Source organism: Hylobates moloch, unplaced genomic scaffold (assembly GCF_009828535.3).
Source record: "Hylobates moloch isolate HMO894 unplaced genomic scaffold, HMol_V3 SCAFFOLD_9, whole genome shotgun sequence".
Lineage (NCBI taxonomy): Eukaryota > Metazoa > Chordata > Mammalia > Primates > Hylobatidae > Hylobates > Hylobates moloch.
Genome location: NW_026652284.1, coordinates 106,754,828 through 106,826,916, shown reverse-complemented (window position 1 = coordinate 106,826,916; position 72,089 = coordinate 106,754,828).

Below are 72,089 nucleotides of genomic sequence, written 5' to 3'. Positions count from 1 at the left end.
GAGTGTTTATATGTACTAACTCATTTAATTCTCCTAAATCCACTTTGAGATAAGTGCTATTGAAATCCCCACTTTCCAGTTAAAATATCTGTGATTAAAGAGTGTGGAGCTGGGTTCTGTGGAGCACAGATAGGGAAGGCAATGCAAACATCTAAGCTTCAGTCCCCACCATTCCCAGCCCCACAGGAGGCCGGGGTCTGCTGCTCTTCAGTGCAAAATCCCTCCAGGCAGGGTGGCCTGTGGTGTGGCAGGAGAAGCACTGTGGAGATGTAAACATTTAGATTATTATGTACACTGACTGTGTCCAAGTCAGCAAAGGATATAGTCATCCGCAACACGGAAGATCCTCCTCTTTCAGGGACCTCTGCAGCTAACCCAATCCTTCTCCACCTGAAATTCTCCCAGACCTTCTCCCAGTGGGATCTTACTAGGTCACACGCTCACGTGAGTTTTCTGGTTATAACATCATGATTCTGAGGAAGGGGTGATCAAGGTAACCAGAACTGGTACATACTCAGTCTTCACAGAGACTGCTTCTCCGGTGAATTAGATTCTGTGTTCTTGTCTTACACCCTTCTTGTAATTGCATGAGTGGAGTGTTTTCTTATGTTCTGTAGTTTTCTTCTCCTTGTTTTGTGTATTTCTCATGAACTTTTTCTGGAACTTACTAAAAACTTAGTTTTTCTGTCATCTAAGCTTGAAAGCTTCCTAATTTCAATAAAATAGGACCTTTTGAGTCATGCTTCCCCTCAATGTTAAGTACCTGGGACTCCTGCAAGCATGAAACAGGGAAGAGTTAGTGCCTTAGAAGGAATAGACCAGATATTCCTCCTATTCCACTGCAGACTCAGAAGGGACTTAGGGATGTTATTTACAGTTCAAACAGCAAAGAGAGACACTCCAGTTAGAAAAGAAAATCATCACCTCTTATTTTCCTAATGATTAAACAGACAGTGCTTGTAATGTTCCTAAGTTCTGTCATTATCACCCTGTGCTTTAATATCTAAATAAACTATCTCAAGTCCCTATTCTACATAGTTGAGAGAAGTCCAGTGTTCCTCCCAAGATTTCTAATGAGGGAAGCACTTATAAAGTCTCCTGTCAACATTCTGACTTTATTTACTTATTTTATGGCTTTTTTTTTTTTTTTTTGAGACAGAGTTTTGCTCTTGTCTCCCAGGCTGGAGGGCAGTGGTGTGATCTTGGCTCACTGCAACCTCTGCCTCCTGGGTTCAAGCAATTCTCCTGCCTCAGCCTCCTGAGTAGTTGGGATTACAGGTGCCTGCCACCAAGCCTGGCTAATTTTTTGTATTTTTAGTAGAGATGGGGTTTCATCATGTTGGCCAGGCAGGTCTCGAACTCCTTACCTCAGGTGATCCACACGCCTCGGCCTCCCAAAGTGCTGAGATTACAGGCATCAGCCACTGCGTCTGGTTGACATTCTGACTTTAAATCCTAGCTTTCCATCATCTTTTAATTTTTTGCTTTTTCCATTCTTCAAATACTCCCATCATAAGGCTGTTCTTGTCTTTAATTGACTTATTTTTAAAAAAACTAAGATCTGGCAATCACAACAAAAAAGACATACCCATTAAAATTTGTATAAGATACCATTCTTCATAAATTTCCTTGGCCATTCCCAAGGATGAGCTGTTTTACAGCCTCGTTCTCCTTAGGTCCCAGTCTCGTAGCAGTTCCTGGGAAGTGGTTCCTCCCTGTAGTGATTCTCTCCTGTTTCTTCCTCAATTCTAAAATCTCAACCAAAAAGACTCAGACCCTGGGCTGTGGCTGAGAAGTTGGTGTGGGATAAAAAGTCCCTTTGTATGAAGATGGTGGATAGGAGGCAGGACTAGCTTCCAGCTCCCGCTTGGACAGACAACCAGCATGTGGAGACTTACATGATAAACTTTTGCTCTAGGAACTACCACAGTAACATACCAGGAAAGCTGAGAGAATCCACAGACCCTTCGAAGGATCTGAATCACTGCTGTAGGGTCCATGAGATGTCAAAACCTTTGAGTCCGCTTGCTTTCTCAGTGGTGAGCCTGGTGGTCTGGGGCGAGTTCTCAGCCCTGGTCACCACCTGCCTGGAAATAGGCTTGGTGCTGCTGGGAGGGCATGGTGGGAGTGAGACCAGCTTTTAGGACTGCGAGCTACATGGAAGCTGGGTGAGGCCCGTGACTGCTGGCTTTTCCCCACTTCCCTGGCATGCTGTGTGACTCAGCAGAGGTAGCCATAATCCCCCTGAGAACGTAACTCCATTGACCTGAGAACAACACCCTCATCCCCACAGCAGCCACTGCAAGCCCCGCCCAAGGAGAGGCTGAGCTCAGCCATGCCCCGACCTGGTAGACTCATCCTGGTAGCTAAAGACAAAGAACATAATCTCTTGGAAGCTCTATAGCCCCACCCCCTGTGTGATCCTCCCTATGCAACCACAGCTGATGTGCTCTTGAAAGCACCACCTCTGGCTGGAGGCCAATCAACACAAAACCAGCATGCTAAACAAAAATACAACCATCCCTAGGGGAAAGGGGAGAACACCATATCAAGGGAGCATCCCATGGGACAAAAGAATCTGAACAGCGGCCCTTGAGTCTTGACTCTTCCGTCTGACATAGTCTACCCAAATGAGAAGGAACCGGAAAAACAATCCTGGTAATACAATTGTATTAGTCCATTTTCATGCTGCTGATAAAGACTTAGTTGAGGTCAGCACCGTGGCTCATGCCTGTAATCCCAGCACTTTGGGAGGCCAAGGCGGGAGAATCACCTGAGGTCAGGAGTTTGGGACCAGTCTGATCAACATGGAGAAACCCCGTCTCTACTAAAAATACAAAATTAGCCAGATGTGGTGGTGCATGCCTGTAATCCCAGCTACTCGGAAGGCTGAGGCAGGAGAATTGCTTGAACCTGGGAGGCAGAGGTTGCAGTGAGCCGAGATTGTGCCATTGCACTCCAGCCTGGTCAACAAGTGCAAAACTCAGTCTCAAAAAAAAAGAAAAAAAAGACATAACTGAGATTGGGGAATTTACAAAAGAAAGAGGTTTAATTGGACTTACAGTTCCAATTGGCTGTTCCACGTGGCTGGGGAAGCCTCACAATCATGGTAGAAGGCAAAGAGGGGAAAGTCCCATCTAATGTGGATGGCAGCAGGCAAAGAGAGGATGAGGAAGATGCAAAAGCGGAAACCTCTAATAAAACCATCAGATCTTGTGAGACTTATTCACTGCCACAAGAAAAGCATGGGGGAACCACCGCCATGATTCAATTATCCCCCACTGGGTCCCTGCCACAACACGTGGGAATTATGGGAGTACAATTCAAGATGAGATTTGGTGGGGGGACAGAGCTGAACCATATCAATGACAAAACAAGGTCTTTTTTTTTTTTTTTTTTTTTTTTTGAGACGGAGTCTCGCTATCGCCCAGGCTGGAGTGCTGTGGCGTGATCTCGGCTCACTGCAGGCTCCACCCGCTGGGGTTCACGCCATTCTCTTGCCTCAGCCTCCCGAGTAGCTGGGACTACAGGCGACCGCCACCTTGCCCGGCTAATTTCTTGTATTTTTTGTAGAGACGGGGTTTCACCGTGTTAGCCAGGATGGTCTCGATCTCCTGACCTCGTGATTCACCCGCCTCAGCCTCCCAAAGTGCTGGGATTACAGGTGTGAGCCACTGCGCCTGGCCAAAACAAGGTCTTTCAACACCCCAAAAGATCACACCAGCTCACCAGCAATGGATTCAAACCAAGATGAAATCTCTGAACTGCCAGAAAAAGAATTTCAGTCGATTGTTAAGCTAATCAAGCAGGAACCAGAGAAAAGTAAAGTTCAACTTAAAGAAATCAAAAACATGATACAGGATATGAAAAGAAAATTCTTCAGTGAAATATGTAGCATACATAAAAAACAATCACAACTTCTGGAAATCAAGGACACACTTAGAGAAACACAAAATGCACTGGAAAGTCTCAGCAATAGAATTAAACAAGCAGAAGAAAGAACTTCAGAGTTCAAAGACAAGGCTTTTGAATTAACCCAATCCACCAAAGACAAAAGAATTTAAAAAAATGAACAAAACCTCCAAGAAGTTTGGGACTATGCTGAATGTCCGAACCTAAGAATAATCTGTGTTCCTGAGGAAGAAGAGAAATCTAAAAATTTGGAACACATATTTGAGGGAATAATTGATGAAAACTTCCCCAGCCTTGCTAGAGATCTAGACATCCAAATATAAGAAGCTCAAAGAACACCTGGGAAATTCATCACAGAAAGATCATCACCTAGGCACATAGTCATCAGATTATCTAAAGTCAAGACAAAGGAAAGAATCTTAAGAGCTGTGAGGCAAAAGCACCAGGTAACCTATAAAGGAAAACCTATCAGATTCACAGCAGATTTCTCAGCAGAAACCCTACAAGCTAGAAGGGATTGAGTTTTTTCTTTTAGCCTCCTTAAACAAAACAATTATCAGCAGAGAATTTTGTATCTGGTGGAACTAAACTTCATAAATGAAACAGAGGTACAGTCTTTTCCAGACAAACAAATGCTGAGAGAATTCATCACTACCAAGCCAGAACTACAAGAACTGCTAAAGGAGCTCTAAATCTTGAAACAAATCCTTGAAATACACTAAAACAGAACCTCCTTAAAGTGTCAATCCCACAGTACCTATATAGTAATAACACAATGAAAAAAAGAAGGTATTCAGCCAACAAATAGCATGATGAATGGCCTAAATGCTCCACTTAAAAGATACAGAATGGCAGAATAGATAAGAACTCACCAACCAAGTTTCTGCTGTCTTCAGGAGACTCATCTAATACATGAAGACTCACATAAACTTAAGGTAAAGGGGTGGAAAAAGATATTCCTTGTAAATGGATACCAAAAGCAAGCAGGAATAGCTATTCTTATATCAGACAAAACAAGACTTTAAAGCTAAAGCAGTTAAAAAAGACAAAGCTGGATATTATATAATGATAAAAGGATTAGTCCAAGAGGAAAATACCACAGTCCTAAATATATATGCACCTAACACTGGAGCTCCCAAATTTATAAAATAATTACTACTAGATCTCAGAAATGAGACAGATGGCAACACTGTAATAGGGGGGGATTTTAATACTCTACTGACAGCACTAGACAGGTCGTCAAGACAGAAAGTCAACAAAATGACAATGGACTTAAACTATACCCTACAGCAGATGGACTTAACAGATATTTAGAGAACATTCTACCCAACAACTGCAGAATATACATTCTATTCATCAGCATATGGAGCATTCTCCAAGATAGGTCATATGATAGGCCACAAAACAAATCTCAGCAAATTTAAGAAGATGGAGATTTTATCAAGTACTCTCTCAGATCACAGTGGAATAAAATTGGAAATCAACTCTAAAAGGAATCCTCGAAACCATGAAATTACATGGAAATTAAATAACCTGCTCCTGAATGATCACTGGATCAACAATGAAATCAAGATAGAAATTTAAAAATACAGCCAAGCGCAGTGGCTTATGCCTGTAATCCCAGCACTTTGGGAGGCCAAGGCAGGTGGATCACAAGGTCAGCCATTCGAGATCAGCCTGGCCAACATAATGAAACCCTGTCTCTACTAAAAATATAAAAAATTAGCTGGGTGTGGTGGCACACGCCTGTAATCCCAGCTACTCGGGAGGCTGAGGCAGGAGAACTGTTTGAACCTGGGAGGCGAAGTGAGCTGAGATCATGCCACTGTACTCCAGCTCAGGCAAGAGTGCGAGACTCTTTCTCAAAAAAAAAAAAAAAAAAAAACCAAAAAACTTTTAACTGAACAACAATAGTGACATCACCTATCAAAACCTCTGGGATATAGAAAAGGCAGTGCTAGGAGGAAAGTTCATAGCCTCAAATGCCTACATCAAAAAGTCTCAAAGGACACAGACAGACAATCTAAGGTCACACCTCACAGAACTGGAGAAACAAGAAGACTCCAAGTCCAAACTTGGCAGAAGAAAAGAAATACTGAAGATGAGAGCAGAACTAAATGAAATTGAAACAAACACACAAAAATACAAAAGATAAATGAAACAAAAAGCTTGTGCTTTGAAACGTAAATAAAATTGATAGGTCATCAGTGAGATTAACTAAGAAAAGAAGAGAGAAGACTCAAATAAGCTCAATTAGAAACAAAGTGGAAAATATTACTACTGATACCACACAAATACCAAAGATTATTCAAGGCTATTATGAACACCTTTATGGACATAAACTAGAAAACCTAAAGGAGTTGGATAAATTTCTGGAAATATACAATCCTCCTCGATTAAACCAGGAAGATACAGAAACTCTGAACAGACCAATAACAGGAAGTGAGATTGAAATAGCAATAAAAAAAATTGCCAACAAAGAAAGTACAGGACCAGATCAACTCACAGCTGAATTATATCAGACATTCAAAGAAGAATTGGTACCAATCCTGTTGACACTATTCCACAGGATAGAGAAAAAGGGAATCCTCCCTAAATAATTCTATGAAGCCAGTATCACCCTAATACCAAAACCAGGGAAGGACATAACAAAAAAAGAGAACTACAGACCAATATCCCTGATGAACAGGGTTTCATCCCTGGTGTAAAACCAACTTAATCATGGGGGATTATCTTTTGGATATGCTGTTGGATTTGGTTAACCGGTAGTTTGTTGAGGATTTTTGCATCACACAACTAGGAAAAAAAAAAAACCCTAAAATTCACATGGAACCAAAAAAAGAGCCTGCATAGCCAAAGCAAGACTAAACAAAAAGAACAAATCTGGAGGCATCACATTACCTGACTTCAAACTATACTATAAGGCCATAGTCACCAAAACAGTATGGTACTAGTATAAAATAGGCACATAGACCAATGGAACAGAATAGAAAACCCAGAAATAACCCAAATACTTAAAAGCCAGCTAATCTTCAACAAAGCAAATAAAAACATAAAGTGGAGAAAGGCCACCCTATTCAACAAATGGTGCTGGGATAATTGGCTAGTCACATGTAGAAGAATGGAACTGGAGCCTCATCTCTCTCCTTATACAAAAATCAACTCAAGATGGATCAAAGACTTAATTCTAAGACCTGAAGCCATAAAAATTCTAGACAACACACAGAGTGGGAGAAAATCTCCACAGCATATACATCTGACAAGGGACTAATATCCAGAATTTACAAAGAACCCAAGCAAATCAGCAAGAACAACAACAACAAAAAAACCAAAAAACAATCCCATCAAAAAGTGGGCTAAGGATATGAATAGATAATTCTGAAAAGAAGATATAAAATGGTGAACAAACATGGAAAAATGCTCAACATCACTAATTATTGGGGAAATGCAAATTACAATCACAATGCATACCTCCTCACTCCTGCAAAAATGCCCATAATCAAAACATCAAAAAATAATAGATGTTAGCATGGATGTAATGAAAAGGCAACACTTTTATACTGTTGGCATGAATGTAAACTAGTATAACCACTATGGAAAACAGTGTGAAAATTCATTAAAAAACTAAAAGTAGATCTACCATTTGATCCAGCAATCCCACTACTAAGTACCCAGAGGAAAATAAGTCATACAAAAATGATACTGGCACATGCATATTTATGGCAGCACAATTTACAATTGCAAAAATATGAAACCAGCCCACATGCCCATCAATTGAGTGGACAAAGAAAATGTGATATATATATATACATATGTATATATACATATGTATATATATGTGTGTGTATACATATATATATATATATATGTATATACACACCACGTAATACTACTCAGCCATAAAAAGGAATTAAGTAATGGCATTCGCAACAACCTGAATGGAATCGAAGACTATTATTTTATTTGAAGTAACTCAGGAATAGAAAACCAAGCATTATATTTTCTCATTCATAATTAGGAGCTAAGCTATGAGGACTCAAAGCCATAACAATGATACAATGGCCTTTGGGAACCCTGGGGAAAGGGTGGGACGAGGGTGAGAGATAAAAGACTATACATTGAGTACAGTGTACACTGCTTGTGTGACGGGTGCACCAAAATCTCGGAAATTACCACTGAAGAACTTACTCATGTAACCAAACACCACCTGTTCCCCAAAAACATATGGAAAGAAAACATAAATAAAACATCAACATTGTGACGGGTGCACCAAAATCTCACAAATCAACACTAAAGAACTTACTCATGTAACCAAACATCACCTGTTCCCCAAAAGCCTATAGAAATAAAAAAAAATTTTTTAAGTCAACATTAAAAAAAAGCCCCTTTATTTTTCAGGGCACTTTCTCTCCCCTCTGTTTCTACTTCCGCCCCCCACCCCCCACCCCACCGCAGATCACCACTGAGGTTTGTCTTTCTTAACCAAAAAGGGCATAGGAATGTTTTACTAAATTTATGAACTATTCATTATATATACTCACTTTTAGAAAGGCAGAAACCTTGAAAAAAAATTTTTTAATTCTCCTAGTCTTAAAGTTTCAAAATGGGATTCTCTGTATTTGCAGCATCTACTAATAAAAGGGGTAGGAAGATGATGAAAAGAATTTATTCTCTGCCATCCAGAGAAAACTCTAGAGACCAAGGCCTTTTAGTGTTTCTATTTTTTTCTATTTTGGATAAACAGCGTGGTGCTGGATTGCTAGAGGTCAATAAATGCTGGCTTCCCTGTGTCCTACTTACCCCCTCCAGCTCCCTGCAAACATGAGGAGTGCGGAGTCAGGGGGCCCTGGTGTTAAGGCTCTGTCCAATCATGACACTCACCAAAGCTGATTCACTCCTAAGGATGGAGCCCACTGCCCTGCCAGAAAACTTCAGGAGAAACTTGGACATTTTTGCAACTGTCTGTGGTATCTGTCATCAGGCTGACACTTAGTGCAAAAATCTCACCCACAGCCGTTAGAGTCAGCATTTCTGTGAAGCTTATGGTGGGGGTAATTTATGCTTCTTTCCGGCTACCCTGCCTTCTAAATGCCCAGCGCATCCTCTATTTTTTGAGACCATCATTTCACTGGAAGGACCTGCGTCATCTATCACCGTCCTCCAGATTCAGCAGGTTTTGAGGAACCCAGCAATCAAGTGCTCTGCCCGGGAGAGGGGACGTGGGAAGCCAACCCTAATTCACCTTAATAGGATGGTCACAGAAAGCAAAGTCTGGTTGGCTCCACTCTTTCTGAAATTTACTTCTTATTATTATTAATTAGAGACAAGGGTCTTGCCCTGTTACCCAGGCTGGAGTGCAGTGGCACAATCATAGTACACTGCAGCCTCAAACTCCCAGGCTCAAGCGATCCTCCTGCCTCAGCCTCCTAAGTAGCTGAGCCTTACAGGCATGCACAACCATACCCGGCCATTGTAATTTTTACTTATTTTTGTACAGATGACATCTGGCTATGTTGCCCGGGCTGGTCTGGAACTCTTGGCCTCAAATGATCCTCCTGCCTCTGCCTCTCAAAGTGTTGGGATTACAGGTGTAAGCCATTGAGCCTGGTAGTTTTTATTTTTATTAAAGTGATCCGTGAACATGTTTTAAGAAGTCAAGTAGTTCTACAAGGCTTATTAAAATAAACTCAAAAAGCTGTCTTCCATTGTCTCATTCCCTAAGCCACCAGAGACCATTAAAGGCTTTGCAGACATATATATATATATATACATATTCTTTCACGTTCCTAAATACTACTTTTTCATTTTTTAGTTATAGGTTTTATTTATTTGCTATCCACCATGGAAAATGAGGATTTATTTTCTCTCTCCTACAACAACGCTACACACGTACAGTTTTTCCATTCTTGTCCCCGTAACAGGTTTTATCTAATTATGGTGAGATAAATATTCAGAGTTTACATTATTCAAAATATGTAAATGTTTATTTATATACATATATTTAAATATTTACAGGTAAATCATTTTAAATATATGTATTTACAGGTAAATCATGTAGTTCATTAGTATTGCGCTTCCTTTCTTGCACAGATTTTCATTTTTGCTGAAGTTAATAATTGCCTTTCCTTGTTTATTTCTTTTACTATACATCTCACTAAGTAATTTCCAAAGTCTCTCTGCTTGTCCATATGTCTTCTCATCTTATTCTAACACATGAAGGGGCCTCTTAATTTCATCTTCTTTAAGAAGACCATCTCAGAGCCTTCTTTATTCCAGGACACAGTCATCCTTCTTCCTACTTTTCACCTTCTTCCTGGATCCTCACATTCTCTGATACTAGATCCCTTAGTCTGTTGCAACTCTTAAATCTCTTTCTTGTTTTTTGCTTTATTTTTACAGAACTCATCCTCAATTAAATTTTAAAGAAAAGCGTGCATGAGAGTTAACATTTTTGAGATACTGTGTGTCTGAAAACATCTTACTGCGCATTGTTTTGGTCTAAGTGTTTGTGTTCTCCCAAAATTTGTATGTTAAAATAGAATCCCTAATGTGATAGGGTTAGCAGATAGGACCTTTGGGAGGTGATTAGGTCATGAGGATGCAGCCCTTATAAATGGGATTAGTGCCCTTAGAAAAGAGATCCCAGGGCCGGGCACCATGACCCAAGCCTGTAATCCCAGCAGTTTGAGAGCCTGAGGCAGACAGATCACTTGACCTCAGGAGTTTGAGACCAGCCTGGGCAACATGGTAAGACTCTGTCTCTACTAAAAATACAAAAAAAAACAGCTGGGAGTGGTGGTGCTTGCCCATAGTCCCAGCTACTCAGGAGGCTGAAGTGGGAGGATCGCTTGAGCCCAGGGGCGGAGGCTGTAGTGAGCCAAGATCACGCCACTACACTTCAGCCTGGGTGGTGGAGTGAGATGGGGTCTCAAAAAAAAGAGACCCCAGAAAGCTGCCTTGGGAGGACACAGCTAGAAGGTGCCTTTTCTGGACCAGAAAATGGGTCCTCCCCAGACACTGAATTTGCTAGTACCTTGATCTTGGACTTCACAGCATCAGAACTGTGAGAAATAAATTTCTGTTGTTAATAAGATACCCAGTTTATGGTAGTTTGTTGTAACCCAAATAGACTAAGGCATACATCCACTCTAAATTAGACTTACACAGTGTAGAAAACACTAGGAATCATTTTATTTTCTCAGAATTTTGAGAGCATTCCTTCTAGTCTGTCTTGTTAAATGGTCCAAAGCCATTTTGGTTCTTGATCTTTTATGGAGAAACTGCCCTTCACCCTCTCAGGAAATTTGTGGCACCCTTTTCCTTTGCTTTGCTTTTTCTTTATTTGGGTGATTTGCGCATTTAAAAAAAACCATTTACAAAATATTAATGAGTGATTAATTAAGTCCTAATTAGGCAGCCCTTTTACTCTGGAAACATATGCCTTCCATTCTGGGAAGATTTCTTGAATTATTTAATTGATATTGTTACCCTCATTTTCTGAATTCTCTCTTTATGGAGGTGCTATCATTAGCATGCTGGATCTTCAGGACTCAAATTAAAATGTTTTGGTTTGTTTGTTTTACTTTCTCTCATTTTATCTCTTTTTTTCCTTTTTTGCTCCACATACTAGGAAATTGACCCAAATTTATCTTAAAACTCTTTGGTTGAGATTCTTGATAATAACTGTTACTGGTCTCATCATTTTGATTTCCAACAGCTTTTTATGTTTCTCTGATATTTTTCCTCTTTTGATACATGAGTAAAATATCTTATCTTGATAAATATAATGTTTTGTGCAGATTCTTTGTTTTGCCTTCTATTTTTCATGTTAAATACTTACTTCTGATGCTGGGTGATACTTGGGTGTCTCATAATTAAGCGTGTGATTCTCCAAATATGATTCGAGCCCTGAGTGCATGCATTGGGCCCCTTGACTGTGGGCTTCACTGTTAGAAGTGCTGCTTTGTCCATTTCGTTGGGAAATTGCTATGCTGGCAGACTTATACTTACACCTATATTTAGGTCTTTTTTGCTTGGTGCCTCTGTGGGTTGGTTTCCTTGAAAGCAGACACTGAAACAAAATTGGAGTGCAAGATGATTTTTAGGAATCAACACTGTACATTAAGGCCCAGGGGAAGGAAGAATTGGGCAAAGCAAGAAGTCAAACTGTAGCTGGGGGTGGTGGCTCATGCCTGCAATCCGAGAACTTTGGGAGGAGGCAGAGGCAGGTGGATTACTTGAAGTCAGGATTTCGAGACCAGCCTGGCCAATATGATGAAACCACATCTCTACTAAAATTATAAAAATCAGCTGGGCGTGTTGGTGGGCGCCTATAATCCCAGCTACTTGGGAGGCTGAGGCAGGAGAATCGCTTGAACCCGGCAGGCAGAGGTTCCATGATCTCAGATCATGCCATTACACTGCAGCCTGGGCAACAGAGCGAGACTCCATCTCTAAATAAATAAATAAATAAATAAATAAATAAATAAATAAATGTCCAACTGCAATGCAGGCCACCCTGGCAGGGAGCTCTGGAGGGAGGTTTGTCCATCAGAGTGTTCCATATTGAGCTGAACTGGCTTCGTCTATGCCCACCTCTATCAGTCGTTGGATGTGGGCCATCCCAGGGAGGGCACGACCTTGGGCAAGGGTGCTGTCTGCAGCTGAACCAGACATGTGAAGGAACTGATAGGGCTCCCCTAAAATGTGCAATCAGTTGGTCCTAGAAGAGGGATCTGGGCAGTGCCTTTCTGTGTTTACCGTAGAGCTAGTCAGATTCCCCAAGAAGGCTCTTCCAGACGCTTTCATTTCTACAGGATATTAACTTGTTCTAAGGGTCAAATAGGGAGTGTTGGGAGGGAGGAGCGGTGGGGAGGGAGTTATCTCAAATCAGTCTATAAAGTTTCTCATTATATCATCTTTTTCAGTATGAATATCCCATCTTTATCTGTGCCTGGTATTCCACAGGGCAAAGACACTTTATTTTATCCCATTCTAGGAACAAACCTCCAGGCTGTGATTTATAGAGAAAGAAATGTGGGGTTTAACTCCACAAAAACAAACAAACACAAATCCTCGTGTTGTTAGCTGCTCCCCGGCATCCTCCCCTACCACAATCTTCCTGTCCCCAGAGGTACATAGTTCCACCAATTTCTGACTCTTTTGGAATGTGTGTGGCCTGAGTCAGCTTGCCCAACTGGGTCTCCCTCTGCAGGCTTGGCATCAGTGTGCGTGCAGTTACTATGTCATATCAATCATCTGCCTGCTTTGCAGCTTCAACAATTTTGCTGCTATTATGTCCTCTCCTGTTCTCGTTGTCCTTGAGGGCTTATACTTAAAATAATCCCTTTACTCTCTTTTTCCTCAGTTTGGATCGTTGAAGAGATAAATGCATGTATATTTGCCATCTTTAACTTGATTTTGTTTTTAAAGAGACACCGTATGTAATTTTTCTTCCCAACTAACTGTAGAACTTCCTCAGCACAAATTAGAAAAGCAGCATGGAAGTGTAAAATCAGCAAGGCTTCATAGCTTGTGGCTTTTTCACCTGACTAACAAGATCTTTTTCCATCTGAGCTGCACTTAATTGTCAAATGGGGATCTGAGTAGCTTTCAGAAAGTTATATGAGATCAAGTGTATAAATTACCTGGCTTGCAGTAAACAGATATTAAATTTAGTTCTTAGTTCTCTTTAAAGCCAGAGATGAATGTAGTTTATAATTAAAACATGATGAGGTCGAATAAAACACTTGAAATTCAGTTGTGGGTGGGCTTGCTTATGATCTCCATGTGTGGCTCCACAGCCTCTCATTCCTGGATATAGCGGAGTGGCAGAACAGGCTGCCAGAATCATCCTAAAGCAAAAGACGGCAGAGCTCCCGTTCACCAGCTCCTCACCTTTGGTTTACCAACAGGGCTCTGGTTTCTTGGCATTTTCTTCTTTTCTTTTTTTTTTTTCGTCTAATAGCTCATTTATTTTTATCCCCATTCTTGGCCTGCGTATCAGGCTCATAAGAGACATAGCATGCACAAAAATCCACAATTGTTATGAACCCCAGTAGCTTTACTTCCATGGTTCAACGGTGGCTGTAAGAAGTGAAAACTAAATTACAGTTGGGTGGCTCCATGGTGTGCATTACTTGTTTATGTCTTCACCTTTAAGTCTGAGAATGTGACATTCTTTGGGCTGTGCTGAACGAACTTTCTTGGGAAGACTTGCAATCAGACCTGGCTGACTTTCCAGTCTCATTTTCACACGTTATTGCTCCCCGACGCCTCATTTTGCCCCTAATTCTCCCACAGTAGAAACACACACACACAAAGAAACAGAAACACATACCCTACACCAGGGTCTCTCAATGTTTGCTCCCTACTCTACCAGCATCAGAAATGTCAGGCTTGCATATTAAAAATTCTGGCCGGGCAAGGTGGCTCACATCTGTAATCCCAGCACTTTGGGAGGCCAAGGCTGGTGGATTACCTAAGGTCAGGAGTTCGAGACCAGCCTGACCAACATGGTGAAACTCCATCTCTATCTAAAATACAAAAAAATTAGCTAGGCATGATGGTGGAAGCCTGTAATCCCGGCTACTTACTTGGGAGGCTGAGGCAGGAGAATCACTTGAACCCAGGAGGTGGAGGTTGCAGTGAGCCGAGCCGAGACTGTACCACTGCACTCCAGCCTGAGCAACAAGAACGAAAGTCTGTCTCAAAAGAAATAAATGAATTAAATAAAATAAAAAATAAAAATGGAGATTCCTGGCATTTATTCAAGAAGAAGTAAACTTTTTTAAATATTAAAAACATTTTATTAGGGAGTTAATTGTACTATATGTATTTCAGGAGTTATATCCAGGAAGTACATTTAATTAAAAAAATAGGTTTAGGGGGTACAAGTGCAGTTTCATTACATGAATATATTGTGGAGTGGTGAAGTCTGGGCTATTAGTATAACCATCACCCAAATGGTGTACATTGTATCAATTAGGTAAGAAGTAATTAAACACCTTGTGCCACAGACCCCATTGGCCTTGAATCTTTTCTCACACCATGTTTTTAGATGCATGCAATTAAATACATAGGATCACAAAAAAAACTATACAGTTTTCTATCTATAAAACTACATGTTAATTTTCTGATGCAGCAATGTATGTGCTTATTTACTAACACATAAAATAAGATTTAGTATCAAGTTGAATAGCTTCTATTATTTTAGCATAAATGTTATTTTGAGAAATCTACAAGAGTAATGTGACATCAAAATACTTGTGCTTTCTATTAGTGACATCCCAGATACTACTAATGCTACCTAGTTTGTTACCTGTTTTCAAAATGCTAAATTTCAGTTACAGTTTAGTTAATGAAAATAAAGATGTAAATTGTTTTCCATCCAGGTTCAGCCACCTGCTGAGTTCTAATTAGGTACACTATTAAAGTCCACTGGAGGCCATGGTTTTGGACTAGTGTCCTGTACCAGGCCGCAGCAGACCAGACCAAACCAAAATGGACTCCCTCATGCTAAGTGCCACATAATCCAACTGAAACTGAAAGGAAACAGGTAAATCCCCAAACAGGAGATTCACAGCAATCAATTAGAAAGACCCTATTGTACCTGAGTCAGTGTAAAAAGAAAGTTCCTCTGCTTTAATCCTTACAAAAAAAGTAGTTTGTAGTAACTTGATATTAAACAATCTACTTTTTTATTAATCTCTTTCCTTGTTCCCACCTTACAGAAACCAACCATTCTGCATTGCCCAGTGAAATATTCATTCTATTTTATAGAATGAAGTGTTGCCTGATTCTAATATTGCAAATAAAAGCCAGTTAAATCTTTAAACTAAATTGGTTGCAATTTTGTCTTTTGACGACACCAAGTTAAAAAGTGAAACAAAACAAAAAGTGTTCTTCTAAATCTATTGAATTTGTCTCAGGGACAAGGCTAAGAATCTGCATTTCGACAAGCTTCCAGAACAGAACCACCAATCAATGCCATGTTTCCAAAACAGGAAACAGTGCCAACCCTCTGTGTACCTATAAGCCTTGCCCTAGGCACCAATTGGCCTTCTCACAAACACTAGTGGATGCTATTCAGCTAGCTAAAGTCTTACCATGTCTTCCCTGACAATTTTCTTTATCACTCCACCCTATCCTCAGGCAGATTTAGTTGCTTTTTCATCTGGGCTCCATGGACTTCTGGAATGCACTCATTGCTGTATTTAAGTGTCACTCAGTTCTGTAAGAGAAGGATGGAACAGTGTGTGATAAAATGTTAGTATCAGCAGGAAAAACTCAAAGAGCACGTGAAGTCCTGGACAATACATTTCACATTCCTGTTGTTATAACCCAACCAACAGAGAATCCTAAAAATTCCTAAAAATTTTGGAAGGGCTTTGTAAGATCATTTATCTTGTCTCTGAGCTCCATTTTATGAGCTTGAGGTTTTTGTCCTGGGACTCCCAAGCACATTCCCCACTCAGCTTCATCATCTGCAGAGTGGGCTCCTCGGCCTATTCCCACTTACCGTTTGTTCTCTCAGATCTGTACCCCGAGCCCTTGAAAGTTCTTACTCAAGTTGTCTTCAAGCAAGGGCCTCTCTTCATTGTTAATTATTCTCTTATCTGCAGCTAGTAGCAGCCTAGTTGGGGCTTTAGAGTTTGAGGATGGAGGGAAAGGAGAAGCAGCTGACTTCACAGTGCTCTGGTCTCCAATTGGATTATATTTTAAAAAATAAATCAGATCTTTATTCCACAGACTTCTTCCTGCAAACACATCTGTACCTCATGCTGAAGAGGGTCTATTGCCCTCTCTAGTTTCAGTTACATTATCAAAGTCGTCAGGCACCAGGAGAGGCAGGGAGTGGGAGGAATGGATGAGAGAGAAAAGTTCATCAAATCACATATAAGTACTTTTTCAGGTGCTTATCTATCCCTTGAGACCTGACTTTTCAACAGCAGAGCCCTCTGTTTAAAAGCAAGTGATTTTTTTCTGTTGGGCAATTTAGCCCCTTTAAGTTAAAGTTCTCTCATTCAATTATAATACTAAGTATGTTGTAGGAATGTATTACATAGAGCAGTTCGCTCAATATTACATGCATAGTAAATGCTCAATAAAGGAGAACTTTATTATTATTTCTCTCTTGTGTCCAACACACAGCAGAGTGCTGCCACATAATAGGTGCTCAGTAAACTCTTAAGGGCTTTTAGTTCAAGAAAGAAAGAAAAAACCTTGTCAAGGGTGATCAATGACTATCTGGGCTGGTGGTGTGGGGGTAAAATAATTTACCAAGACACCTGTAGATAAAGAAAGGCAGATTTAGCTGGGCACGGTGGCTCATGCCTGTAATCCCAGCACTTTGGGAGGCCAAGGCAGGTGGATCACTTGAGGTCAGGAGTTCGAGACCATCCTGGCCAACGTGGCGAAACCCCATCCCTACTAAAAATACAAAAATTAGCTGGGCATGGTGGTGCATGCCTGTAATCCCAGCTACTTAGGAGGCTGAGACAGGAGAATTGCTTGAACCCGGGAGGCGGAGGTTGCAGTGAGCCGAGATCACACCACCACACTCCAGCCTGGGTGACAGAGCAAGACTTCGTCTCAAAAACAATAAATAATAATAATAAGAAGAAAGGCAGATTTATTAGAGAAAGTAGGAAAACACGCTGTGAGGAGGCAACTGGAAGGCCAGCAGGCGCTGACTGCAAGGAAACAAAGGTTCGCTGCGCAGTTTTTAGAATAGTGCTCATGCTGTCTATTGAGGAGGGCTTTGTGCAGTATGGATAATGCCAAGGTTGCTGTGAGCTAGCTTGCAGGTGTTTGCTGATAGTTACGCAGATTGAGGGTTATTTACGCAGGAGGTGTATGTGTCCTGGACCATGAAGAAAGGCAGACTTGCATCTTATCAGCTTTCTCTTTTTGCTTCTCCCTGCTCCCACCAACCTGACTTCCTTTCCCTAATTAGGACTCCACAAACCTGAGAGTCACAAGACCGAGGTCCAAGTCCTGCCTCTGCCACTAACTTGCTTTGTGACCTTGTGCAACATTCTCTATTTTCCAGAGTGAATGGTCTCTTATACCCACTAAATGGACTGGATTATCTAATTTCAAAAGCAGTGGTTCCAAAGTTTCAGAGTCAACTGGGGATGATAATAATAAAAATGATGATGATGTGAAGCAATAGTATTTTAGATCTCCACTCTAAAATTTCACAAGGAAATTTATATTTTAATTTTTGACTGTGATTTTGACCATTAAATTAGGCTGAGAACTACCATCCTAGAGTTCTTGTATCTCTATCTCTCATAGATTATATTTTAGAAGAGTACAATGAGTTATGCAAATGGCTCTAATAGGAAAATAAAATATAGAATCTTCCCAATACACTGAATTTTTCTATCATAAGAGCAGCTTTCATCCCTGCATGCTCTACACCCTCATTTCTTCAGTAAATACTTGTTTTGTGCCCACTACACCAGGACATATGGAAGAACCAGGGATCCCAAAGGAAACAGAAGAAGCCTTTCCTTAGAGGGCCTCGGAAGCTGGGGAAGGAGGGAAGACAAGAAAACCAGTGATCTTAGTACAAACATCCCTGTCACAATGAAGGGAAATCCAGGATGCAATGGTACCCAGGAGGAGCTCAGAACTCAGTCTTGGGTGAAAAACTTGAAAGCAGTAACATCTAGCTGTGCCTTCTCTGTTTTTTTTGTTTTGTTTTGTTTTGTTTTTTGTTTTTTTTTTTTCAATACAAAGGGAAGCCCTCCTTGAAATATCAAGGCTTCTTAATAGCAAATACACTAAGCTGAGCCACAACCTGCAGATTGATTAAACATACAAAACTCCCCTCTGTGCAATAGTAAAATATAATTAAAGCCTCGATGCCATTAAATGAGAGAAAGAAACACCACTTTTCCTCCCGCTAAATAGGAGCTGAATCAAATTCTTAAGCATCTACCAAGTGTTCATTGTATACTCAAGCTAAACTTTCTTTTGGCTTCCAGAGGGGTGGGAGTTTGGGCTGCAGTTACCAGTTTCATCACTGGGCAGTTTGGAGGGGGTAGGGGTCTTTTGCTTGATGATATCATTAAGATTTCCCTAGTGTGGACAGAAAAGTTATTAACTTGCCAGCGAAAGATACTTAAATGCCATCAAAAAGTTTCGAATTTCTCATAATTTTCCTTAATGGTGCAAAAATCGTCTCGGGACTCCAGTTCTGAGATGTCATTTTCAAAGAACTCTGTGCTGGAAGTTTCAAATTACCTAATTACCATATTTATTGCCAGAATCTGTCTTCTAATCCCTGGTGACTTTGTCAGGTATATTTATGTGCTGTTTCTTTTCTTCTTTGGCGGTGGGTACTGAGCTGGGTTTGTTGCAATATGAATTGGAGAGCCCTTTGGTTAGGGACAATAGAAGGAAGCCTGGGGCAGGAATGGCCCTGAAGGGTACACCCTGCCAGCGCCAGACAGAGAGGAAACCATGGCTAGCTTCCAAGTAATCATTACTGGCATCAGAGACACCATATTGCAATTGTAATGGATATAAATTAAGCTACACGTTAGTCTGGCTCCTCTCCTGCTTAGACCACCCAAGCCAGGAGCCCACTTGAGTTCTAGTTGGATCCAGAAATGATTCCTCTTCATTCTTTCCTTAATTGATGCTCAGCCACAAAAAGTTCATTGTCATGAGGAAGGAGATGACAAATTAAATGTTAATCATATTTAAGGGTCATGTAGTTCTATCCAATGGAAAGAACAGCTTTGATCCTAAAGTCTTTAAAAGAACTGGGGCTTGCTTTATGGCCGCCAAAGGTCAGTTTTATACAGTTCAGTGGGCAGAGCAGTTTGGGGTTTTTTTTGTTTGTTTTTTTGGGGGGAGTTTGGGCATTATTAAAAACAACAAAACCTCATTTTAACTTATCTCAAACATCCTCTATGACACCTGATTCTCTGAAAAAAATCCTCTGGTGGGAGAAAATGAACATGACTTAGCAGTTTCCTAGTCTATTTTCTTTTGCTTCTTCTCATTAAGATAAAAGAAATACCACATACACACAAAACTAAATAAAATAGAAAATTAATTCTTGAAAATGCTTTCTCTTTGAATGATCAAATGTACTATCTGGAAGGGCTTTAGGTTTACAGACTAGTATGGCTGGATAGTTTTGCTATCTGTTTTTGAATTAAGATGTTCTTAGTATTTTTTCTCTCAATTATTGCAATATTTTCATATATCCTTTATTTTTTCTCCTTCTAGGTTAAAAACTATCTTCCTGGCTGGGTGTGGTGGCTCACGCCTGTAATTCCAGCACTTTGGCAGGCCGAGGCAGGCAGATCACGAGGTCAGGAGATCGAGACCATCCTGGCTATCACGGTGAAACCCCGTCTCTACTAAAAATACAAAAAAAAAAATAATAATTAGCTGGGCGTGGTGGCGCACTCCTGTAGTCCCAGCTACTCGGGAGGCTGAGGCAGGATAATTGCCTGAACCTGGGAGGCAGATGTTGCAGTGAGCTGAGATCGTGCCACTGCACTCCAGAATGGGCGACAGAGCAAGATTCCTTCTCAAAAAAAAAACAAAACAAAAAAAAAACTATCTTCCATTAATGGCTGGGTGGTTCCTTTTGAATTAAGATACTATTGGCCACTTTCTCTCTAGACTCTTGCACTATGTTACCAAACACACACACACACACACACACACACACACACACACACACACATATTTCCCTTTCGAGGTTAAAGACTGCCTTCTTTCATATGTCTTCTTTTTGTTTTGTTTTGTTTTTGAGATGGAGTTTCACTCTTGTCGCCCAGGCTGGAGTGCTACTGCACAATCTTGGCTCACTGTAACCTCCGCCTCCCAGGTTCAAGTGCCTCAGCCTCCCAGGTAGCTGGGATTACAGGCACTTGCCACCACGCCTGGCTAATTTTTTGTATTTTTAGTAGAGACAAGGTTTCACCATGTTGACCAGGCTGGTCTTGAACTCCTGACCTCAGGTGATCTGCCCTCCTTGACCTCCCAAAGTGCTGGGATTTCATACGTATTCTTTATTATTTCAAGAGACCCGGTTGTCATATTCCCAAATAGGAACTGCACTTAGCACTTAACTGTCCTCAACAAGAGGGCTCTTTCCTTGCAATATGTAAACAGAGATTTGCTTCAGGAAATATACTGCAATGCCAAGATAAAACAGCATGCCTAGTAGGTACAAGCGCTGACAAAAATGGATCTGATGGCTTCTTAGATGTGCCCAAATACAACAGTAAACCAACATATAAATGACAATGATGTCGTATGCCACAGAAACTAAATTGGACGTTTGTGATTAGAACATGAAGGAAGGAAATTTAACATTTACTGAGCATACACAGAAGCAAGGAGCTGAACCCAGTGCTTTCCCAAAGTTTTTAAACATTTATTCCTCATAAGGGTTGGGTGCAGTGGTTCATGCCTGTAATTCCAATACTTTGCGAGGCTGAGGCAGGAGGATCACCTGAGGTCAGGAGTTCAAGACCAGCCTGGCCGACATGGTGAAACCCTGTCTCTATTAAAAATACAAAAATTAACTGGGCTTGGTTTTGCACACCTGTATTCCCAGCTGCTTGAGAGGCTGAGGCAGGAGAATCACTTGAACCTGGGAGGTAGGGGTTGCAGTGAGCCAAGATTGTGCCACTGCACTCCAGCCTGGGTGACAGACTGTCTCTAAAATAAAAATAAAATAAAATAAAATTTATTCCTCACAAGAATCCTGCAAGATAGGCCTTTTTCTCCCAGTTAAATAGTCACTTATTGATTCATTCCTTCTTCACACTCTGTGTTAGAATAAAAAATATATTTGGTCTTTGTCCCTGGTTCTCTGTACAGAATTCCTGAAACCCTTGTAATTTCTTGAGTGATCAGGATAACAGGAGCATCTTTTGTTAAATTTGGTTTTCCTATAGAGATCCTAAAACCCTTGGAATTCTAAGTGATAAGAGTGTCTTTTGTTATTTATAACAAGCCCTTTGGATCACACCTGAGTTTATGCTAGTGAGGTGACAGAGGTGGGGCCCCTACACAGCCTCTGGATGCAGCCACCAGAAAGACCAAGTAAGTAATTAGAAGGTAGGAATTTTCAGCCCCACCCACCAACCTTCGGGGACAGAAGGAGGACCCTTGAGATTAAAAAGTTCTATAAACGCAACGCAATTTGCTAAGCTTTTGCTTTGGTGAACACAGCCAGGTAGTAGGAAGGTGGCACCCTCTGAGAGGGCATGGACGCTCCTGGAATCACCCATCCACCCCCACCATACCTTGCCCTGCTCAATGTCTCTTTCATTTGGCTGTGAGCCCTTATAGCTAATTATCAAGCTTCAGAAGGGGGTTGAGGGATGTCAGCGAATTTGCGGCCAGTTGGTCAGAAGTCCTGGTGGTCCAGAGACTTACACTAACAACTAATGTGAGGTCAGTCTTGTGGGACTGAGCTGCTAATTTATGGGATCTGATGCCGACTCCAAGGTAGTTAGTGTCAGAATTGAATTAAATTTTAGTGCAGCCAGCTGGTGTCTGGAGGATTGGAGAATTGATTGTTGGTGTTGGAAAACACCCTAGATAATCAAAGACACACATAAACTGACTCATGTATTTACTCCATACCCGCTATGGGCCAGGCAATCTGCTAGGCTCTAGCATGAGTCAACCCTATCTTTGAGGGGCTTATAGTTTAGTGAGTGGGCAGGGGTAATTGTAGAAGGTAGCAAAAGATAAATGCTGAAATGTCAAGGGCATTACAGAAATATGAATAAAATGTTGATGAGACTAAGAGCTTCATCAACCTGGAGTCATTGAGAGATCAAGGAACTTTCTCTCCCCTCCTTTCCTAGATAGAAACGAAAGAGAATGAGGGCTTTCGGCTACAAATTTAATCGAATTTTTGCTAGAGCAGCAATCTCACTGATTTTCTTCCAGTAATAAAGGAAGCCGCTCTTGCCATGGGCACTGTTCTTTTTCCCTGCAAGCTCCAAAAGACCCAATTTGGAAGCAGGGGTGGTTGAATAAAAGGAGCAAGCTCTACGCTGCAGGATAATGTGATTTGCAGACACTATGGATAGTGAGCAACTTTCAAATTGTGAAGCCCTTCCAAAATTAGTTTCTCCCTACTTATGGTTTAGACTATTCTTTCGCCAAATTTGTCATGGGATGTTGTGTATTGAGAGTGTTTTGCTTCATAAGTATGGCTGCATTCTCACTAGTGGTGTTACTGGAAAGGGGTCCTGATCCACACCCCAAGAGAGGGTTCTTGGATCTCACGCAACAAAGAATTCAGGACGAGTCCGCAGAATAGAATGAAAGCAAGTTTATTAAGAAAGTAAAGGAATAAAAGAATGGCTACTCCATAAGCAGTGCAGCCGCATGAGCTGCTCTGTTGCTTATACTTATTGTTACTTCTTGATTACATGCTTAACAGAAGGTGGATTATTCATGATCTTCCAGGAAAGGGGTCGGCAATACCCGGAACTGAGGTACCTTTTCAGATCATATAGGGTAACTTCCTGACATTGCCATGTCATCTGTAAACTGTCGTGGCACTGGTGGGAGTGCTAACGCATTATAATTAGAGTACAATGAGCAGGTGTTAGGACAACCAGAGGTCACTGTCATCACCATCTCAGTTTTGGTGGGGTTTGGCCAGCTTCTTTACAGCAAACTGTTTAATCAGTAAGGTCTTCATGACCTGTATCTTGTGTCTGCTTCCTATCTCATCCTGTGACTTAGAATGCCTAACCTCCTGGCAATGCCCAGTGGGTCTCAGCCTCATTTTATCCAGTTCCTCTACAAGAGGAACTTGCAGTTGCTCTGGTTCAAATGCCTCTGATAGAGGGAAGTAAAGAAGAGTGGGATTTGGGGACCCTGAGAATGCTTGGACCACGTGGGGCAATCTCCCCTATCCTGTGAACTATAAATGGCAGTCCACGATGGTGGTTGTGTGGCATTACCACTTCTGACACTAAATGTATATTGTTTTTCCACACTGCTTCTTCAATTCTCTGACAGTAAGTCCAACAATTCAATTTTGTTCTGACACTAACTACCCAGTTACTGAAGACTTCAGTGGTCAAGGGCTCAGTTTCATAAGATTGCCCCCATCGAAGATGCCACCTGCAAATGGGTTTCCAAGGCTGCCCCAATTTTGCCTGGCCAATTATGAATTTGGGGGGTCCCCAAAACCCCACTCAGGTTTGATGATTTGCTAAAATCACTTAGAGAAATAGATCACTATACTTACATCTACCCAGGTATTATAACAGATACAACTCAAATGGTCAAATGGAAAAGATACACAGGGCAAGGTGGGAGTGCCACAGAGCTCCCATAACCTCTGGGTGCACCACCTTCCCGGCACACCAGTGGATTCACAAGCCCAGAAGCTGTTTGAGTCTCCTTGTCTCAGAGATTTTATAACCCAATATCCTGCCCTGCCTTTACCCCCCACCCCCACTCCTGCCACCCGCACCCCACAGGGGAATCGGGATGAGGCTGAGAGCTTTCACCTTCTAATCACGAGTTTTGTCTTTCCAGCCCTCATCCTGAAGTTGTTAGGGGCCTCCTCCACCAATCACCTCATTAGCATAAACTCAGTGTGATTTAAAGGAGCTCATTATGAATAACAAAAGACACTCCTATCACTCAGGAAATTTCAGGGATTTTACTATCTCTGTGCTAGAAACCCAGCGCAAAGACCAAACACAAGTTTTATTCTGTCGTGGTTGTATAACCATCAGTAGTGGAGAAGTGTTTTAACCAAGGAGTTGGACTCCTGAGTTTTGCTTATGACTCCATATTATTCCCCCTGTTTATCAGCCTCTTGGCATTAATACAACTATCATATCTTACAGAACATTTTTTTAAAAAATTTTTATAGAAACAGAGTCTTGCTATGCTGCTAAGGCCGGTCTTAAACTCCTGGCCTTCAGTGACCCTCCCACCTAGGCCTAACAGAGCGCTGGGATTACAGGTGTATCAACTATCGTATCTGTATTTATTTATTTATTTTGAAACAGAGTCTTGCTGTTGTCGCCCAGGCTGGAGTGCAATGGTGGGATCTCAGCTCACTGCAAGCTCTGCCTCCAGGGTTCAAGCAATTCTCCTGCCTCAACCTCCCAAGTAGCTGGGATTACAGGTGTGCACCACCACGCCTGGCTAATTTTTTCTTTGTATTTTTAATAGAGATGGGGTTTCGCCATGTTGGCCAGGCTGGTCTCAGACCAGCCTGGTCCTGACCTCAGGTGATCCACCTGCCTCAGCCTCCCAAAGTGTTGGGATTAGAGGCGTGAGCCACAGTGCCTGGCCCAACTATCATATCTTTAGAGTAGTCCCAAACTCAGACAGCAGTAGAGACAGACAGGTGGAATGATGGTCCCAAAGGCCCACAGCTGGCATTTTGTGATTCATAGGCCAGGACTCCAGTATGGGAGTGGAGAACATATATGCATATGGCCAGGGCTGCCATGTATAATGTTTTAGGTTGTCACTGCACAAGGCCACCCAACTGTCAATCTGAAAGAATCCAGCTTTTAAGAGTTTATTCAAAGGTTGGACACAGTGGCTCACTCCTGTAATCCCAGAACTTCGGAAGGCAGAGGTAGGTGGATTGCTTGAGGCCAAGAGTTGAAGACCAACCTGGGCAACATGGTAAAATCCCATCTCTATTAAAAATACAAAAATTAGCCCGGCATGGTGGTGTGTGCCGGTAGTCCCAGCTACTTGGGAGGCTGAGGCATGAGAATTGCTTGAGCCTGGTAGGCGAAGGGTGCAGTGGGCCAAGATCCCAACCACTGCACTCCAGCCTGGGTGACAGAGTGAGACCCTGTCTCAAAACAAAACAAAACAAACAAACAAAAAAACAGTTTATTCAAGCAAAAAGCTGGGAATAGCCATTTGGGAAACACAGACTCCAGAAAAATGAGGTCAGTGCTCCAACGTTAAAAGTTATGCTACAGGCTGGGCGTGGTGGCTCATGCCTGTAATTCCAGCACTTTGGGAGGCTGAGGTGGCCAGATCACCTGAGGTCAGGAGTTCGAGACAAGCCTGGCCAACATGGTGAAACCCCGTCTCTACTACAAATACAAAAATTAGCCAGGCATGCTGGTAGGCGCCTGTAATCCCAGCTACTCGGGAGGCTGAGGCAGGAGAATTGCTTGAACCCGGGAGGCAGAGGTTGCAGTGAGCCGAGATCGTGCCATTGCACTCCAGCCTCGGGGACTAGAATGAGACTTTGTCTCAAAAAATAAAAAGTTATGCTACGTAGGCAGAAAACAAAGAAGTTTAGTAGGATTATAACATTTTCTATACAAGCCTGGTTTATAAGTTACAACAATTAGTTACAGTTAGTTAGTTTGTTTTTCCATACAGCTTGTTTTCATTTCCTCTCCAATTTAAAGGAGTGTATTTAACATCCCACCTTAGGTGGTGATGTCATAAAGTCTTTGTGTGAGAAGGAGGGAAGTTGATCTATAATGAAGATCAACAGTTAAAGGGAAGGGGCCTTTGCTGGCACATGTTAGTCATTTACAGCATTTTACAAAACCATGTAGATAAGGAAAAAGGCTAATTTATAATCAGAGAAATAAAGAGGGTTTTTTTGTTTTGTTTTGTTTTTGAGGCAGAGTCTTGCTCTGTCACCCAGGCTGGAGTGCAGTGGTGTGATCACAGCTCACTGCAACCTGAACTCCCCGGCTCAAGCCATCCTCTTGCCTCAGCCTTCTGAGTAGCTGGGACTGCAGGTGCACATCACTACGCCCAGCCAATTTGTTTAATTTTCATTTTTTGTAGAGATAGGGTCTTGTTATGTTGCACGGGGTAGTTTCTAACTCCTGGCCCCAAGCGATTCTCCCACCTCAGCCTCCCAAAGTGTTGGGACTATAGGTATGAGCAGCCCAGCCAAAAATAAATATTTTAAAACAAAATGAAGTAATGCTGTTTTTATGTAGATAGCTTTCTCAAAGACAACTTAAAGTATGTGTGTTTGTAATTTAAATGTGTATTGGCCAGAGGAGACAGAGGCAGGTTTGCTGAAGAATCCCAGATAGGAATTTGAGAAGTGTCTGAGCTAGAAATGGCAAGAATTAAGGGAAGACTGCTTCGTGTGCAAAAATGTGAGATATATATTCATTTTCTGTGATCACTGACCAATTTCTCACTTCCATTATATACTTATTTCAACAACTGAAGACTTCTCTATTGATCACTGACCAATTTCTCACTTCCATTATATACTTATTTCAACAACTGAAGACTTCTCTATGAGGGCTAAGCCTTATGGACACCACAATGTGCATAACTTAATTACATCCTACATGCAGCTTCCCTGTTACCAGAGCTTCTTTGAGGATGCTAGGGGAGGGGAGGGGAATTTTGTGCACTTTCCTGTTATTAGCCTTCTCCTAGTAACCAGTTTCTGCAGCGGGCTTGCTTAAGAAAGATTTGGGAGTTTCAGAACTGAGCTTCAAAATAATTGCTCTATTGGGCCAGGTGTGGTGGCTCATGCTTGCTTTTTTTTTTTTTTTTTAAGTTCTGGGGTACATGTGCAGAAAGTGCAGTTTTGTTACTTAGGTATACACGTGCCATGGTGGTTTGCTGCACCCATCAACCCATCACCTACATTAAGTATTTCTCCTAATGTTATCCCTCCCCTAGCCCCACACCCCCCAACAGGCCCCGGTGTGTGATATTCCCCTCCCTATATCCATATATTCTCATTGTTCAATTCCCAGTTATGAATGAGAACATGCAGTGTGTGGTTTTCTGTTTTTGTGATAGTTTGCTGAGAATGATGGTTTCCATCTTCATCCATGTCCCTGCAAAGGACATGAACTCATCCTTTTTTTCTGGCTGCATAGTATTCCATAGTGTACATGAGCCAGGTTTTCTTTATCCATTCTATTATTAATGGACATTTGGATTGGTTACAAGTCTTTGCTATTGTGAATAGTGCCACAATAAACATACGTGTGCATGTGTCTTTACAGTAGAATGATTTATAATCCTTTGGGTATATACCCAGTAATGGGATTGCTGGGTCAAATTTTATTTCTAGTTCTAGATCCTTGAGGAATCGCCACACTCTCTTCCACAATGGTTGAACTAATTTACATTCCCACAAACAGTGTAAAAGCATTCCTATTTCTCCACAGCCTCACCAGCATCTGTTGTTTCCTGACTTTTTAATGATCGCCATTCTAACTGGCATAAGATGGTGTCTCATTGTTTTTGCGATTTGCCTTTCTCCAGTGACCAGTGACGATGAGCATTTTTTCATATGTCTGTTGGCTGCACAAATGTCTTCTTCTGAGAAGTGTCTCTTCATATTCTTTGCCCTCTTTTCAATGAGGTTGTTTTTTTATTGTAAATTTGTTTAAGTTCTTTGTAGAGTCTGGATATTAGCCCTGTGTCAGATGGATAGATTGCAAAAATTTTCTCCCATTCTGTAGGTTGCCTGTTCACTCTGATGATAGTTTCTTTTGTTGTACAGAAGCTTTTTGATTTAGTTAGATCCCATTTGTCAATTTTGGCTTTTGTTGCCATTGCTTTTGGTGTTTTAGACAAGAAGTCTTTGCCCATGCCTACGTCCTGAATGGTGTTGCCCAGGTTTTCTTCTAGGATTTTTATGGTTCTAGGTCTTACGTTTAAGTCTTTGATCCATCTTGAGTTGATTTTTGTATAACGTGTAAGGAAAGGGTCCAGTTTCAGTTTTCTGCATATGGCTAGCCAGTTTTCCCAACAGCATTTATTAAATAGGGAATCATTTCCCCATTGATTGTTTGTGTCAGGTTTGTCAAAGATCAGATAGATGGTTGTAGATGTGTGGTGTTATTTCTGAGGGCTCTGTTCTGTTCCATTGGTCTATATTATCTGTTTTGGTACCAGTACCATGTTGTTTTGGTTACCGCAGCCTTGTAGTACAGTTTGAAGTCAGGTAGCGTGATGCCTCCAGCTTTGTTTTTCTTGCCCAGGATTATCTTGGCTAGGCAGGCTCTTTCTTGGTTCCATATGAAGTTTATAACAGTTTTTTCCAATTCTGTGAAGAAAGCCAGTGGTAGCTTGATGGGGATAGCATTGAATCTATAAATTACTTTGGGCAGTATGGCCATTTTCATGATATTGATTCTTCCTATCCATAAGCATGGAATATTCTTCCATTTGTTTGTGTCCTCTCTTACTTCCTTGAGCAATGGTTTGTATTTCTCCTTGAAGAGGTCCTTCACATACCTTGTAAGTTGGATTCCTAGGTATTTTATTCTCTTTGTAGCAATTGTGAATGGAAGTTCACTCAAGATTTGGCTCTCTGTCTGTTATTGGTGTATAGGAATGCTTGTGATTTTTGAACATTGATTTTGTATCCTGAGACTTTGCTGAAGTTGCTTATCAGCTTAAGGAGATTCTGGGCTGAAATGATGGGGTTTTCTAGATACACAATCATGTCATCTGCAAACAGAGACAATTTGACTTCTTCTCTTCCTATTTGAATACCCTTTATTTCTTTCTCTTGCCTGATTGTCCTGGCCAGAACTTCCAATACTATGTTGAATAGGAGTGGTGAGAGAGGGCATCCTAGTCTTGTGCCGGTTTTCAAAGGGAATGCTTCCAGTTTTTGCCAATTCAGTATGATATTGGCTGTGGATTTGCCATAAATAGCTCTTATTTTTTTGAGATACGTTCCATCGATACCCAGTTTTTTAAGAGATTTTAGCATAAAGGGGTGTTGAATTTTGTTTTAAGGCCTTTTCTGCATCTATTGAGATAATCATGTGGTTTTTGTGATTGGTTCTGTTTATGTGATGGATTATGTTCATTGATTTGCATATGTTTAACCAGCCTTGCATCCCAGGGATGAAGCCAGCTTGATCGTGGTGGATAAGCTTTTTGATGTGCTGCTGGATTCGGTTTGCCAGTATTTTGTTGAGGATTTTCGCATCAAAGTTCATCAGGGATATTGGCCTGAAATTTTGTTGTTGTTGTTGTGTCTCTGCCAGGTTTTGGTATCAGGATGATGCTGGCCTCATAAAATGAGTTAGGGAGGATTCTCTCTCTTCTATTGTTTGGAATAGTTTCAAAAGAAATGGTAACAACTCCTCTTTTTACCTCTGGTAGAATTTGGCTGTGAATCCGTCTGGTCCTGGACTTTTTTTGGTTGGTAGGCTATTAATTACTGCCTCAATTTCAGAACTTGTTATTGGTTTATTCAGGGATTTGACTTATTCCTGGTTTAGACTTGGGAGGGTGTATGTGTCCAGGAATTTATCCATTTCTTCTAGATTTCCTAGTTTATTTGTGTAGAGGTGTTTATAGTATTCTCTCATGGTAATTTGTATTTCTGTTGGATCAACGGTGATATCCTCTATATCATTTTTTATTGCAACGATTTGATTCTTCTCTCTTTTCTTCTTTATTAGTCTTGCTAGTAGTCTATCTATTTTGTTGATCTTTTCAAAACACCAGCTTCTGGATTGACTGATTTTTTGAAGGGTTTTTCATGTCTCTATCTCCTTCAGTTCTGCTATGATCTTAGTTATTTCTTGTCTTCTGCTAGATTTTGAATTTGTTTGCTGATGCTTCTCTAGTTCTTTTAATTTTGATGTTAGGTATTAGTTTTAGATCTTTCCTGCTTTCTCTTATGGGCATTTAGTGCTATAAATTTTCCTCTACACACTGCTTTAAATATGTCCCAGAGATTCTGGTACATTGTGTCCTCGTTCTCATTGGTTTCAAAGAACATCTTTATTTCTGCCTTCATTTCATTATTTACCCAGTAGTCATTCAGGAGTAAGTTGTTCTGTTTCCATGTCATTGTGCAGTTTTGAGTGAGTTTCTTAATCCTGAGTTCTAATTTGATTGCACTGTGGTCTGAGAGACTGTTTGTTATGATTTCCATTCTTTTGCATTTGCTGAGGAGTGTTTTACTTCCAATTATGTGGTCACTTTTAGAATAAGTGTAATGTGGTGCTGAGAAGAATGTATATTCTGTTGATTTGGGGTGGAGAGTTCAGTAGATGTCTATTAGGTCTGCTTGGTCCAGAGCTGAGTTCAAGTCCTGAATATCTTTGTTAATTTTCTGTCTCATTGATCTGTCTAATATTGACAGTGCAGTGTTAAAGTCTCCCATTATTATTGTGTGGGAGTCTAAGTCTCTTTGTAGGTCTCTAAGAACTTTCTTTATGAATCTGGGTGCTCTTGTATTGGGTGCATATATATTTAGGGTAGTTAGCTCTTCTTGTTGCATTGATTTCTTTACCATATGTAAATGAATCTTTGTCTCTTTTGCCCTTGTTTGTCTCTTTTGATCTTTGTTGGTTTAAAGTCTGTTTTATCAGAGATTAGGATTGCAACTCCTGCTTTTTTTTGCTTTCCATTTGCTTCGTAAATAGTCCTCCTTCCCTTTATTTTGAGCCTGTGTATGTCTTTGCACATGAGATGGGTCTCCTGAATACAGCACATTGATGGGTCTTGACTCTTTATCCAATTTACCAGTCTGTGTCTTTTAACTGGGGAATTTAGCCTATTTACACTTAAGGTTAATACTGTTATGTGTGAATTTAATCCTGTTGTTATTATGCTAGCTGGTTGTTTTGCCTGTTAGTTGATGCAGTTTCTTCATAGTGTCGATGTTCTTTACAATTTGGTATGTTTTTGCAGTGGCTGGTACCAGTTGTTCCTTTCCATATTTAGTGCTACCTTCAGGAGCTCTTGTAAGGCGGGTCTGGTGGTGACAAAATCTCTCAGCATTTGCTTGACTGTAAAGGATTTTTATTTCTCCTTCACTTATGAAGCTTAGTTTGGCTGGATATGAGATTCTGCGTTGAAAATTCTTTTCTTTAAGAATGTTGAATATTGGCCCCCACTCTCTTCTTGCTTATAGGGTTTCTGCAGAGAGGTTTTCTGTTAGTCTGATGGGCTTCCCTTTGTGGGTAACCTGACCTTTCTCTCTGGCTGCCCTTAACATTTTTTTCCTCCATTTCAACCTTGGTGAATCTGACTATCATGTGTCTTCGGGTTGTTCTTCTCGAGAAGTATCTTTGTGGTGTTCTTTGTATTTCCCGAATTTGAATATTGGCCTGTCTTGCTAGGTTGAGGAAGTTCTCCTGGATAATATCCTGAAGAGTGTTTTCCAACTTGGTTCCATTCTCCCCGTCACTTTCAGGTACACAAATCAAACGTAGATTTGGTCTTTTCACATAGTCCCATATTTCTTGGAGGCTTTGTTTGTTCCTTTTTATTTCTTTTTTCTCTAATCTTGTCTCTTTATTTGATTAAGCTGATCTTCAATCACTGATATACTTTTTTCCGCTTGATCGATTTAGCTATTGAAACTTGTGTATGCTTCATGAAGTTCTTGTGCTGTGCTTTTCAGCTCCATCAGGTCATTTATGTTCTTCTCTACACTGGTTATTCTAGTTAGCAATTCATCTAACCTTTTTTCAAGGTTCTTAGCTTCCTTGCTTTGGGTTAGAACGTGCTCCTTTAGCTTGGAGGAGTTTATTATTACCCACCCTCTGAAGCCTACTTCTGTCAATTCATCAAAATCATTCTCTGTTCAGTTTTGTTCCCTTGCTGGCAAGGTGTTGTGATCCTTTGGAGGAGAAGAGGCATTCTGGTTTTTGGAATTTTCAGCCTTTTTGCGCTGGTTTCTCCCCATCTTTGTGGATTGATCTACCTTTGGCCTTTGAAGTTGGTGACCTTCGGATGGGGTCTTTTAGTGGATGTGCTATTCCTTTCTGTTTGTTAGTTTTCCTTCTGACAGTGAGGCCCCTCTGCTGCCGGTCTGCTGGAGTTTGCTGGAGGTCCACTCCCGACCCTGTTTGCCTGGGTATCACCAGCAGAGGCTCAGTTGGAAATGCAGAAATCACCAGCCTTCTGCATCTATCTTGCTGGGAGCTGCAGACTGAAGCTGTTTCTATTTGACCATCTTGCCAGTAATCCCCCCAACCCTTTTTTTTTTTTTTTGGATGGAGTTTCACTGTTGTCACCCAGGCTGGAGTGCAATGGGCATGATCTTGGCTCACTGCAACCTCTGCCTCCCGGGTCCAAGTGATTCTCCTGTTTCACTCTCCTGAGTAGCTGGGATTACAGGTTCCTGACACCAGGCATAGCTAATTTTTGTATTTTTAGTAGAGATGGGGTTTCACCATGTTGGTCAGGCTGGTCTTGAACTCCTGACCTCAGGTGATCCACCCACATTGGCCTCCCAAAGTGTTGGGATTACAAGTGTGAGCCACTGTGCCTGGCCAGCTCATGCTTTTAAACCCAGCACTTGGGGAGGCTGAGACTGAGAGGATTGCTTGAGCCCAGGAGTTTAAGACCAGCCAAGGCAACATAGGGAGACTCTGTCTTTACAAAAACTAAAAACATTAACCAGGGATGGTTGTATATGCCTGTAGTCCCAGCTAATGGGGAAGCTAAAGTGGGAGGATCAAGGCTGCAGTGAGCCACGACTGTGCCACTGCACTCCAGCCTGGGCAACAAAGTGAGACCCTGTCTCAAAAAAAAAAAAAAAAGAAGCTCTATTAATAATGACAAAGATCACAGGAGTGCTGATGCAGGCACTGATAATAGCTCATACTTACTGTTTACTATGTGTCAGGGACATGTAAGGGCCTGACATGAGTTATACCACTTAATCCTCATAATGTTCTCACAAAGCAGGTGCACTATTTCCTCACTTAGATGAGCAAACTTGTGAGGGGTATGGAACTTGTTCAAAGACACCCATTTACTAAGTACTACCGCTGGGCTTCCTATCCAAGACTGCTCAATTCTAAGATCTGAGCTTTGAACCACGACATTAAAATCTTTCTCTATAATAGGGGAGGTAAACTTTTTATGTAAAAAGCCAGACAGTAAATATTTTAGGCTTTGTGGACCAAAATACAAAATTGAGGATACAATATAGGTTCTTACATAAAAAAAGAGAAAACCAATTTCTACCAATTTTTGAACAAAATCCAAACTTTATTTATAAACACTGAAATTTGAATTTCATATATATTATAGTTTTCACATGTCACAAAAATACCATCATTCTTTTTATTTATCTTCAACTATTTAAAGATGCAAAGACCATTCTTAGCTTGGAGTTTAACCACACACACACACAAAAGAAAGCAGAGTGTGGGAGTGTAGTAGTTTCATGACTACTGTTGGACGTGGAGTGTTAACAGTGAGATTGATTGCCTGGGACTATGAATGAGAAAACAAAACGAAACAAAAAAATACAGAATTCCAAGAAGGAAAACTCCAGCTACGTTGCCATTTAGCTGAACCTTTTCTGGCATAGCCAGAAGTACTATCTACTTTTTCCTTCAGTGGTGAGGTTCCCATTTTGAATTTAGCATTGTAAAAATTTCTTAAGGGAGAATGAACAGAATCCCTGAAATTAGAACTGGTCTAGAAAATCCGGCATATGTTTCTTTAGCTGTGGGTGAAGTTTAGATGTTATAATTGGTCTGGAACTCTGCCCACATCTTTCTCTCTTACTGTAACCCACTTGCTCAAGTAGAAGGAAGAGGAGGAAAAGTAAGAAGCAAAATGAGGACAAAGAAGAGATGGGAGAAGAGCTATATTTATGGTCCATATTTCCTTCATTCTTTTTTTTAGGAATTCCAAGATTTCATTATATCCCTTGACAAATTCATATACTTACATAGTATTCTGGAATTCAGCCAACTCTAGTAGAGGCTGAGAGACAGAGATGGAGGATGCTGAGAGGAGATTCAGGACATGGCACTCATCCCCATCTGGCTGGGTGACCATCAGTGGTGATTAACCTTCCTGAAGTTCTGTGTCATCCTCTATAAAACAAGGGAAAAGCCCAAAATTTGATAATCCTTGTGAACTAGGACCCTCGGTTACATCCAATTTAGAACTAACAATTGCTTCTCTAAAATTAGGAGCAGAGAGTGCAAAGAATGTAGATGATCACGTTTTGTCTCCCAACATCAAGAACACTCTTAAGCAAACTTTACTTTAAAGAGGCAAGACTTTGGAGTCCCTTGAGACCCTGTATCATAGTTTATAATTTTGAATCTTTTTTATATTTTATTTATTTTTTTTCTGACACAGAGTCTTGCTCTGATGCCCAGGTTGGAGTGCAGTGGCGCAATCTCAGCTCACTGCAACCTCTGCCTCCCGGATTCAAATGATTCTCGTGCCTCAACCTTCTGAGTAGCTGGGATTACAGATGGGCACCACCACGCCCAGTTAATTTTTGTATTTTTAGTAGAGATGGGGTTTCACCATGTTGGCCAGGTTGGTGTTGAACTCCTGGCCTCAAGTGATCCACCCACCTTGGCCTCCCAAAGTGCTAGGATGACAGGTGTGAGCCACTGTACCCGACCAATTTTGACTCATAATTAAGTTTCAATACCAAGTACATTATTAAATCAGAACACAGGGTGTTGACATACAAATGGGAGCAAATGACCCGAGGGAAAGAAGTAACACAGCATGATACCTAAGAAGGTGTAATTACTAAGGGATTTTCACACATCAGTAGTTAGCAGACAGACTCTTGTGGTTTCAGATTCCTAGAATATCAGCACCTAAATTGACATGAGGGACATAGTCAGGAAACTCAGGACTGAGTCCTCGCTCCCTTGTTGTTACTAGCTGTGTGACTTTAGAAAAGTTATCAAATACCTTCAAACCTCAGTCTCTCCATTTTTAAAATGAAGATAAGATCTATTTGAGTGTCATGAGGCTCAAATTCATTCAATCATCTATTCAATGAGCATTTATTAATTTTCTTCTGTGTTCTAGATCCTAGGGATAAAAATATATAATATACAGTCATCTTCTTAAAGAAGCTGGCCAGGTGCGGTGGCTCACACCTGTAATCCTAACACTTTGGGAGGCCGAGGCAGCAGGATCACTTGAGGTCAGGAGTTGCAAACCAATGTGGCCAACATGGAGAAACCCCATCTCTACTAAAAGTATGAAAATTAGCTGGGCATGGTGGTGCACGCCTGTAATCCCAGTTACTCGGGAGGCTAAGGCAAGAGAATCACTTGAACGCAGGAGATGGAGGTTGCAGTGAGTGGAGATCACGCAACTGCACTCCAGCCTGGGTGACAGAGTGAGACTCTGTCTCACAAAAACAAAAACAAAACAAAAAACAAACAAAAAAAAGAAACTCACAAACCAGAAAGGTGTGGTAGACAATAAACACGTATGAAACAGCATGCAAATGGTATGAACTGGATGCTGTTGAGCCAAGATTAGGAATACTCTACCCTGCCTAAATAAGTAACAAGCGTCTCAGGAAAAGTAAAGTCAGAACTGAATATTGGCTGGGCATGGTAGCTCATGCCTGTAATCCCAGCACTTTGGGAGGCTAAGGTGGGAGGAGTGCTTAAGCCCAGGAGTTCAAAACCAGCTCTGGGCAATATAGCAAGATGCCATTTTATTAAAGAAAGAAAAACAATTTTGATGGATTGATGGATAAGTGGAGATTAGGCAAGGCATGGCAGCATGAAAAAAAAATAAAGGGGAGAAAAATATGTTATATTTTGCAATCTGCATGTCCTTTGGACTCCTGAAAAGTATAGTGTGATGAGTATTGGCAAATGAAGTGACATGGTTAAAAAATGTGTCAATTCTGACTTAGTCCAGTTCTCTTAAGTTCAGTTTCAGGTCACTGACTCATATATAATCATACTCAATTCTTTGGAAGTGAGTCACTAAGCACAGTTCATACTCAGGGATTGTGTGTGTGTGTGTGTGTATATATATACATGCATGCACATATATATTTGTGTGTATATATACACACACACAAATGTATATATATATACACACACACAAATGTATATATATACACACAAATATATACATGCATGCATGTATATATATGCACATTCGCACACATATATATACAAATATATACATGCATGCATGTGTGTGTGTATATATATATATGTATGTATATACATATGTATACACACATACACATACCCCATCGCTTGAGTGCAGGCTATATTTAGTTACTTAGTGACTTACTTCTAAAGAATTGAGCAAAGGAAGGGAAAAAGAGCTACCTTACTACTGCAGAAACCTGGCAAACATTGTCTCAACCAGGTGATCAAAGTTAACATCATGAGTGACAAGTCATGTTGTACACATTTTTTTTTTTTTTTTTTGAGATACAGTCTTACTCTGTCGCTCAGGCTGGAATGCGGTGATGTACTCTCAACTCACTTCAGCCTTCACCTCCTGAGTTCAAGTGATTCTCCTGCCTCAGCCTCCTGAGTAGCTGGGATTACAGGCACATGCCACCAAACCCAGCTGATTTGTTTATTTTTAGTAGAGATGAGGTTTCGCCATGTTGGGCAGCCTGGTCTCGAACTCCTGACCTCAGGTGATCCGCCCACCTCGGCCTCCCATAGTGCTGGGATTACAAGTATGAGCCACCATGCCTGGCCATGTTGTACCCTTCATATGATGTGGTGATAATGGCACTTCAACTCTGTGGTCTTCTCCCAAAACAATGAATAACTCCAGTCTGGCTGTGAGAAAGATATGAGACAAACCCAAATTGAAAGACAGTATATGAAATCTCTGACCAGTAGTCCTCAAAATTATCAAGGTCATCAAAAACAAAGCTTTAGGAAATTGTCACAGCCCAGAGGAGGCTAAGGAGACCTGATGACTAAATGCAAAGTAGTTGTCTGCATGTGATCCTAGAACAACAACAACAACAAAAAAGGACACTGGAGGAAAATTAGTTAAATCCAAATATGGAGTTTACTAAATAATAATTAGCAATCTTGGTTGCTCAGCTGTGACAAATATACCACAGTAATGTAAGATGTTAACAACAGGGGAAACCGGGCGAAGGGTATATGGGAACTCTCTGTATTATCTTTGAAACAAAAAGCTAAAATTATCCTAAAATAGAAAATTTTTAAAAATATACAATATTAAATGAATATTATATGAATATACAATATTCTATCTCTTTAATATTGGTTAAGAATTGTAAAAGGCAAAGAGCTTTGTAAGCTATATTACCCTCCCTGAGCACATTTTAAGGCTTTGTCGTTATCTGGGAGAGAACTCCCATCTCCCAGTATAAATTGTGCTGAGAAAAACGGATATTTCTGAGATCAGTTCCCAATAAGACTTATTTGAAGTGCAGGAATTCAAAGAGAAACAGAGCAAGATAGAAAAGGGTCTTTGGAGGCCGGGTGCGGTGGCTCACGCCTGTAATCCCAGCACTTTGGGAGGTCGAGGCGTGTGGATCACGAGGTCAGGAGATCGAGACTATCCTGGCTAACACGGTGAAAACCCCGTCTCTACTAAAAATACAAAAAAAATTAGCCGGGCGTGGTGGCGGTCGCCTGTTGTCTCAGCTACTCGGGGGGTGGGGGCTGAGGCAGGAGAATGGCGTGAACCCAGGAGGCGGAGCTTGCAGTGAGCCGAGATCGCGCCACTGCACTCCAGCCTGGGCGACAGGGCGAGACTCGAGTCTCAAACAAAAAAAAAGAAAAAAGAAAAAAAAAAAGAAAAGGGTCTTTGGAGTTAAGATTCCTGGGAGCTCTTTTCATCTGACGCTTAATTTCATGTGATTGTATTAGAATTTCCTCCGACATCTTGGCGTCTGGGAGAAGGCCAATAGAATCCAACACTTTTCAACTGTCTTCATAAATCCCAATCCTATAATTGGAAAAAATGTTCTTTCACAAAATCGAAGACGAGAAATCCTGTTCAATGAGCAAACTAAAGGCAGTAATATGGGTTTCAAAGACCTTGACATGAGAGGAAGTAGGCCTGGGCACATCTGGGGCAAGCAACTGCTCTGCCTCTCTATCTATATCATAAGATGAGAATTTTGGAGCAGTTTATTTCTCCTTCTAATGCTAATATGCTAGGACTCATTTCCTAGACAGTTGAAAACATGTTTATGGGCATAATATCTCTCCACAGGACTGAGTATTTGAGGAGCCAAGAGAATTTCTAAACACTGATTTAATACAACTATATTTTGAAAGGCAACTTACTTTTCAAACTAATGAGTTTGGATGGATCAGCCTACAGGGGCATATATTTTTCATAGAATTAACCAATCTGCTCATCTCTTCTTTTGGTTTTACTTATACCAACTGGGTTCGTTTTAGGGAAAGTGTGTTTCTTTTTTTTCTTTCCAGAGTTTCCCTCTAAAGCGTTTGTTGCTCAAAGTCTTCCTGTTGCTCAAAGGTGTCCACAGACAGCCAGGCCTCTCTCTGTGTCTTTCTTCCAAAAACGGAAGGAAATTGCTTCCTTCACTTGTTAATTTGGACAATCACTTTTTAAATCATTGATTTATTTCCTTCTTCACACACTTAGATTATGTAGAGAGAACTACATGTGGTTAGTTACTAGATGCTACCAAAAAGCTCATACTTAAATAGAAAAAGAAACAAAGAAAAAAATATAATGTAGTGATGTAGTGTAATAAAGGTATACAGAGGGTGCTCAGGAACCTGTAGGAGGAATAACAAATGAAACTTGGGAATGTCAACCCTGTGCTTGGCTCCAGGCCTTTGTACCTGCATTCCCTAAGTCTGAAACACTTCCCCAAACATAGTCATGGCTTGCTCTGAAGCTTAATTTAGGTTTTTTTCTGCTTTTGGTTTTGCTTTTTCTCAAGATGGAGCCTTGCTCTGTCACCCAGGCTGGAGTGCAGTGGTGTGATCTGGGCTCACTGCAGCCTCTGCCTCCCAGGTTCCAGTGGTTCTCCTGCCTTAGCCCTGTGAGTACTGGGATTACAGGCACATGCCACCACACCTGCTTAATATTTGTATTTTTAGTAGAGACAGGGTTTCATGATGTTGGCCAGGCTGATCTCAAACTCCTGACCTCAAGTGATCTGCCCGCATCAGCCTCCAAAAGTACTGGGATTACTTTAACATGAGAGGAACTGGGTGTGAGCCACCGTGCCCAACCTTAATTCAGTTTTCTGCTCAAAATTCCCCCTTGAGTGAAGCCTTTCTCTGCTATCTGATCTTTCCCTTACTGTGCTTTATTTTTTTCAGTGATATTATATTATATATTTGGTTGTTTATTTATCATCTGTCTGCCCATTAGATGAGCAGGAGGGCAGAACCTTCTTTTTTTTTTTGAGACGGAGTCTTGCTCTGTTGCCCAGGCTGGAGTGCAGTGGCACGATCTCGGCTCACTGCAAGCTCCGTAGATGAGCAGGAGGGCAGAACCTTCTATCCTGTTGACCATGATATCTCAAGTACCTAGGTCTCTGTTTTGTGAATATTTGTTAAATGCTGAATGAATGAACAAGTAAATGAATGGATAAACACTGAGTGACACATGAAAGCTTCCTGGAGAATGTGGCAATTTAATTGAATAATTAGAGGTATGAATGGGAGTCACCAAGGCAAAGACACAATGAGAACAGGAATTCTAGGTAGAGAAAGCACATCAGCAGAAGCCTGTAAAGATGAGAGAGCTTGGAGTGTTCTTCAAATTGCAAACAGTTTGGTGTTGCTGAAGCCTGGGATGAGATGGGATAGGAGCGAGGAGCCATGAGGCTGGAGAAGACAGCAGGGAAGAAGGCTTCAGTCAGCAGGCTGGAGAAGTCACATGGCAGTGAATGTCAAGCAAGGAAGAGGGCGGCCTTGGGGTGTGCCTGAAGAGCCATTAAAAGAACGCAGTTGGTGGCTGGAGGCCACAGAATGCCCTCATCTTCCCAAACCTTATTCTGGCTTTTTCTTCAAATCCCCAACAACTCCAAATCTCTTCCATTGGCTTTCCTTTAAATAGGGGTCTTTCAAAGTTTTTTTGACTATAATCACAGTGAGAAATACCTTGAACATGGTGTCCAGTTCATAAATAGTGTGATAGGTGATTGATAGATACTAAATCCTTACTACATCGAATGTACTGTATATTCTATTATTCTATTCTCTATTCTATTCTATTTTCTTTCTTTTTTTTTTTCTTTTTTTTTTTTTTGAGACTGTGTCTTGCTCTGTCGTCCAGGTTGGAGTGCAGTGGCGCAATCTCAGCTCACTGCGACCTCTGCCTCCCAGGTTCAAGTGATTTTTGTGCCTCAGCCTCCCGAGTAGCTGATATTATAGGCATGGGCCACCACGCCCAGCTGATTTTTTGGTAGTTTTAGCAGAGACCTGGTTTCAGGCCATTCTCAAACTCCTGACCTCAAATGATCCGCCCACCTCAGCCTCCCAAAGTGCTGGGATTACAGGCATGAGCCACCGCACCCGGTCCCCGTTCCAGTCGATTCTTAATTCTTAAGACTGCTGGTTGTTCCCACTAAACTGATTTCTCTACCCACTGTTTTCAAATACACCTGTAAACGGATCATGACGTAAATATCTTTTTATTTTCTTTTACTGAGGATTACCTTTTAAAAAGTCTGAGCAATACTTGTCTACAGCCCAAGGCCCAGGCCCAGACATTTCTGCATCAGAGAGCACACCCCAGGCAAATGGCCCTCAACCCTAAGATGACTCAGATCCCATGCTGGGAGAATTCTGTGATGAAAAACTAGGAGGCCAGTTAATGGCCCTTGCCTTCAGCAGCCAATGCTTAAGGAGTGGTCTGCTTTCTGACAGTGTGCTTCTGTGCATGCCAATAGTAGTTACCTTTCAAAGCATGATTGTATTAAATGAGTTCTTAAAGTGACCTGGATTCCAGGCAGGGAGCCCCAGGGGATGTGCTTGCATTTCTTGTGAAGATCATCATTGCTTACATCAGTCATCTTAGCGAAAGGCATTTAGCAGACTTGCATGTGTCTGGAATAGTTGGAGTCTGCCTGGTTTATGGGTTGTTGATGTTAACTTGCAGGAGGGAAGAGGATTTTTGAAATAAATCTTTGCCCAAAGCAATCAGAAGTTCTCCAGATCATGTTGAGTGAGGGAGAAGGCAATGTGCTGATGGGAAAGAGCGTGGAATTGTGACTTAGAGGAGACAGAATTGAGTCTAAGACTCTCTTCGTGTGACCACGGTCAAGTTATTTAACTTTTTTAAACTCAGTTTCCTTACGAATGAAACAGATGTAATAATTCCCTCCCCTGACTTCACAGAGACATTTTAGGACTAAAAATAATGTATGTGAAAGTGCTTTGCATGCCCAAAACTTACACAAATGATAACAGTTTGTTTTGAACATGAATGATGATAATTAATAAATGCGTTCTAAACAATTATAAAACTACCATCTTACAGATAAGAAAACAGACTCCAGAGAGATTAAAAACTGACAAACAAAGAGGAGTAATAAATGATAAAGCTAGAATGCAAACCCAGGCCATTGTGGTTTTAAAGTCCTGCTGTGAACCACTATGCTGCACGGGAGACATCCCTGGGAATGCAGGAGCTCCATGCTGGGTGCTCCTTGATGGGACAGATTCTTGCCTGTCTCGTAGCATTCACAATGGCTGGTACACGGAACATACTCAATCTGTGTGCATTGCACGTAAATATTCTTACTTGTCCTTCTCGTCCTCTTTCTTTCTTGGATTCTGAAATTATTGTTGATATATATATATATATATATACACACACACACACACACACACACACACGCATATATATGCTTTCTTAAAATTATTCTGTTGTGCAGGTTAGCTTCCTATAGCACTTGGAGTAGCAATAAATAAGCAAAGCCTGCTTTGGATTCAGGAATAGAATTTGCTCAGGCTGAAAAACATATCTAATGAAATACCTGTTTTTGTTCATTTTCAAATATGGGCACCTACAAGGCACAAATGCCACCCAGAAGGCACACAGAAAGGCTCACACTGCAACTGCACTTGCGCTGTTGAAATAGATTAGAAGCCTGACATTGGTGTCCTGCTTGGCTGAGTTGTATCTGGCTCATTTTGGGACAAGCACATTTGGAATTTCTTGCCTTGGCCTGGCCCCAGCAAACCAGAAATTATAGATTCCTCATCCAGAGTTCTGCTTGTATTTCTTATGCACACACTCCACGGAAAGTCACTATATTAGTCTGCTAGGGCTTCCATAATGAAGTGCCACAGACTGGGTGCCTTAAACAACAGAAAGTTGTTTCCTCGTGATTCTGGACCAAGGTCAAGGTGTCTGCAGAGTTGGTTTTTTTCGGAGGGTCTCTCCCTTGCCCATCTTCTCTTGACATGTCTTCCCTCTGTATGTCTGTGTCCTAATCTCCTCTTCTTATTAGGATCCTAGTCATATTGGACTAGGGACTACCCTAGTGACTGCCTTTAACCTTAATTACTTCTTTGATATATTTTGGATGTTTGTCCTTTCCAAATCTCATGTTGAAATGTGACCCTCAGTGTTGGAGGCGGGGCCTGATGGAGAGTGTTTGGGTCATGGTGACAGATCCCTTATGAATGGCTTGGTGCTCACCCTGCAGTGATTAGTGAGTTCTAGCTTTATTAGTTCATGTGAGAGATGGTTATTTAGGAGTTTGATGTCTCCCTCCCCTTTCTCTTGCTTTCTCTCTTGCCATATGATTTTCCTACTCCCCGCTTTGCCTTCTGCCAATGAGTAAATGTTTCCCAAGGCCTCACCAGAAGCTGCACAGACCCTGCTGCCATGCTTGTAATGCTGCAGAACTGTGAGCCAAATAAACCTCTTTTTTTAATAAATCACCTAGCCTCAGGTATTCCTTTATAGCAACGCACACTACACTAATACACCCTTTAAAAACTCTATCTCCAAATTGAGTCACATTCTAAGGCACTGGGTGTTGGGACTTCAATATATGAGTTTGGGGGAGGGCACACAATTCAATCCATAACAATTGCACAGTGGAATGAGATTAAAATTATGACAATGGGATCTACAAGAGACATAGTTTTCATAAAATTTTGGGACCTGGAGGTGAAAGAGAAGCAGAAGCAACATTCTTTAAGTTTGTGTATTATTTTACTTTCAGAAGAGAAATTTATTTCAATTCCTTTTCATGCTTCTGTTGTTATACTAAAATATCACTTTCCATGTGGGAAACAGTACATTATTTCCAAAGGAAAAAGGCTGTTTGATGACATCAAGGTGCTCCATTTATTCTGTGAAAAACACTCATTTTACATATACATGCATTTCTTGCAGGCACTCTGGAGGAGGAAGATAAGTATTTCTCCATAACAACGAAAACTACCAGAGATCAGATTTATTTTGTGTTCTTCCAGAACCAATACAGTGGTAGAATTGAAGGCAGGCCCACGAGGTACACAGAGGCCCATGAGGTGGCCTTTGATGAACTCACGCTTGTGTAGGGCCTGTACCCAAACTGATGTGAGACTCACCACTCTGTCTAGACTTTATTGTCTGAAGATGCTCCTTAGATGTTATCAGACTATGCTCTATACTAATTTTTGCTATTTTGGACTCTGCCTGGATTTTTTGTTACCAAAGAGTTACTTTTTTCCTTTTTTAAAATTCAACTTTATTGAGGTATAATTTATATATTGTAAAATTCACCCTTGTTTTAGGTGTAGAGTTTGAAGACTTTCAGAAAAATATATACATTCATGTAACTAACACCACAATCAAGTTACATATTATTTCCACCCACCCCACAGAGATCTCTCCTGATCGTTTATAATCAACATTGTCCCTATTCTCAGTCCTTGACAATCATTGATCTTATTTCTGTACCTACAGCTTTCCTTTACCAGAGTGTCATATAAATGGAGTAATACGTGGAATCACATAAATGAATCTCCCAATGCTTTTGAGAGTCATTCCTTTTTATTTCAGGTATCAGTCATTTGTTTCTTTTCATTGCTGAGTAGTATTCCATAATATGGATCCCCAGTTGGTTTATACAGTTACCAGCTCATGGGCATTCAGGTTGTTTCCAGTGTTTTAATATTATGTTTAAAGCTTCCATAAACTTTTGCATGCAGGGCTTTGTGTAGACAAGTTTACATTTTGAGGGTACGTGCTTGTGAAATACTTTGAGTTTTCTGAGAAGTAGATGCGAAGACTGGGTTAGACATTCAAGAGATTTATGGAAATGCTCATGAAATAAAAAGTGGAGGGAACAGTGAGAAGGCAGGGAGAGGCTTCCGATCATGATGCAAATCTGATCCCTGTGAAGGATAAGAAGAGGGAAGAGAAACTGAACAGAAAAAAAAAAGTTGTAGGTCAGTGCCGTTCTACTATAGCTTCGGCTATGGCTATGGGGTGTCTTCAAACTAAACTTAGATTTGGGGGAGTGCTTTGTCTTACAGGAATGGGCTTGATTAATATGTTCACTGGGTTCTGAGCAGGAGCTGGGAGCAGACCACAGGAAATGTGCCATTGGTGTGACTATATTTATTTATTGGGTTTAGAGAAGCAGCCACTGGACTATAAGTCATTTATGTTCCTGCAACAGAGATCTGAGTGGCTTACCTTCAGGAGTGCTGCAACCTAAAAGTGCCATCCCTGGGTCCTGTGGCAAGCATATGTTTAACTACAAGAAACTGCCTAACTTGTCTTAAATGACTGCATAATTTTGCATTCCTACTGGCAATATATGAGAGTTCCAGTTGCTCTGCATCTTCACCAGCACTGTGTGTTTTCTGTTTTGTTTTAATTTCAGCAATTCTGGTAAATGTGTACTAATAGCTCATGGTATATTAATTTGCATTCCCCAATGAATAAACATATTGAGTGTCTTTTCATGTATTTATTTACCTTCCATATTTCAGCTTTGGTGAAGTGACTATGCAAATCTTTCACTCATTTTAAAAACAGGATTGTTATATTGTTAATTTATAATGGTTCTTTATATATTCTGGATGCAAGTTATTTGGTAGAAATGTGTTCTCTAAATATGTCACCTAATTTGTGGCTTTTCTTTTTATGCTTTTAAGAGTATCTTTCAAAAGCAGAAATTTAAAAATTTTGATTAAGTTCAATCTATCAATTTTATGGTTCATGTGTCTTAACTAAGAAGTCTTTGCTTAGACACATCAAACAGATTTTCTCCTAGTTTTTTTTCTTTTTTTTTTTGAGACAGAGTCTCAAGGCATTTCACCATGTTGGCCAGGCTGATCTCGAACTCCTGACCTCAGGTAATCTGCCTGCCGTCACCTCCCAAAGTGTTAGGATTATAGGCATGAGCCACCACACCTGGCCTCTCCTAGGTTTTTATCTAGAAGTTTTATAGTTTAAGTTTTGCATTTGTCCATCTATCATTGACATTTGTATATGGTATGAAATAGCAGTGGAGATTCAATTTTAGCACATGGATGTCCAATTGTTCCAGCACCATTTATTGAAAAGAATGCCCTTCCTCCATTAATTTCCTTAGCATTTTTGTCAAAAATTAATTGACAATATATTTACCATCTGTTTCTGGACTTTCTATTCTGTTCCATTGGTTTATATTTCTATCATTATGCCAATGTCACATTGTTTTGATGACTATGGCCGTAGAGTGAGTTTTAAAATCAAATTGTGTTTGTCCTACAACTTTGCTTTCCTTTTTCCAAAATTGCTTTGTTATTCCAGGTTATTTGCTTTTTCTTATACATTTAGAATTAGCTTGATAATTCCTTCAAAAAACTTCTGCTAGGATTTTGATTGGAATTGTATTGAACTTATAAATCAATTTGAAGACTATGTACACTTTAACAATACTGAGACTTTTGATCCATGAACACAGCATATCTCTCCATTTATATAGGTCTTCTTTAATTTATCTCATCATAGTTTTATGGTTTTTAGCACTACAGATCTTGTAAATATTATGTTAGATTTATTCATCTTTTTGATGCTATTGTAAATGATATTATTTTCTTCTGAGTTTGATTTTTAAAATTTAACTTAAGTTCAGTTTAATAAAAAAAAAAATTTTAGGCCGGGTGCGGTGGCTCATGCCTGTAATCCCTGCACTTTGGGAAGCTGAGGTGGGTGGATCACCTGAGGCTGGGAGTTCAAGGCTAGCCTGACCAATACAGAGAAACCCCGTCTCTACTAAAAATACAAAATTAGCTGGGTGTGATGGCACATGCCTGTAATCCCAGCTACTCTGGAGGCTGAGGCAGGAGAATCGCTTGAACCTCGGAGGTGGAGGCTGCGGTGAGCCAAGATCGCACCACTGCACTCCAGCGTGGGCGACAAGAACAAAACTCTAAAAAAAAACAAGAAAAAACAATTTTATTGTCCAATTGTTCATTGTGAGCATATAAGAAAATCATTGGCTTTTGTGTATTTATATCCTATGACCTTTCTTAACTCATTTTTTTCTTAGTTCTAGTAAGTTTTTGAGGTTTCTTTAGAATTTTTTGCATAGGCAATTGTAGGATTATCTTTAAATAAAGAGATTTTTACTTCTCTCTTTCTACTGTATGTGCTTTTTATTTCTTTTTCTTACCATATTATATTGGCTAGGAATTCTAGTATAATGACATATTTAAATGATAATAGCTGGCATCCTACCCTTGTTCTTGATCTGAGGGGAAAATCACTCAGTCATTCACCATTTCATATATTAGTTGTAGGTTTTTCTCAGATGTCCTTTATAAAATCAAGGAATTTACCTTCTATTCCTAGTTTGCTGAAAGCTGTTTTGTTTGTTTGTTTAAATCATAAAAAGTATTTTGTGAGGGCCAGGAGTGGTGGTGGCTCACGCCTGTAATCCCAGCACTTTGGGAGGCTAAGGCAGGCAGATGGCTCCAGTCTAGCCTGAGCAATATGAAGAAACCCTGTCTCTTAAAAAAAAAAAAAAAATTAGCCAGTCATAGTGGCAGATACTTGTAGTTCCAGCTACTTGAGAGGCTGAGGCAGGAGGATTGTTTGAAACTGGGATGGGGAGGTTGCATTGAGCCAAGATTGCACCATCACACTTCATCCTGGGTGACAGAGCAAGATCCTGTCTCAAAGAATTTTGGAAATATTTTTCCTTCATCTGTTGAGATGATCATATGGTTATGCTTTTCTATATCTGTTAATATGCCGAACTACACTGATTTTTTTAAACACCTCTATGGATATGTAATTCACATACAATACAATTTACCCATTTAGTGTGTGCAATTCAATGATTTTTAGTATATTTACTTCTATGGCATTTATCACTACAGTCAACTTTAGGATATTTTCATCACCTCAAAAAGAAACTTCATAAATTCTCTAGCTTTCACCATCCCCAGTCCCTCATATTCCCCCAGCCCTAAGCAACCACTAACCTAGTTTCTGTCTCTATAGTTTTGCTTATTCTGGACAGCTATATAAATGGAATGATGTAATACGTGGAATTTTGTGACTGGCATCTTTCAATTAGCATCATGTTTTCAAGATTTATTTACATTGTGGTATGTATCAGTACTGTATTCTTCTTTTTGGCCAAATAATATTTTATTACATGAATATACTACAATTTTTATTCATTCTTCAGATTATTCATTCACTGGTTTGAAGACTTTTAAATTTTTTTCTATCTCTTGGCTTTTGTGAATAATGTGGATAGAAATATTTGCGTATGTTTTTTGTGTGGACATATATTTTCATTTCTCTTGATTATATACCTAGAGTGAAACTGCTGGATCATGTGGTAACACTGGTTTTTTTTTTTTTTTTTTAGACAGGGTCTCTCTCTCTCTCACCCAGGCTAGAGTACAGTGGCATGATCTCGGCTCACTGCAACCTCTGCCTCCTGGGTTCAAGCGATTCTAGTGCTTCAGCCTCCCAAGTAGCTGGGATTACAGGTGCCACCGTGCCTGGCTAATTTTTTTTATTTTTAGTAGAGACGGGGTTTCACCATGTTGGCCAGGCTGGTCTCGAACTCCTGACCGCAAGCGATCCACTCACCTCAACCTCTCAGAGTGCTGGGATTACAGGTGTGAGCCACCACACCTGGCCTAATATGATAACTCTATGTTTAACCATTTGAGAAACTTCCAGACTGTTGTGCAAAGTGTCCGTACTATTTTACATTCCCATCACTAGTACATGATGGTTCTGATTTCTCTACCTTCTTTGCCAGCACGTTTTATTATTTGACTTTTCGGTGCCAGCCATCCTAGCAGTGTGAAGTGCTGTCTTGCTGTGTTTGTTTGTTTGTTTTGAGATGGAGTCTTGCTTTGTCCCCCAAGGCTGGAGTGCAGTGGCCTGATCTCTGCCCACTGCAACCTCCACCTCCTGGGTTCAAGTGATTCTCATGCCTTAGCCTCCTGAGGAGCTGGGCCTACAGATGCACGCCACCATGCCTGGCTAATTTCTTGTATTTTTAGTAGAGACAGGGTTTTGCCATGTTGCCCAGGCTGGTCTCGAATTCCCGAACTCAGGCAATCCACCCGCCTCGGCCTCCCAAAGTGGTAGGATTACAGGTGTGAGCCATCATGCTTGGCCTTACTGTGGTTTTGATTTGCTTTTTCCTGATAACTAATAACATTGAGCATCTTTTAATGCACTTACTGGCCATTTGTGTATCTTCCTTGAAGAAATATCTGTTCAGATCCTTTGCCCATTTTAAAAATTAGGTGATTCACCTTTTTATTATTTAGTTGTTAAGAAGTTTGTTTTATATATTCTGCATACAAGTCCTTTATTAGATTCATGATTTGCAAATATTTTCTCCCATTCTGTGGGTTGTCGTTTTACTTTCTTGATGGTATCCTTTGAAACACAAATGTTTTTATTTTTATGAAATCTAATTCATATAATTTTGCTTTATTGCTTATGATTTTGGTTTTATATCTAAGAATATTTTGCCAAATCTGAGGTCATGTAGATTTAACCCTATGCTTTCTTCTTGGTTGTAATTTTAGTTCTTATCTTTAGGCCTTTGATATCTTTCAAGTTAATTTTTGTATATGGTGTGAGGTAAGGTCCAGCTTCGCTCTTGCATGCAGCTATCTGCTTGTCCCAGGACCATTCATTGAAGATCATTCCCCTTTAAATGGTCTTGACAGCCTTGTCAAAAATCAGTTGGCCATAAACACATGGTTTTCTTTCTTTCTTTTTTTTTTTTTTTTTTTTTCAGGCTGGAGTGCAGTGGCAAGATTTCGGCTCACTGCAAGCTCCGCCTCCCAGGTTCACACCATTCTGTCGCCTCAGCATCCTGAGTAGCTGGGACTACAGGTGCCCATCACCACGCTCGGCTAATTTTTTGTATTTTTTAGTAGAGACAGGGTTTCACTGTGTTAGCCAGGATGGTCTCAATCTCCTGACCTCATGATCCACCTGCCTCGGCCTCCCAAAGGGCTGGGATTACAGGTGTGAGCCACCGTGCCTGGCCTTTCTGGACTCTTAATTCTATTCCATTGATCTATATGGCTATCCTTAAAGTAGTATCACACACTGTCTTGATTACTGTTGCCTTATAATAAGTTTTGAAATTGGGAAGTGTGAGTTCTTCTACTTTGTTCTTCTTTTTCAAAATTATTTTGGCTATTCTAAGTCCCTTGCAAATTCATGTAAATTTTAGAATGAGCATCAATTTCTATTAAAAAGTCAGCTGGGACTCTGATAGAGGTTGTGATGAATCTAAACTAATTTATATAGTATTGTCATCTTAACAATATTAAGTCTTCTGGTGCATGAGCGTGGGATATTTTGTTCTGCTTTGGTCTCCTAAACTGCTGGGATTACTGGCATGAGACACTATGCCTGGTCATGTGACAACTTTTAACACTTTGCCTTGTAATCCCAGGATTATTTTTAAATAAACTACTGTTGAAGTGTGATGGAAGAAGAGTAAGGAATTTGGTTTCAAATATTAAACACCAGGCATGACAATGATGATGATCATAATAATAATAAAAGTAACACTTACGGCTGGGTGCTGTGGCTAATGCCTGTAATCTCAGCACTTTGGGAGCCCGAGGCTGGCCGATCACTTGAGGCCAGGAGTTCAACACCAGCCTGACCAACATGGTAAAATCCTGTCTCTACTAAAAAAAAAAAAAATACCAAAATGAAAAAAATGTTAGTCAGGCGTAGTGGTGTGCCTGTAGTCCCAGCTACTCAGGAGGCAGAGGTAGGAGAATCACTTGGACCTGGGAGGCGGAAGTTGTAGTGAGCAAAGATCATGCCACTGCATTCCTGCCTGGGCAACAGAGTAAGACTCTGTCTCAAAAAAAAGTAACACAGTATTTAGTACGTTCATTCTTCATGCTTATTAATTTATATGGATTATATCACAACTAATTTTATTTGATATTATAAATATGAAGTAAGTACCCCAAATTTATATTCAGCATTATAACTACCTGCATATATTATTACATGCTACATATATTTTCCATTCACTGTCGGTCTTTTGACACGAGCGATACAGGTAGGGAGCATTTTTTGAGTGGGTGCTGAATAGTGGTTTGGCAACATTATTAAGTAACTTCTTACTCAAGGGTAAGGGTCAAAAACCAGAAAGGGATTTGAAAACCAGTTACCAATCCATAATTCATCTTCTAAAACTGTGTGGTCAGATGTGTTTGGAAACTCAGAATTGTCGTATTTTATAAAGGTAATAAGGCACATGTGTTTTCTCCTAGTTAACACCTTCAGTGAGGTCTGGGGCAGCATTTCGTGACATCTCATTGTTTTAGGGAAAACAATGACCGTAAATAACCTCACAGTATTTGCTATCAAATGAGTTGCTTCAAATGCTGTTCTCAAATAACTTTTGGATGTTGAGATTATACATAATAAAGGACTATAAACATATATGGTCAAAATTGCCCACAAAAAAAATTCTAAATTGCCCATAAAATATGATATATTAGTTTTTGTGTAGTAGCCCAAATTTACACTAAGTCTAATATGGACAATTGTTCCTCCAGGGTAGGACAGATTGCTGTTGCCTTAGTTGAGCACCAGATGAAGTAATTGGCTTGCATTAGGGGCTCATGTTCAATGAAAATTATGATTTTCTCTCTTTATTTTTTGGCCAAGCTTGTATAGTTGAACATGGGCAGATTAAATCAATGTATGTTTGATAGTACTCTACCATAGAATACTTGCTTGAACAGTTTCACATGAGCCAACAGGCATAGACAGGGATAAAAATAAATACCAGTGCCAAACTACAGCCTCCTAATCAGCAACACATTTAAAATGTGTGCACAGAGATGGCAGAAGATGGTGTATTCTGAGGTCTGCACAAAAATAAGTTAATGTGGCAACACAAGTTAATGAATTGGTGGAATCCAATGTGTTAACATTTCTAATTATGAGTTTCGTATTGCAGTTTTTAAAATAATTTAAATATATTTTTAAAAAGTGAAATTTGTATCAAATCCTAAGACTCCACAAAATAGTTGTCTCTATGGTTTATTCTAGATGTAGACAGCAACACAGCAACAATAACAAAAACAACACTTTCCTCTTAATGAACATAATTAACATTTCTTGAGTACTTACTATGTGCCAAGCACTGTTCTATATGCTTTAGACATAGTAATACATTTACTTTTCATTTATTTATTCAACACATACTTACCAAGCATTTGCTTTGTGTTAGGCTTTGTTTTAGACCAGTGATACTGAACAGGGACAGAGTTTGCTTCCTGGCGGACATGTGGCAATATTTGGAGTTATTTAGCATACTTCAACCGGGAAGGTGCTATTGGCATCTGGTGGGTAGAAGACAGGGTTGCTGCTAAACATCCTACAACACACAGAAGAGTCTCCGGCAACAAAGAGTCCTCTTGCCCACAATGTGAATAGCACCAAAGTTGAGAGAAATGCAACAGTGAACAAAATAGACAAAATTTATGTCTTCATGGAACTTATATTTTAGTAGACAGAAACAAATGATTTAAAAAGTAAGTATCGGCCTAGTGCTGTGGCTCACGCCTGTAATCCTAGCACTTCGGGAGCCCGAGGACGGTGGATCACGAGGTTAGGAGTTAGCGACCAGCCTGGCCAAGATGGTGAAACACCGTGTCTACTAAAAATACAAAAATTAGCTGAGCCCAGTGGTGGGCACCTGTAATCCCAGCTACTCGGGAGGCTGAGACAGGAGAATCGCTTGAACTCAGGAGGTGGTGGTTGCAGTGAGCCGAGATTAAGCCACTGCACTCTAGCCTGGGCAACAGAGCAAGACTCCGTCTCAAAAAAAATAAATAAATAATAGTAAGTATCAATCATATTACAACTTGATGAGGTTTCAATTTTACTTTTATTTTTATTTTTTTGAGAAAGGGTTTCTCTCTGTTGCCCAGGCAAGAGTGCAGTGATACAATCTCGGCTCACTGCAACCTCTGCCTTCCTGGGTTAAAGTGATTCTGCTGCCTCAGCCTCCCCTGTAGCTGGGACTACACAGCACCATGCCTGGCTAATTTTTGTATTTTTAGTAGAGACAGAGTTTCACCATGTTGACCAGGCTGGTCTTGAACTCCCAACCTCAAGTGATTCACCTGCCTTGGCCTCCGAAAGTGCTGGGGTTACAGACGTGAGCCACCATGCCCGGCCCGATGAAGGTTTTATACTACCAAACAAACAAACAAACAAAAAACAAAAACAAAAAACAAACTGGGGAAGAAGAATAGGAAGTCTGTGGATGTGGTTGGTGGAGGTTTGGTATTAGAAATTTAAATCAAGCATTTAGGGAAGGCCTTGCCTAAGAGACGCTTTTGGAGGAAAACCTTGAAGGAGGTGAAGAGGCAGGTATGCGGATACCTGGGGGAAAAGTAACTTCCAGGTAGAGGCAACAGCACAAGGACAGGCCCTGGCCAACAACATGCATGATTTTTTTCAAGAGACATCAAGAAGACCATTGTGACCTGAGGAGAGTCTAGGAGGGGAGATTAGAAGGATGGCTGGGAGGAGAAATTGTGTAGAATTTGTAGACCAATGTAAGGGTTTGCACTTACTCTGAGTGAGTGGAGAGCCATCGGAGGGTTTTGCACAAAGAAGTGTCATGAGCTCATTTGCTTTCAAAGCATCCCACTGGCCACTGCTTTGAAAAGTGACCATAGAAGGCCAAAGGTACAAGCAAAGAGACCATTAGAAAGTCACTGTGAAAGACCGTGGTGACTCAAACAAGGTTTCCAATGGTTAAAGGTGAGAAGTGGCTGGATTATGGGAATATTTTTCAAGGTTGAGGTGTTAGAATTTTTGCGAATGCATATGGGATGTGAAGGAAGAATAAAGAAACTTTACTTTTATGTATGCGTGTTTTTGAACTGAGCCACTTGAAGAATGGAATTCCTAATTATTGAAATGCAGAAAGTTAAGGTAGGAATAGTTTGGGGAAGGAAATCAGAATCACCATGTTTAATTTGAACTGTTTGGATCTGTTTAATTTGAAGTATCTATCTGAACATTCAAATGGAGACTTTGAAACATTCCCAACCACGCTATGAAGTAGGTACTATTATTATCCCCATTTTGCTGGTGAGAACCATTCATAAAGAGGTTAAGCAACTTGTCCATGATCATCCAGCCATTAAGTAGTGTAACTTAGACTCCAATGATACAAACAGATGTCTTGCTAAAAAGTCTCATCAGCCCTCTCTCCTGGGATAGCATCTCTTGATGTCCTTTTCTACGGATTGCCTTGACACTAGCTCTGGGAGGGAAAAATTTTCTGCATTGAAATGAGGTCTTGAGATAAACCCTCTTTATGCAGTTGGTATCTGAAAGTTAAACCGTTACCTATGTCAATTTTTTATTTGATTTGGTCATGCTAAAAGTCAACCACAATATAAAAGTTAAGGAAGAAATAACTCCTCAGTGGCAGGTAGCTTAGAAAATGATCATTTATTGGGCATCTCTACGCAAGATACACACAGTATGATCACTCATTGAGCATCCTCATTAGAAAGATTATAGACTTTGCAGTCCCACAGACAGACCTGCATTAAAACACAGTCTCCATCACCCATTGGATATGGTATTCGGGAAATAAAACTTAACTTTCCAAGTCTGCGATGAGCAATTGAGATAATGCATGTAAAAGCATTCTCTCTGTGATATATTCAAGCAAACCAATGACTTTTTCATGCAAGAATTAATCTATTTCTTTTCAGTGGTAGCCATAAATTAACGGATACCAGTTTCAGTTTGAGCTGATGATAAGCTTGGGAGATTAATTGTGGTGATGGTTTCACAACATGAATGTACTTAATGCCACTGAACTATACACTTAAAAATGGTTAAAATAGTACATTTTATGTTATGTGTATTTTATCCATTTTTTTAAAAGGCGGAACAACAAACAACAAAAAAAGACTTTGTGTGACTTTCCTTGAGGTGAGTCAGAGTTGTGAGGACGGAGATGAGGCAGACAGTTAGAAACAAAGGGGCACAGTGCCTCACACCTGTAATCCCAGCACTTTGGGAGGCCAAGGATGACAGTTCACTTGAGCTCAGGAGTTTGAGATCAGCCTGGGCAACATGGCGAGACCCCGTTTCTGCAAAAAATAAAAAACTTAGTCTGGCGTGGGTAGTGTGTGCCTGTAGTCTCAACTGCTTGGGAGGCTAAGGTGGGAGGATTACTTTAGCCCAGGAGGCAGAAGTTGCAGTGAGCCGAGATCACACCATTGTACTTCAGCCTGGGTGACACAGTGAGACTCTCTAAAAAAACAAAAACAAAAACAAAAACAAACAAACAAGAAAAAACAAAACAAAACCCAGGCGCAGTGGCTCACGCCTGTAATCCCAGCACTCTAGGAGGCTGAGGCAGGTGGATCACCTGAGGTCAGGAGTTCAAGACTAGCCTGGCCAATATTGTGAAACACCATCTCTACTAAAAATACAAAAATTAGCCGGGCATGGTGGCACATGCCTGTAGTTCCAGCTACTCAAGAGGCTAAGGCAGGAGAATCACTAGAACCCAGGAGGCAGAGGTTGCAGTGAGCCAAGATCATGCCACTGCACTCCAGCCTGAGCAACAGAGTGAGACTCTGTTTTTTTTTTTTTTTTTTTAAAAAAAAATAGAGAGAGAGAGAGAAAACAGAGGGCTAATCCTGATTAGCCCAGTGAAGTGGTCTGTTCTCCACTGCTTCAACTGCCCTATAGTCTGGCTGTTTACTAGTACTTCTCCAAATATAGGTTGGGGGAAGAAGAGAAAGACTGTAAGTCACTTCACACAGACATCCTCCATCACAGAACAACTGGTTAAGGCACTTTGATCTTTGTACTTAACACATATGACATACACACACAAATACACACACAGAACCACTTTCCCTAAAATGTGTCTGAAAGGTTGGTGTGTTAATTTCTTATTGCTGCCATAACAAATTATCACAAACTTAGTGATTTAAAGTAACACAAATTGATGATCTAATTGTCCTATATATCAGAGGTCTGGGTTGGCACAGCTGGTTTCTCTGCCCCATTACCCAAGGCCAAAATCAAGGTCTCAGAAAGGCTGTGTTTCTTTCTGAAGGGCCTGGAGATTAATCTGTTTCCAAGCTCATTTAGGTTCAGTTCTTTGAAGTTGCAGGGCTGAGGTCACAGTTTCCTTGCTGGCTGCCAGCCAGGGCTGGACTTTTGCTCCTGGAGCCTTTCTCACACTTTCCTTGTGAGCTTTCCTTCCTTCTCGTACTTTCCTTGTGGACTTTCTCCATCAACAGGAGGTGGAGTTTCTCTTATGTTCTGAATCTCTCTAATCTCTCTGGCTCCTCCTCCTTCCTCTTCCTGTTTTAAGTGCTCATTTGATTAGATTGGGCCCACTCAGAATAATCCAGGATAATCTCTCTATTTTAAGGACAACTGATTAGTGACCTTCATTACACTTGCAAAGTTCCTTCACAACAGTATATAGTTTAGTGTTTGATTGGATAACCAGAAGACAAGCTTCAGGGGACATCTTCAGAATAATTTTGGTTCTCAGAGTCAGATTGGCTGCTAGAAAGCATTGCAGATTTAGCAAGACTTTATTGTTGTCAACAGGACTGCATGCGTCCCACTGCTTCCAGAGAGAACACCCAGGTTTTGGTGATGAGCTCTGAACGCCAGCTTCTCCTTTCTTTATGCTGGATTTTCTTAGCAGACATACATCTTTTTCTTTACTGCTGGCTGTTTTCTACTAGGGCCACACTCCAATACATTGGACATTCATAAAATAATTTGGAGACTCAAAGGGTGTTCTTGCCTGCTGCCCAGAAAAGAAAAATGCACTGAAAACAGCAGGTTTTTCAGCAAAGAAGAGTTTAATAATTGCAGGGCCGGCTAAGCAGAAGGATGGGAGACATTTCTCAAATCCACCTCCCTGAGAGCTCAGAGGGTAGACCTTTTTTTTTGTTTGTTTTGTTTTGTTGTTTTGATACAGAGTCTCACTCTGTCGCCTAGGCTGGAGTGCAGTAGCACAATCTCAGCTCACTGCAACCTCTGCCTCTCAGAGGGTAGAGTTTTTAAAGGTGATATGGCAGGCAGGTGGCTAGGGAATGGGTGCTGCTGACTGGTTGATGATGAAATCATAGGAGTGTCAAAAAACATTCTTCATGTGCTGAGTCAGTTCCTGGGTGAGAGTTACAGGACCAGTTGAGTTAGTTCCTTGACATGAGTCATGGGGGTTCCAGGTGGAGTTGGTCATCAGAATGCAAAAATCTGAAAAATATCTCAAAGACCAATCTTAGCTTTTGATAATAGTGATGTTATCTATAAAAGCAATTGGGAAAATTACACTTCTTGATACCACTAGCTACATGACTCTTGAGCAGTAAGCAATTATAGAAAGGCAAGCTAGGGAACAATAGCTGGGTATCGTTTAACTACATCGACATCTCAGCAGAATTCAGGTTCCTCCCGGAATCCTAACCTTGTGGTCTTACAAAGGCAGTTTTAGTCCCTGAATAAGAAGGAGGTTGGTTTCAGGAAGGAACTGTTATCATCTGTGTTTTAAAGTTAACAAAGGCAGTTAGCTTGTGACGTTAGAAGCAAGATAGAGTCAGCTATGTCAGATTTCCCTCACTGTCATAATTTTTGCAAAGACAATTTCAAGGGTAGGGTTGGAGGGCTGGATTGCTGCTCTACTAGAAGATCCTTTATTCCCTCTATAAATTTGGTCATCAGTGCCCGTCAACATTACAGCTCAAGGTCGCAAGGGACACGAGGAAGGAGCTGCATCACTCTGCCTTCCCACAAATGGGAACCCTAGTCTTTTGATACCCCAAAGGAAACAGTAAACACACACACAACACTACATAACTAAACACACAAAGCTACAAAAGAAAAACTTCCACAATAGCCAAATGAAAAAAAACTCTACTATTTACTTTCTTCTCCCAAAAAAAGTGTCTGTGTGAGTATGGGGAATGCCCACTTACTTTTAACATGTGCCTAACTAAAAAGGGTCTTTTCAGTGGTCTTTCTCTTAGAAACAAGGTCTCTTCCAGAGAAATTTTCTATCTCCACTACTAGAAAGAACAGTAACTACTATTTTTTTTTTGTTTTTGAGATGGAGTCAAGCTCTTTTGCCCAGGCTGGAGTGCAGTGGTGCGATCTCGGCTCACTGCAAGCTCTGCCTCCAAGGTTCACGCCATTCTCCTGCCTCAGCCTCCCGAGCAGCTGGGACCACAGGTGCCCACCACCACAACCGGCTAATTTTTTGTATTTTTTAGTAGAGACGGGGTTTCACCGTGTTAGCCAGGATGGTCTCAATCTCCTGACATCATGATCCGCCCGCCTGGGCCTCCCAAAGTGCTGGGATTACAGGCGTAAGCCACCGTGCCTGGCCTACTATTGTTTTTAAATAAAAATTAAAAAAATAATTATTTTGCCTTACTGGGCAGGCAACTACATATTTATTGAGTACCCATGTTGTATCAGGCACTAAGCTAAGTGATTTTTATATTTTACTTTACCTAAATTGCAAATTAACTACATGAGACCCTTTGAAACGTGGTGTTGCCCAAATGTCACATCCTCACTGAGGACTTTCCTGAACCTACCTCCCCCATTTGAATTTTGTTTGTTCGTTTGTTTTTGAGACAGAATCTCACTCTGTGGCCCATGCTGGAGTGCAGTGGTGAGATCTCGGCTCACTGCAACCTCTGCCTCCAGGGTTCAAACAATTCTCTTCCCTCAGACTCCCGAGTAGCTGGGACTACAGGCGTGTGCCACCATATCCGGCTAATTTTTGCATTTTTAGTAGAGACAGAGTTTCACATGTTGGCCAGGCTGATCTTGAACTCCTGACCTCAGGTGATCCACCCACGTTGGCCTCCCAAAGTGCTAGGGTTACAGGCATGAACCACTGCGCCCCGGCCCCTATTTGAAATTCTAACAGCCCTCCAACCCAGCACACCCATTCTTTTTTATACTTTATATTTCTTTAAGTAGTTTATATTAGCTTCCAATGTACTATAATAGTTTTGCTACAATTGTGTTTATTGCCTCTTCCCCACTCTATCTTGTTTATTGTACGCTCCCTGAAGGAAGAAGTCTTGTCAATTCTGTTAGTTGTTCAGGACAGTGCTTGGCACACAGTGGGTGCTCAATGAATAGCTTTTGAATGAAGCAGTGAATAATCCTCATTGCAATTATCCCTTTGGGCTTGGCTCCATTTTTATCTCTGTTGTACAAATGTGGAAATTGAGGCTTAGTGAAATAGAGAAAGGTACCTGGAGCCCACTGGTAGCAAGGGTCAAAACCTAGGCACATGACAGTAAAATGGTTATGGAGTTTGGAAAACCCACTACGGAGTAGAATAGCAGTAGTGGTGTAACTGTAACAAATCCATTGCCCAATGTAGCAAGTTGATATGCCTAGAAGAGACCCTGGGTTGCAACAGAGAAAGAGATATAACTGTAGGGCAGCTGAATGAGGAGATGGTAGGGAACCTCAAATCCATCTCCCCAAAGAATTTGGGGCTAGGTTTTTTAAGAGTATTGAAATGGGCCAAAGTGTGAAGATTATTGATTGGTCAAAAAGTGCGGGGTAAAATCATAGACAGAGAGATGAAGAAACGGTACTCTCGTGTCGATTCCGTGCCTCTGTGCGGGTCTTCACATTAGTTGACATCAGCTGTTTTTCTGGAATTCAGGATCTGAAAAACATCTCAGGCAATTCTTAAGCGAAAGTCTTACGATTCTCACATTAGAAATCTTGTCTATAGGAACAACGGGAACGCAAATGGTTAGTATCCAGTGCTACATGACTTTTGGTTACCAGAAAATGGGTCCAAGTGCAGCCTGATAAATGCTTAATTGTAACTATATTTCTGTCGAGAATTCTTGTCAGTCCTATGAGGATGGCTTCAGTAGTCTCATAGTTATGCACATGGACTCTGGAGCCAGTCTTCCTGGCTTCAGTGCCCAGTTCTGCCTTTGGGCAAAGTACTGACCCTCTCTACATCATCATTCCCCATCTGTCAGTGGGAGATGAAAATAACAGTACAATTACACCATACAGTATCTGGGAGGATTAAATGAATTAATACAAGAGCGGTGCTTAGAAGAGTGTAGCAAGTGCTATTACAAATATTATATATACTTATATTACATACGTATTACATATATGTCATATTTGTAATATATATCTAATATTTATAATATATACGTGTATATATATTTTTGGTTTTCCTTAATTTGGAACGTGTATGTACCTGGCTCCAATCCTCCACCTCTTCCATAGTCTAGATGTTTTGCATTCTCCAAATGTGTCCAAACTTCAGCAACGTATGTGTTTACACATATATTTAGCTAATGTGTGTGTGAAATTACCCATTATGTAAATGGCTTTGGTTTAGTAAGCAGAATATGCGAGGATATAGTTAATGGGAAATTGTTTTGTGCAACTTGGAAAATGGAAGAATCATAAAAGAATCCTCTGGAGACACGGTCTGATCAAGGGATAAGCAATATATTTGCAGGGTTTTGTTTTTAAATAATAACCAGCCACTAATGGCCTGGAGCAGAACGTTGATTTATCTGCAGCAAGGCAGGCTCTGTTTGCCTGCTACATTGCCAGCTGTCCTCTTCAGCATTAAGCTGCCTCACTTCAATCCAGTATCTGTCAATCCAGTTTTCAAGGAGGAAGCTTTCAAACAGTGAGGAGGGCTGGGCGCAGTGGCTCACACCTGTAACTCCGGCACTTCGGGAAGCCTCGGTTGGGTGGATCACTTGAAGTCAGGATTTCAAGACCAGCCTGGCCAACATGGGGAAATCCCACCTCTACTAAAAATACAAAAAATTAGCCGGGTGTGGTAGTGGGCGCCTGTAATCCCAGCTACTCGGGAGGCTAAGGCAGGAGAATCGCTTGAACGCGGGAGGTGGAGGTTGCAGTGAGCCAAGATTGCACCACTGCACTCCAGCCTGGGCGACAGAATGAGACTCCATCTCAAAAATAAAAAGAAAAATAGGCCAGACACGGTGGCTCAGCCCGTAATCCCAGCACTTTGGGAGTCCAAGGCAGGTGGATCACTTGAGGTCAGGAGTTTAAATCCAGCCTGGTCAACATGGTGAAACCCCATCTCTACTAAAACTACAAAAATTTACTGGCCATGGTGGCAGGCGTCTGTAATCCTGGCTACTCGGAAGGCTGAGGCAGGAGAATCATTTGAATCCGGGAGTTGGAGGTGAGCCGAGATCACGCCATTGCCCTCCAGCCTGAGCAACAAGAGCGAAACTCCGTCTCAAATAAATAAATAAATAAAAATAAACAAAAAGGAAACAGTGAAAAAGCTTTGTCATTTTTGTGGATGGTTGCTGGAAGATTTTTCTGTGCTTTATTTGGTAGGAGCCTTTTACTTTTTGCTGAGCTAGAATCTAGCCTATTAGGCACTGTGCACTCAAATCCCTTAGAAGACTGATGAGGCTTTTAAATTCTTTCAAAAAGAAGGCTCTTGAAATTGGCCCTTCCTTAGGTGCCCTCTGTTGCCTTGGGCAGAACTCCCCTTCTATCTGTGCAAATCTCCCTCTAGACTGGGAGGGCCTGGCCCCGCTATGATGGGTGAGAATAGCATTATTCCCTGTAAATTGATCATATGGAACAAATCCCTGGGGAAACCTTAAAAAAAGGAAAAGAAAAAAAGAGTGCCTAAAAGACAAAACCAAAACCAAAATCTTAACACTGAGCTTTCTTCAACATTTTTTTTTTCAAAACAAACAAACAAACCCAACAACAACTAAGTTTGGTATGCAGATATCAGCGGATACCCTTAGTTAAGCCTAAGTGAAAAATTCTTCCATTCATTCATTCATTCACGTATTCACTCAACCTTATTTATTTTGCCCCTCTATTTGCTAGGTATTTTGCTAGACAGCAGGGGTGCAGGGAAAGTATACAATTAACTAAGACAAAGATCCTTTCAATATTATTTTCTTTATGAAACCTGAGATTGAAAAGCAGATGTCCCAAAGGAAGCCTTGTATCCCTATTCAGTGTTAACCCACATTTTGCTAGAAGTTGTGCTAGACATGGGGAGTATATGGAGGCTATCCCCAAATCTTCCTTTAAATATATTTTTATCCTCCCTCCTTTCTATCCCCAACTCTTAATGAGGGGAGAGATTTATTATAAAATAGAGTGTACATATTTAGGGCCATCTTCTTATGAGGTCATCCTATTTCCCCCCCCTAAGATATCCAGCCTTAACCCTCAGGCCTGTGAATGAGATGTGATATTACACTCGAAATTATGTTGCATTTCATGGCAAAAGGGATTTTGCAGCTGTAGTAAAGGTTATGAGTCAGTGGACTTTGAGTTAAAAGAGCGATTATTCTGGTGGACCTAAGTCTAATCACTTTCAAAGCAGACATCAGTGACTACAGAAGCAGTGAGAAAAATAATAAAAAATAGTAATTAAAAAAAAAGACAAAGCTGAGAGTTTCTCCATGTGGGAGCAGAAGAGGAAGTCAGAGGGGGAGGCTTTGATGTAAGTGGGGTTTTTCGTTGCTGAGATGGGGAGGATCATGGGACAAGGACCACAGGGCAGCCCCTGTGTGCTGAGAGAGGTATACAGCTGTCAGCCAGCGAGAAGACAAGGACCTCAGGCCTACAATCCAAGGAGTTAAATTCTGCTAGTAAATTCTGGTCAAATGAGCTTTGAAGCAAATTTTTCCCCAGAGTCACTAGAGAAGAACCCAGCACCGTTGACACTTTGATGTCAGCCTTATGAATCCCTAAGTAAAGAACCCAGTTGAGTCTGCCTGGATTTCCAGCCTTCAGACTGTGAGATTATAAATGGGAGTTGTTTAAAGCTGCTAAATTTTTTGGTCATGTGTTATGTAGCAATGAAAAAATGAATAGCTTATCCTTATTCTGCATTTTTATAGATAGTTTGTAGTTACGATATCTTAAAACTTAAATGGATCCTGCGAGGCCTATGCGGTTCTTAGCAATTGATAATGAAATTACCTTCTTATATTTGTATAACCCCGTTTACAAAGTACTTTTGCATACAATTTTCTTATTTGATTTTCACAGCTTGTGAGGAAGCTTTATTTCTAGTTAAAGACAAAGTAAGGATGGGTCATACTGTGCCTTGTTGACGCTTCCTGCTAAGTGGTAGAAGAGGGATTTGAAATCAGACCCTGGCACTCTCATTTGACCTAGGCATGCTCATTAGAAAATTGACAGGTTACCCTACATACAGGTTCTTTTTCTATCTTGTTTCCTCTTCATTACTAACATGATCATCATCGTTGTCATCACTGTTGAGGGGATCCTTCTCCTCCTGCTTGTTTACTAAATGCTCATGAACTAAATCATGACAGTGAAAGCAAACTTTTTAAAAAGTCGAAACATGTATTGAACACCTATGATGTACCATGAAACTTACCATTAACAGGGCAAATAGAATGACAAGTGTCCTCTTTGTTGCATGCCACAACATCGGGTTTTGGAAATCCACCAAGAGGATGCTCTGCTAATGCATGTGGAATAGATAAAAAATATAAATAGACTTCTTTTTTTGTAGCTAGCTCACAAAATGAAATAATGCATCAATCTTTTTTGTCTCTAACTTTTTAAAAAATTCTGCATAAACATTTTTTCTGTGAAATAGTTGGGAATGAAATATGAATAGTTCATATTTCCAGATTATTCTAGAAAAATGGTTAGGGCAATTTAATTTGTGTTGGAGAGATTGGAATCTAGGAGAACATGAGGTAAGATTCCTAGTGTGTATTCTTACCTTAAGAATACTCGTAACCTAGTAAATCTCCCTCAGCCCTCCTCCCACCACACCAACCCCTATAGAGTGGTGGGACTGTGAGCAGGACTTGGGAGGGCCATCGAAACCTGTGCTCCCTCTTCCACACAACTCTGCCTTTCATCTCTTTGAATCAATCCAACTGCCCTAGAAGAAGCCTGTCGGATTGAAACCAAAGGCTAAGCCACTCTCAACATAGAGTAGAATATCCCACTTCCCTGAGCCATGATTCTTTGCTGCGTTTCTCTTTCCCTCTCTTTAAATTTCACCTCCTGCCCAGGAGTCTTGTAGGATAGAAGGAAATAAACTGTAAGAATAAGGTGTAATGTGGCTTGAGGCACTGACTGTCTGGCATGCCTATCATCATCTAGTCAGACAATTTGGGGTTAACGTAGAGGGCCTAAATCCATCTGTCAGTGTCTGTTGCATTCTGCCCCTGTAACAACTGTTGTTACGGTAATGGAATCATGTGAGGGTGACTTCCCTCCATGCAAAAACATCCTGTGCACAGATGATGCTCTGAGGAGTTATCTCAGAGGGCTTGGAAAGGGCTTGTTTTGTGACCGGGGGTGGCTCTGAAAGGCGTGTTTAGGAGGGGTTTACAGGCTGCAATCTGTTGGGGCTTGTATTGAGGCTGAGCTGGCATGGCAGGTCCGTTCTGCATTTAGATTACAATCGCATGTGGGGTAGATGAGGGATAACTTCCCCCTCCCCTTACTGTACCCCCTGCTCAGCCATCACTCAGTACATCATTGTTGATAAGCCATCGTCTTGTTGCCTCTAAGTCTGAGGACACCCTTGGTGTGTGGCTCCCATGACTGATTTTTTTCTTTTTTTGTTCCCCCAGATAAAAGGGACATGGGGCTAGTAACCTTCATCCTGTTTGGTTAATGAGAAAAGCAAGACTTGGTCAACCAGAGACTCTTACTTACAGAAATAACCCATGACAGAAACAAAGAGAGAGAATGGAAAGATTCTGTGTTCGGTATGCATGTGATAAGAAAAAAATAGAAGTCCAAATCCAAAAAAAAAAAAAAAGGGAAAAATCCATTATGCCTATTTCACTTCTATCAAGAACAGATTTTTAAAAAATCAAAGTCCCATCTGTTCTGTGTCAACATTAGAGATTGTACATTGTGTTTTATCAAAGGCAGGTTTGCCATGGCAGTGGGGGTTATATTTTTGGAACGTGCCTGGAAACCCAGAGCAGCTGAAAGCAGAGCCTGGCACCTTGAGGCCTCTCCTGCTGCCTGTGTTTGTGTTCCTCCAGCACTTGATGTTTTAAATTGATTTGTTTGACCAGAGGTCCCTGGAAAAAGACGAGCAGGTAAGGGCAGCTGCCTGGGCCTCCGGAACAAACACAGGTGAGGGCCCAAGGCTTTCAGAAAAACAAGGCAGTTTTTGTTTGTTTGATTTTGTTTTTGTTTTTGTTTTTGTTTGAGACGGAGCCTGGCTCTGTCACCCAGGCTGGAGTGCAGTAGTGCAATCTCTGCTCACTGCAACCTCTGCCTCCCCGGTTCAAGAGATTCTCCTGCCTCAGCCTCAGAAGTAGCTGGGATTACAGGCACCTGCCATCATGGGTAATTTTCGTATTTTTGTACAGACGAAGTTTCACCATGTTGGGCAGGCTGATGTCGAACTCCTGACCTCAGGTGATCCACCCACCTCAGCCTCCCGAAGTGCTGGGATTACAGGCATGAGCCACTGCACCCAGCCAGGGCAGTTTTCTTGAAAGAATTTGTACTTTGAGTGAGTGCACAGCAGCAACCACACTTGCTCCGTAGTCTCAAGAGTTCACATTCAAGCAGTGCTGGCTTAATCCATTCAAGAGTTTGCTGGGGTAGAAATCCAGTCCTGGAACCTTCTTTCTGTTCTCCTTCATCTGTTCCCCAGGGTCACCCTCAGCTGGTCAGCTAATAAGGACAGGTAGACTTGCTCCTAATTGCTTAGCTTCCAGGCCAAAAGGGAAGAAGATAGACAAAGCCATCTACCACCCCGGCTGCTTTCTCTCTCTGCCCTGACCAGTGCATCCAATGTCAATTCCATGTCACTCTAGTTACTCTGAGGACAAAACATGACGTTGTGTTATGATTAAAAGGAAAAGGCTCCCATCTCATTCGCACCCTTCAACAGTTGTTGCTTTCTGAATACATATTGTTGCTATCAGGATCGTATCGCTGCTCCTGAAAAATAATTCCAGCCTCTTCTGGAACTAGAGGTGGTGAGAGAAGTCCTGAAAGAGATGTTTGTTCAGGTGAGTCACTGAATGACTTCTTCAGTTGCATAGATTTAGAATGAACAGGTATCCATCAGGAAAGTGCTGATTGAGAAGGGCAGAACTGTGGTTACGGTGTCATTCACTGAGATGCCTGGCATGCAAAGCTGATCTGTGAAGAGGAAAAGAAAAAAACAGTTTGAATTAAAAGCCCAATGACAAAAAGAAGCTAGGAAGATGGGCCAGGATGGAGAAGGGTGATCCAGATGAAGCCTAGTGACAGAAAAGATCAGAAAGACCCCCCCCCTCCCCAAAAACTGGCTTAGGTAGGTGGCCCAGGCTCTAAGCAGAAAGGGAAGAGGAGAGCTGGCTTTGGCAAAGTAATGGCTGAAGCTGTACCCAGGAACACTGGTTAAGCTTTGGAGCCAAGTGGCTAAGTTTGTCATCCACTACAGGGATTCTCTGTATTCTGATCAATGACTTATATCAACAAGGTCATCTCAGTAGCAGTGGAGGTGCATCAAATATCAAGTTAGGCAGGACCAGTTTCATAGTGGCACAGTGTGGCAGTGAGAAGAAATTATAGCTAACAGATCAAACCTCAGCTTTTTCTCTTCTTGCTGCAAAGAATGAGAACCACAGCCCTGGCCCCACTTCCCTTAAATGAATAGCCCCACTCCACTGATATACTTATATAGCCATTGCTGGAAAAGGTCTCAAGTCTGTGTCTTTCTGCTAATAGGCTAGGTGGATATTCCTGTGATGATTTGAAAAAGTGAAAGAGCTATAGCCATATTTGGAAGCCACATTGCAGCAGGCATATTTTATAATTTCACCTCACATACTCTGAGCTTGAGAGTGAAATTTATAGCTGAATTTTTAGAGTTATTTTAGGAGTAAAGCTTCATTTTTTGCCTTTTTAAAGTAAAAGCTAATCTGCTCTATCCCCAAAATATTTTTATTGGGGAAAGTGTATTCTGAGATATTTCTGACACCAAAAAGAGTAGGTATGGAAATCTGAGCCACATCTTTCAAAGATATTTTTGTGGGGATTGGTTTAAAACCCCTAGTTACATCTAAAGAATGTGCTGATCATTGCTACATTCCTGGAATTCCCCAAAAGACTTAAGCTGGAGACCCTCCACCAGAGAGAACAGTTCTCATGGTAGAGCCAAGACCCAACCTCTAAAAAGAAAATTCCTGAAGGGATTAAAGGGGCCCTCATTAAGTTTGTATTAGTGAAAACAATTTAACTTGAGGTTACATTAAATCAGGGCACCACTGCTAAATGGGTTTAAGGGAATGTTCTTTGGTGCCCCTTTATGGCAGTGGTCAGGGTGGGGGATGGGTAAAGCAGTGGAGAACTGAATAGCCCTCACTTCAGTTTATGATCAATGAACCCTTGATGTGTTCACATTGGAACTAAGGCTGTGATGGGCTTAACGTGTTTTGAGAAATATTCTCTCTGGGCTGTAATGATTGCTTCTTCAGGGGAAGAAGAATGCCTTTTTTTTAAGTTATAATTTTCAATCTAAGTGTTTATCAAATAAAGGAAAGAATAAATAAATATCGACTCTGCAGTCAGGAGGCCTGGGTTTCAATCCAAGGTCCAACATATTGACTATCACTCCACTGTCATTGCTCTGACAGTGCATCTTATCGTTTTTATCTCCTTGAATTGTATCGTTTTATCTCCTTGAATTGTAATAATCTAATTTATATGTCAGGTTCCCCAAACTAGCTTGTGAATTCCTTAAGGATAAGGGTTACATCTATTGTCAGGTCTCTGAGCCCAGGCCTGCACGTATGCATCCAGGTTGCGGGAAGTAACTGAATAATCACAAAAGAAGTGAAAATGGCTGGTTCCTGACATTACCTTGTGAAATTCCTTCTCCTGGCTCAGAAGCTCCCCCACTGAGCACCTTGTGACCCCCGCCCCTGCCCACCAGAGAACAACTCTCTTTGTAATTTTCCACTACCTACCTAAATCCTATAAAACAGCCTTACCCATAACTCCCTTAGCTGACTCTCTGTTTGGACTCAGCCCGCCTGCACCCAGGTGATTAAAAAGCTTTATTGCTCACACAAAGCCTGTTTGGTGGTCTCTTTACACGGACGTGTGTGACACCTATGTCTTATTCGGTTCAACCGTTTATTGTTTAGCAAGAGGCCACATTTGCTACAGTTTATGGTAAAAACAAGGGCTCTGCGGATAGATTGCCTGGCATCGCATCTTGACTCCTCTGTTTCCTAGCTGTGTGATCTCAGGGAAGTTGCTTAATCTCTCTGTGTCTCAGAATAAAACTGGACAATGTTATCACCAATCTCACAGAGTTATGTGGAAATTAAACCACAAATACATTTAAAATGTTTGGGACAGTGATACATACTCAAAATCTACAACTACTATTTTCCTTATTATCATTGTTGATAATATATATTTGTCAATAAATGCACCAATACTTTATTCTTCCATTTCCACACTGCTGATAAAGACATACCCAAGACTGGGTAACTTACAAAAGAAAGAGGTTTAATTGACTTACCATTCCGCATGGCTGGAGAAGCCTCACAATCATGGCAGAAGGCAAGGAGAAGCAAGTCACATCTTATATGGATGGCAGCAGGCAAAGAGAGCCAGGCAAAAGGTGTTTCTCCTTATAAAACCATCAGATTTCATGAGACTTATTCACTACCATGAGAACAACATGGGAGAAACCACCCCTATGATTCAATTATCTCCCACCAGGTCCCTCCCATAACCTATGGGATATGGGAGTACAATTCAAGATATTTGGGTGGGGACACAGAGCCAAACCATATTAAATACTCTATCTTCCTGACCCTGTTTTCTTATGTATAATATAGGGACTATTCTATAATAATAACAATAATAACCTGAAGTACTGTTGTGAAGATCAAACGAGACAATGGCTAACAGTCAAAATGTCTTTTTAAAAAACCACAAGGCACTTTCAAACTCTGTTACCATTATTTCTAATATTAACTGCAGCACAGAAAGAAGTGATTTTCTCATATGTCCACAGTCCGAATGAAGCCAGGCTAGGTTGGAATATTCTTGGTGCTTCCAAGAGCCCAAAGTACTGCTTAGCTGGGATGTAAACTGTCTAAGCCTCTGGGATTACTGTGCTTTTTCCAGTACTTACATTAAGGTACAACCACAGGTCTTTCAGCAAGTGTTATGTTTGAATCAAAGCTGCCGGGCTTTACTGTCCTCATCTTCACTGTCCCCACCCAAAGGTCTGACAGCTCTCGGAGCTGCCCCTGGCTTTTGAGATGCTAGATATCAACAGTCAACTTTTTGCCTGCAGACTGGATGCTTGATGCATAGATTTTATTAGGTGCTATTGAGAACTCAGAAAAGCCAGAGAAAAGCGTGGGCCAGGAGTTGAAACACATGGGATGGGGCATCATACTTACCACTAATAAATCATGGTGCCCTGGATAAGCTCTATCCCATGTGGTTTTTTGGGATTCAGTTTCCGTATTTACAAAATAAAAGCGGTTAGATTATTGCCAAGATTCCTGCAGAGTAACTGCCTTAGGGGTCATGAGTTCTATTCTACTGGTGCCTCTGCCATTCACTTGCACTATGACCTTGGGCCAGTCACAGCCTCCCTTTGGTCCCTTGTGTTCTCATCTGTACAGGGTTTTTCCTCAAACGTCTACTTTTATATTCCTACGATGTCAGTCACTACTCCGGTTAATAACAGTGCTCGCATATACCCTCAGACATACCCACACTCTAGTAAATATCAGTGGTTATTGTGTGCAAAGTCCTATGGCTTAGCTCTTTGCAACATGTTGGTTTTTGTTTTGTTTTGGTTTGCTTTTTTTTTTTTTTTTGAGACAGAGTCTGACTCTGTCACCCAGGCTGGAGTACAGTGGGTGATCTTGGCTCACTGCAACCTCTGCCTTCTGGGATCAAGTGATTCCCATGCCTCAGCCTCCCAAGTAGCTGGGACTACAGGCACAGGCCACTATACCCAGCTAATTTTTGTATTTTCAGTAGATACGGGGTTTTGCCACGTTGGCCAGGAAGGTCTCGAACTCCCGGCCTCACGCAATCCACCTACCTTGGCCTCCCAAACTGCTAGGATTATAGGCAGAAGCCACTGTGCCTGGCCATTTGGCACGTATTTTTAAATGTAATCTTTTTAACAACTTTATGAGAAAAGTATTTTTGTCTTTATTTTATAAATGAGAGAAGTGAGGCTAAGAGAGTGTAACTGAATTACCCAATAGCACACCACCAGTAAGTAGTATAGCTAGGGTTCGAATCTAGTTAATCTAATTCCACCTAACCATTACATTATGTCACTTAAAAAATTTTCCTCGTCTGCATTATATCTGTCCTAGCGTAACTTCACTTATTTTTTATTAAGATTACTCAATTACTAGGCATGTGGGAAATGTTGATTCATGGGGTGCCTAGATTTTAACCTGAGATGGAACACGTGAGTTAGCTGGATCCATAGCGAATTGGAAGACTATCCTCATTTAGCGGAGTTGCTGCCACTGAATCCAGCAGCAGCCTGAAGGGTCCTGTCCTTTTCACTGTTAATATTTTAAGCAACAGCACGAAGGAGGGCACGAACTTGGCAAATTCACTGTGACATGATTTTGGAAAGGCTGGCAAATAGACCAAGTGACAGAACCAAAATGGAAAAAGGCGTGACCTGCTAAGCACTTTCTATGCATTATCGCATTTTAAAACCGGCAACTCCGAGTAGGGCTGTGATTATCTCCATTTAATGCATGAAGAGACCAAAGCTTAGGGAGCTGACCGTTCAAAGATGACACAGCCTGTGTGTTGCTTTTTCTTCCCCCCAAAATAAACTTTAAAAACATTTTTGGAATAATTTTATATTTATAGAGAACTTGTAAAGATAGCACACAGAATCCTGGTATAATCTTCACCCAGTTTACCCTGTTGATGACATCTTATGGTGGTAGGTTTGTCAAACTAAGAAATCAACATCTGGAGTTCCGTCTCTCAGCTTTGGAGCCCCCCTCCCTCTATCTCTGTACAAGGGAGCTTCTTCTTTCTTCCCCCTTCTTTCTTGCCTATTAAACTCCTTGCTCCTTAAAACAAACAAACAAACAAAAAGAAATCAACATCAGTACATTATTATTGACTGAGCCCCAGCTTTTATCTATATTTAACATTTTTTTCTATTAATGTCCTTATATAGTTTTTCATGGCTGCCATAACAAAATACCACAGGCTGGGTGGCTAACAACAACAGAAACTTATTCTGTTGTTTCAATCTCTTGAACCCGGGAGGCAGAGATTGTAGTGAACCAAGATTGCACCCCTGCACTCTAGCCTGGGTGACAGAGTGAGAAACTGTCTCAAAATAAAACAAAACAAACAAACAGAAAGAAAAAAAAATGCATGCAAAGAGCCAGGCAGTAGGTCTTTGCACATAGTAAGCACTAACACGTAGTAGTGTGTGTGTATGTCTGAGTGTAAATGTGAGCACTGTTATTAACTTGGGCAGTGACTGACATAGGAAAAATTGACTGAGACTAGGTGTCCAAAATCAAGGTGCCCAGAAGGCCATGCTCCCTCTGAAGGCACCAGGGAAGTGTTTTGCATTTCCTCTTCTAGCTTCTGGTGGTTGCTGGCAGTCCTTGCTGTTTCTTTTCTTTTTTTTTTTTGAGACAGAGTCTCACTCTGTCACCCAGGCTGGAGTGCAGTGGCGTGATCTGGGCTCACTGCAACCTCTGCCTCCCAGGTTTAAGCGATTCTCCTTCCTCGGCCTCCCGTGTAGCTGAGATTACAGGCATGCAGGACCACGCCCGGCTAATTTTTGTATTTTTAGTAGAGACAGGGTTTCACCATATTGGTCAGGCTGGTCTTGAACTCCTGACCTTGTGATTCGCCCACCTTTGGCCTCCCAAAGTGCTGGGATTATAGGCATG